This window comes from Vicia villosa, linkage group LG1 (genome assembly GCF_029867415.1).
Source record: "Vicia villosa cultivar HV-30 ecotype Madison, WI linkage group LG1, Vvil1.0, whole genome shotgun sequence".
Taxonomy (NCBI): Eukaryota; Viridiplantae; Streptophyta; class Magnoliopsida; order Fabales; family Fabaceae; genus Vicia; species Vicia villosa.
The window spans coordinates 58,861,228-58,933,316 of NC_081180.1; the positions used below are offsets into that span (position 1 = coordinate 58,861,228).

The 72,089-nt window shown below is 34.0% G+C and overlaps 3 protein-coding genes and 1 pseudogene across 4 annotated transcripts in view; 1 reads left to right on the forward strand and 3 right to left on the reverse strand.

Annotated features, from left to right (window-relative positions):
• Window positions 1–6,396, reverse strand: part of LOC131638857 (casein kinase II subunit alpha-2-like) — a 7,566-nt gene extending 1,170 nt beyond the window's left edge. Inside the window, exons 1-9 of the mRNA XM_058909405.1 lie at window positions 6,029–6,396; window positions 5,726–5,855; window positions 3,660–3,854; window positions 2,584–2,741; window positions 1,241–1,331; window positions 964–1,029; window positions 268–350; window positions 91–154; window positions 1–14 (exon numbers count right to left, since the gene is read on the reverse strand). The exon at window positions 1–14 is cut by the window's left edge and continues 55 nt beyond it. Of these exons, the coding sequence (XP_058765388.1) occupies window positions 1–14; window positions 91–154; window positions 268–350; window positions 964–1,029; window positions 1,241–1,331; window positions 2,584–2,741; window positions 3,660–3,854; window positions 5,726–5,855; window positions 6,029–6,381 (1,154 nt within the window). The 5' untranslated portion in view covers window positions 6,382–6,396. The remainder of the gene's footprint in view (window positions 15–90; window positions 155–267; window positions 351–963; window positions 1,030–1,240; window positions 1,332–2,583; window positions 2,742–3,659; window positions 3,855–5,725; window positions 5,856–6,028) is intronic.
• Window positions 6,397–14,378: 7,982 nt separating this feature from the next.
• Window positions 14,379–17,668, reverse strand: LOC131638865 (uncharacterized). 2 transcript variants are annotated; one of them, XM_058909413.1, is made up of 7 exons: window positions 17,343–17,668; window positions 16,323–16,560; window positions 15,953–16,143; window positions 15,620–15,855; window positions 15,268–15,511; window positions 14,808–14,915; window positions 14,379–14,680 (listed from the first exon to the last, which is right to left on the reverse strand). In XM_058909413.1, the coding sequence occupies exons 1-7, from the start codon at window positions 17,559–17,561 to the stop codon at window positions 14,558–14,560; spliced, it is 1,359 nt and encodes a 452-aa protein (XP_058765396.1). In that variant the 5' UTR covers window positions 17,562–17,668; the 3' UTR covers window positions 14,379–14,557. The 2 variants fall into 2 exon arrangements, with proteins under 2 accessions (XP_058765396.1, XP_058765400.1); XM_058909417.1 differs by lacking the exon at window positions 17,343–17,668 and adding an exon at window positions 16,694–16,997.
• A 3,627-nt stretch (window positions 17,669–21,295) lies between these two features.
• On the forward strand, window positions 21,296–21,949 carry LOC131643665 (extensin-like). The gene has a single exon (XM_058913953.1). The coding sequence runs from the start codon at window positions 21,296–21,298 to the stop codon at window positions 21,947–21,949; it is 654 nt and encodes a 217-aa protein (XP_058769936.1).
• Window positions 21,950–35,215: 13,266 nt separating this feature from the next.
• LOC131643680 (subtilisin-like serine-protease S) lies at window positions 35,216–41,671 on the reverse strand (annotated as a pseudogene).
• Window positions 41,672–72,089: the final 30,418 nt, after the last annotated feature.

Sequence of the window (72,089 nt, forward strand, 5' to 3'; positions counted from 1 at the left end):
ACAAAGTCAACAGCCTACATAAAAGTAGTGATAGTTTAGACAATGTGGGTAAATTAAAACACATAATTAGCTAATTATAATGTATACTACCTCAGGAACAGTCAAGTGCTGATTTTCAACATTAATGAACCTTTGCCATGGCTTTCGGCTGTGCCTGTTAAAACAATATTGGAAGTTTCCTGTTAGTTGAAATAATAGTAGTTTTACGAGTATTTAACAAATAAACATATATATTATATACCAAATTATGAAAGCACAGAAACAAACCTCCCAATAAGTGCTGCAAGATGTGGGTCCAACTCAATGCGATACTTATTCAAATATGCATTTAATTCATCTGTCCCAAGTACCTATTGCATTATGGGAAGAAAAATATTGTCAATCTAAAATTTTCCATCTCTATTACTTTAATGTCTAAATATCTTTTGAGCCATACTATAGCTAATAACTAAAAAAACGTCTTGTGTAGTTTTGAATCAACTCATAATTGCTTTCAAAGGCAGATATAAATATCAATCAAACAAACAAATAAATAAAACAAGGAAATCATGTGTTCTGCCAGGATAGGTACCAAAAAAACAAAGCGACAAGTTGGAAGCAGAAAAAAGAAAGGCACCATCTCATTCCTAAAATCCAACATACACAGGCGAGTTTTTTTAAAAGCTAACAGAAATATTTCATTTCTTCACAAAAAGAGCATTGCTTCACAAGACCACCAAGTGGGCTAAATCAAGTACCCATAAATCATTGAAAAGGAAAAGCCAACAATATAGAAAAGGACATAAGATAAAAGAGCAATGTAGAGTTGAAACATAATAAAATTCCCAGTCAGAATATACGGTTACAGATATGAATAACCGAAGTATCAAACCATGATGAAGTACACGCAATCTTGAATTATCTTCAAACACACATAATCCAACAATCCGGCGCAGAAACCACCGCTTCACAGGTTACACTTACCCTAGCTATCTTGACAAGTTGATCATAGTTATCATGTCCATAAAAGAACGGCTCCTTCCGGAATATCTACAACAACACACACTACAGTTAAGTAAAGCAGGAGACTTTAAATTTGACATTCTCTTCAAAAGGAAATCGCTCTGCCCTATCATGCTACTGTTTAAGATTCTAAGATTTAGCATGTTTAAGATTCTAAGATTTAACTCTACATTGAAAGAACCAAACCTAAATACTAAACAATAGAATATTTGTATTATAAGGAAAGTGTGTTGCTTACAATCCCAGCAAACATACAACCAAGACTCCACAAATCTAGAGAGTAATCATAGTCTTGAAGATCAACAAGAAGCTCCGGACCTTTGAAATATCTACAAGCAAAAAACATATAAAGGAGATCAAAATGTGTGTGTGCTCAAAGTGTGTGTATGTGTGCACGCACGCGTGTGTGTGAGAGTAAGTGCAGCTACGTACGCACAAAGCCTTTGTTAGAAAAAAAAACCAGACTAATCAAAATCCCAGACAGCGGCGCGGTGCGGCCAATCCCAAAAATGGGATAGCGATTAATGGGGTACCCGCTATTTGATCTTTTTAAGACAAATTACATGAATAGTAATTATGAACATATGAAGTGCAAAGGGAAGAACGAAGTCTAGAGAGAGACGAGGGAGGAAAATCGTTTGGAACGGCTGAAGTGCAGACACATCGGTGAAAGAAGGTTAATGTTGAGTCTCAACTCAAATTTGATAAAAAAAATCCCAAAATTATCCTTAAAACGTTTTAAATTTAAGGGTTAATTTTGGTTTTTAAGAGGGGAAAAGGATATAAGCCGATAACCGCTCTGCCCTGCTACCCGTTATTTACCCTATAGCAGCCGCTATAGTGTTCTGCACTGCTAAGGCTATTCCAATAGCAGGATAGCACCGCTATTGGCCACTATTGACTACTCTGCAAAAAAACAAGTAGGTAATCCGATGGCCTAAATCGTATTTTCTCTTTGTAATCCAATGGCCTAATGATGTGTATGAAAAAACTATTAGGTATTTACAAACTTATGTATTGATTTTTGGATGCCAAAGCTCAAAGACCCAAACCCCCTCCCTACAACAAACTTCCCAGCTTAGCAAACTAGCATTATCTGTCTGTGTACCAAAAAGAAATCTCTCAATATTCAAACTCTTTGAACAGAAAATGTTATTAGTTCGTGGGGAGTTGAATCAATGACATCCTTATCACTCAAGTCAAACCCTTATGCCATTCCCTCCAAAATCTTAATCTTCAAACTTCAATTTCAAATCGATGAGTTTAATTCAAGACTTCAAGTATATGTATAACCAAGCCTAATGGAGGATGGAAGGAGTAGTTGCAATGATTAAAGGGAATCAAAAGCAAATGATATGAGAAGTATGAAAATGCTCAGAGTGATTATTTAATGACAATTAACAAATCATCTGAAAAGGAAACGAGAGCACTTATTAAGGGCTATGAAACATGATTACATAGGTTCAAGCTCTGCAAAGCACTTATCAACTCCCCTTGGGGTCCCTGGTGGGCCTCGCCCAATGTCTACCTGCTTTGTGAGCTCCCATAAAAAAGAAAAACGACACATAAGAGGAAATGTACCTTGAAGCCACGCGAACATTATATTCTTTCCCAGGATGATAGAATTCTGCAAGCCCCCAATCAATAAGGCGGAGCTTACGCTGAGCATGGTCAATCATTACATTGTGGGGCTTTACATCCCGATGCATGATTCCTTGTGAATGGCAGTAATCCAAGGCCTGGAAGAAGTTTAAAATAACTTAGCACTTCCGAGTTGATAGCCACAAAAAACTGGAAATAGCTAGATTGGTAAAATAATATAATGAAATTATGGGATACAAATTGAACAAAGCAGTACAAAAGTGACACTATAGTACATACACTAACCAAGGGATATATGAACATGTATAACAAAGCTAATAAGGAAACCTGCAGACCGCATGAAAAGACATGAAGGAGATGCGTTGTCTTATGCAATGCAAACCTTAGAGGCAAAACGTTTTAGTTTGATATGGTAAACAGTTGCGTCAGCAAGACATTCAATTGAAGATTATATTTATTGAATGACACAATATCCATACAAAAAGTCAATGAAAGCAAGCAAAAAAGCTTTTGAATTGAAGAAGAGCTGCATAATCATAAACAGACAGACACATACATAAAAGTTGAAATACATTCTCTCAGAGAACATAAAAGGCTAAACTAAAGAAGCATGCAAGCCATTCTGATTAGAAGGCTTTATTAAACTACAAGCAATTTCAAAAGAAAAAGGAACTGGTTCTCGAAATGCCATTGCATAATCAAGATAAAATGATATGTCTTCCAATCATAAAAGCACCCACCTACAAAGCAGAATTAAGTTCTATAACAACCCAATCCTGAGACACCAGGTCCAAAATACAAACCAAAATACACACTTCATTTAGACTACGCCTAAGACAGAAGTATTCATGAAGTATGTGCAGCAAATGGTACAAATTTTCATCAGTCTAAAATTTAATTAAACAAAAGAGACACAAAAATCAAATGCAGTCAACCTTAAAATAAAAATCTAATACATCTCGTGTCCAAAAGATAAAAGTAAAAATAAATAAATAAATTAATAATTGTAGCATGTTCATGTGGCCCATTAATAATCAGAAGGATGTCAAACTTGCCTTTAGAAGTTCATAGATATAGTAACGTATGTCATAGTCTGACAATAAAGGATAAAGTACTTTAAAATCAGTGTTATTGACATATTCAAATATGAGACTTGGGGTCTTCGATTGCTGGTCTCTAACAATGTCAAGCAACTTAACAATATTGGGCCCTCCGCAAAGATTCTGTAATATTTTGATTTCTCTCTTGATCTGCATTAATAATCAGAAGAATAAGAAGAGTTAAATACATAACCAGCGAATGGCAGTGGAAAGCCATTATATAGCTGATCTCTATTTACAATAACCAAACGGAGCTAACTGCTATTCTGTAGCACTGTGGCCACTTGCATGCCAGTAGCACTGTGGCCACTTGCATGCCATGGACATTCAAAAATACAAAGAAACTAACTCTTGTTTTAAAAAGGTTTTTAAATTAATAAATAACATAGAAAACAGAGAATTAAATTCCCAGCACGGTGTTTGCTATATTCATATAAAAAATCGCCACAGATTGGAGTGGCATAGAATGATGATGCATAAGCACAGCAGTTTAAGTGTTGAAGCACATCATTAACATAGCCTTATCCCATACGTGGGGTCAATTACAGATTAAATAACACAATTTATCACCAAGCCATCATGGCATGGTGAAATTAGAGCCCACTTCCATTAGGCATGTCTGGCTTTGCCTGCTGTACATTGTGAAGAGCGGCTGTAGCCACTACTGTCATTCCATCACAGACAGCAGTCCATGGCAGAAATAGTACAAGATCAGCCGTTTGTTATATTTTTGAAAGGGATGTGTAAAATTCCAAGAGTTTGAGACCAATTTCACTCTCAAACGACAGTTCTACATCTGTCATATTTGGGAAATTATTCATCTATGGAATAGAATGGATATGGATCCCATTCTATATCCATGTTTCCTCTATCATCTCTTTCCCTGGTTATTATGATCTTTGATTCTCCTAGAAAACCTCTTGCAGCTATTTGTACCTTTTCTTCTATGTACTCCAGTGCTGTTGATGGCGGATGGCGGATGGCGGAGAGCCAAAATCCCGCCATACCGGCCATTTTGCGGCGCCATTATTGCGGATTATGGCGGAAAAACCCGCAATAGCGGACAATATTTACCATTGTGGTGAACTCAAAAACCGCAATGTATACCCGCCATAGTGGCCATGGCGCAGCAATTTGATAACACTGATGTACTCTATGATTATATTTTTCTGTTACTTCCTACATTATTTCCTCTTAGTCCTAGTCTTTTAAGTTCTCTAAACTTTTTTTTTGTTGTGGTTCAATTGTGGTACTGGTGGATGTATGGAATATTCAAGTCTAAATTTGTAAGAACTAATAACATGCAATCATCGGGGTGTGATTGTAAAAATCAATGTGTGTCTGAGTAAGCACTTTTCATTTTAACTCATATTGGTAGTTTAACCAAATACTTTGTAATAGTAAATTCTTTCTATGAAAAGAAAAAGGCTTAAGCATAAAAGATAGCACAATTGGCCTATGTATTATAAGCAAACACTCAAACAAAGATGATGTGTGTAATGTGGGTGCCTAATTGAAAAGATAGAAAATGGTGATGATAATGATGTTAGGAATGAGTTGGGTCCAAAGAATTCCACGCTACTCTAAGTTGGACTGGTACTCATAAGGCTTCAGAAGTTGAAGAAAGCACCATCTATAGAAGGACAGAACAACTGCAAATGCTAAAAATTTCAGAAAAAACAGATGTAACTTCTAATTATCATAACAACTCTCCCTAGTGATATAATATAACTGATGTCTAAGCATGTACTCGCACATTCGTTGGTGAGTGATTACGCATTACGTACACAACAACCGATCATTTCTAACCCTAGAAAATAACCATCCTCCAGCACACGCACATACAAAATAACAAATCTAAGTATATCGAATTATTAGGGTTTGAATTAGGCAACACTTCCAGTTCATTTTAATGTTACCTAAATCAAAACCTAATCGTGACAAGTATAACATATCTATTCATCAAATTAAAACCCCAATCCATAAGTCAAAAAAGGAAAAAAAATCCACATATAACTCACCTTCTTCTTCTTCACAGGTTTGAGGATCTTGATAACACATTTTTCATTATCAGTACAGTGAACCCCTTCAAACACCTCACTGTATTTCCCCCTACCAACCTTCCTCACCACCTCATAATCATCCTGCTCCCTGAAGAAAAATAACACACCAAATCAAGAAAATGAAAAGGGAATCAACCAACACCAACAACAAAACCCTAGAACTTCATTCGCCAAACATATACAAAATCAACAAGAAATTAAAAGAAATCGAAAATCAAAGGAGGTAAATAAAAATAAAACAGATTATTAATTTATCGTTACCCCCACTGAACGGTGAGGGTTTCGTAGTCCCAATATTCCTTAGGGCGAACGACGTTGATATCGGCATAAACCCTGGCCTTGGAGGAAGCGCCGGGGCGGCGAGTGGATTTTCCGAACTTCTGCGCCATGTCGTCGGGAGGAGGAGGGCGCGGACGGCGGAGATGGATTGAAGGCGGCGACGGAGTTGCTGCGGACGCAGCTAGGCGGCGGAGGAAGGAAGAGGGGGGGAAAGAGATGAGAGATTGGGGGGATTTATTATTACGAAAGAAGGAATGAGAATGAGATTGAGATGTTCGAAAGAGAAAGACCAATCTATCGCGCGAGAAGTTGAATTGGAATTGTCTTACGGCCATTAAATTGAAAAGGAAGAAGGAAAATATAAATACTATATATATTGTAAATAATAATTAAAGATTGGAAAGAAAAATAATTCAGCCCCATTAATTTCTTTTTTTATCTCACCCTCCATTAAATTAAATATTACAAAATTAAATATCACAAAATTAAATAATATTTTAAACACTAATAAAGGGTTAAATGCACCTCTAAATTGCATTTGCTAAAATACATATTCATAAAAACAAGTGGATCAATGTTAACAAATTCTGTAAGAGTTAGTTGAGTTTAAAAGTTGTAACAGTCATAGTTATATTTTGTAAGGTATCTAACATTTGTTGTTCTGAAGCATCATCGATGTTTCATTCAACAATGGACTCTACTGAATAACTATTTTCAACAAAATTACTTATGTTCGCTATTAATCATCTATCCATCTGGTATCAGAGCCGAGTGATGGTAAGGAACTAGCATTATCTAATCAGTTTAAAAAAAGAGTTATTTTAATGTTTTACTTATTTTACTGTTTATTTTCAACCATAGCCCTGAACTTTGATTTTCTTTAAGGGTACGTGTTGAAGCTGTATAGGGCAAACAATAAAAGATTTTGAAATATTTATCCGGGAAATTATCGTGTCCACAGAGATGGTCGTTAGAATGTCAATTAACGGTTTCTATGTTTTCAAGCTCGGGTTAAAATGAACGGAAAGTAAAAAGATATAAACAAGAAACATAAATACATTCTTAGGGACGAAATAATTTATTAGGCATGTAAATATACTCACTCGTCACAGACTTAAACCTATCGTTCAGTTGCACTTAACCTATAGTACTCGTCAAATGCACCTAAACCTATTGGATTGTCAGCTCCGATTGATGAGCAATCCGCCTCCGACCATCCAAATGCACGACCCAATGTTGTTTTCTAAGATAATCCTAACCTAAGAATGAAGTTGATGGAGTTGGGACACAAAAATCCCCAAAACCATAACCTGGAAATGTTACAGATGAAAGAATATAAAGAAAAATTTGTGCTGGCTCGCTAAGCGAGCTAATCTGGCTAAGTGAGCTACACTTGTTCCCTAAAATATCTAGTACAATAAAGGAAATCTCGCTTAGCGAGCTAACCGTGCTAAGCGAGCTCTAGAAAACTCGGCTTCTCTGTTTGTGAATCTCCTAGCGCGCTTCAGCTTGGCTAAGCGAGTTTCTGCAGAATTTCCATTTTATTGCTCCAAAACTGCGTATTCGAAGTCGTGTCTTCGACACTTTATTACTCGAGGCTCTGATATGCATCAATACCTATAAAACGAAGGAAAATTTATCAAACGGAACATAAAACGAATCAAAACGCAAGTATACTAATATTTACACAAAAGTTGGGATTTATTACAAAAACCAAAAGAATAGAATCGATAAGAGCCACAAATATACACTCAAAATAACGACATTTTGGCAGTTATCAGTACCTGTTGGTAGTATGTGGTCTAGGTCGTAAGTCTGAGAAGTGAGGCAGTAAAATCATTGGTTTAGCACATCGTAGTTGTCATTAAGAAAACAAACAATAAGAGGGAGGAGGGAGATAGAGAGTGTGTAAGAAAACTGAGAAATAACCAGTTGTGTATATACTATTTAGTAACCATGTCTTGAATCGTCAGGGCTTTGAGCGAGTTAGGATGTAGTTCACGTAGTAATATTAATAATCAAACTTTAATTCCTGCTACCTTAAATATTGATAAATTTGAATTAAATCAAGATATTTTCCAAATCAGGAATTAGAAATTCAAGAAATAAAAAATAGATTAGTTAACTGGTCTATGTCATAAATTAAATTAAAAGAGATTTATAAAATTAGCACGTTTAATTTTAAAAGTCAAAAAATTATTCTAACTACCGAATCGACTACATCTATATGTAATAAACATTAAATCATTAATTTGTTAAACAGAAAGCTGTTAGAAAATCATGTTAGAAAAGGATATTGTTATATCCATTTAGAATTAATCCAAATAGTTATAAAGTTTTTACATAAACTAGGGCTAAACACTCATATTATATTAGTCCTTCATGATACTCGTATTAAAGATTTTCATAAATCAACTATTAATATAGTTGAATCTAACCTTAATGATGATCTAATTTACTTTAGCTCCCATCCTAATTACTCTATGAGTTTAACTAATGAATTCACTAAAAACTCATTATTTATATATGTTCAAGGCCTTAGTGACACCTTTAATCCTGGAGTTGCTAACATAGATGTTATTAGTAGAATTACCTATAGAGTTTCTAATGTTAATTACAATTTTAAATCCCTTAAAACTACTCCTAGAAATGAAACATGTATTATTGAAGTCAATCTTAGCCGATATAATGTTATGACCCCGAAGATTCTTACTACTTCTAATATTATTGACATATTCCCTCAGGAATGGATTTTGTAATATGTGGTTAAATATGAAAAGATTTAAGTTATATCTTTTAGAGATGTTATTCAAGATATTGATGGATCAGTCATAATTAGAACGAACATAAGTTAATCCTTTCGTTACAATCAGTGTAGTAGCATTGGATCGGCATCTCGCATTAGACGTTCTGTTGATCCAACCATTAGGGTTAACCTTGCAGGAGTAAACTTTGATTCTACAATTCCCAAGCCAATTTACTCGGAGAGGACTTCTAGATCACCTTCTCCAACTGAGTCTCAAGTTTTAAGAGTTATAAACAAAGAAGAACCCTTTGTCATTCACAGAGCCTAGATTATAGTCGATTTTGAGGTTGGGTATAATTTAGAGAATAGAAAGTGGTATTTCTCATCTTTCTCTAAAAATCGTACTCAAATGTATTTACATAAGTTTTACATATTTTTTGAAAATCATGAGATTAATGTTTATTTTTTTACTTGGTTTAAATTACTCAATTTAGAAGAAGTGATATAAAATCCTTTTGCTGTTAGGATGTGCTTAGATGCTAATGTTAGAATTAGTAATAAATGGAAGACAACTAGAAAAGATACAATAGAATTCATTCATCCACCTTTGGAAGCCATAAAAACTACCCCTTCTAAAGAAAACATTGAAATAGAGGCTTCTCCCTTTAAATAAATTACTAATTCTACAAAACAGCGAAAAGACATTAATAATTTGCGTAGTCATATTAATTATTCAAACAAAATACTTCACATTATTTCCCTACAATTAGAAAGAATAGAAAACTATGTTCCTCGACCTAAGGATGTTAAAGACTTTAAAATAGACCCTACCCAACCTATTTATCATTACCATACTACATCTACCCAAGAGTTAAAGGGTACGAGTTTAGGTTGTGTTGCTAACCACAAGATAGAATAATTAGTTGAAAAATTAAGGACCTTAAACATGGGAAACTCTTCTGCAAAGATAAATACTTTATCTCGGGAAAAAGAGTTTGATAATATGGTGAGTAAATTAGGTGGAAGAGCCCTAAGACCTAAAACCCGAAACTATTTTCTTAGACCGTCATTTGCTGATGTGCAATTTGAAGAAAGAAGTAGTTTTTTTAAATAGTTATTCATGAGAGTCCATTGTTGAATGGAACATCGATGGTGCTTCTGAACAAAAAGTGTTAGATACCATATAAAACATGACTATTGCCGCTACAACTTTTAAACATAAAGGAAATTCAGACAAGAATATCAAAGATATATTATTTATGAGGTTTACAGGGCAGTTAAAAGGATGGTGGGTTAATCTCCTTAGTCATGAAGACAAGACCCAAATTAACTTATTTGTTAAAACAAAATCCAATTTAGGCTATTTGTGTTACAACTCTCTTGTATGCTATTACCAAGTTCTTTGTAGGAGAGCCTATAAAGCTCCAACAAAGAGCAGCAGACCAATTACTAAATCTTCATTGTTCAACCGTGTCTAATTATAGGTGGTATAGAGACATGTTTCTTTCTAAACTCTGCCTTAGGTCAGATGGTGTTGCGGATTATTGGAAAGAAAGATTCATTAGTTGTTTACCCAGATTATTTAGGTTAAGACAAATATTAAACAAAATTTTAACGGGAATATTCCTTATCAGACCTTAATTGTTGGAGAATTATCCAATTATGTTATTGAAATTGGTATACAAATTTGTACTGCTTACAAACTTCAAAATAAGATTAAAAATTAAAAAATGAACAATAGGCGTGAAATTTGTACTGATATTTTCAGCAATTAATCACCCAACATCTATTGGTTCATGGTTTAAGATGGACTTAAGGGGCATACACCGCTTCAAAATAAATTCAAATTGGTTAGAAGCGGATTCTAGAGTTTGCACAATAATTGGCCACATCTGCCTAGTTAGAAGTCTTATTGGAACACCTATCACGATAACCTACTCAGCTTCGGATCGACAAAATTCATTTTTCATTAACTTACAAATTTTCCTAGTAATCCTAATACTCCTTCTATTTTGGATGCCGCACCTACTTAATGGTTGTAAATTAAGTAAAGCATTGATAATAGAAGGGTTATAGTCAATATGTTTACCTCGCACGTAAGACGTGAACTAATTGTGAGGATAAAAATGACATTAGCAACAAAAAAAAACTCCAACCCAATATACTCGTTGGTCTCTTGAATCAAGCTATTAAATCACATCAATCCCCTTTCTTCCAATATAGCAACCAATTCTTTATAGCCTTCCAAGTTTTGACAACCAAATTCCCTCTCATGTACCACTTTGTAATCCTTGACCTTGAGATATTTGTCTGTATTGCCTTGTGAAAGAAAGACGTAGTATGAGAAAACTAGAGCGTCTGGAGTGGTTGGTGCCAATGATATTGTTGCACGTGAAATACGACTTCTTTTAGGTGTCATTTTTCTACAGTAAAAAGATACAATAGTAATGGTATAGTGAAACAAAATAGAGATGATACAGTTTGGTTCTCTCCTAGTAGATCACATCATTTTCATAAGCTCTAAGTCTTATCTCTTATAGCTCATCAAGCTTCAATAACCTTTTTCGTCTTGCTTCTTTTTCATTGAAGGTTAAGAGCTTAATTGCCCAATTCGCTTTATGTTACAGCTCGACCAGTAAGTGACAAGCCTTCCCATAGACCAACTGATATGATGACAATCCTAAATAACTTTTGAATATTGTCATATACGCCTAGAGAGTGTCATCTAGCTTCTTGGACCAATCTTTTATAGATGTAGCAATCGTCTTTTCTAAAGCCTATTTCAGGTGCCTGCTTGACACTTCTACTTGTCCACAAGTTTGAGAATGAGAAGGTGTGGATAATTTATGTTTCACATTATATTTTTCCGACACACCTTCCGAATATTTATTGTAGAAGTGCGTCCCCTCATCACTAATCCAGACTATAGGGACTCCAAACCTAGCAAAAACATTCGTTTTCAAAAAATTAGAGGCAATTTGGGCATCATTAACATCACCTGTAATTACTTCAATCCATTTGGTTACATAATCTACACAAACCATAATTTAAACATGATAGTCAGATAGAGCAAAAGGACACATAAAGTCGATTCCCCGATAATCAAAGGGTTCTACCTCTATCATACCATTAAGAGGCATCTCATCACGTTTTGAAATGTTACATGTTTTTTGGAATTAAAGACATTCTTGAACATATAACTTACCATCTTTGAATAGAGTTGGCCACTAAAAGCCACTTTGGAGCACCTTCGCAACTGTTCTTTCCCCACTATGGCACCCTTCATAAGGTAAGCTATGACAGTGTGACATAATGTTTTTAGCTTCTTAACCTGCAACACACTTGCGTATTAAACCTCCAACACTAATTTTAATAAGATAAGGTTCATTCCAAAAGTAGTGATCAGCCTCTTTGTAGAATTATTTCTTCGGCTGCTAGGTGTAGTCTTCCGAAACATTTTTTGTATCAGCAAATTAAGGTCGTTTGATAATTGCCATTAAGTGTTCATCTAAAAACTCTTCATTTATAGTCTTTTATTTTTGAGTGACTTCACTGTTCTCCAATTTAGATAAATGATCAGTTATAACACATATTCAACATCTTTCTTATCCTTTATTTTTAAGTCGAACTCTTGTAACAACGATATTCATCGTAGTAACCTTAGTTCAGAGTCTCCTTTGTTGAAAAGGCATTTCAACGCTGCATGATATTTAAAAATAACAACTTTCGAACAAATTAGATATGCCCGAAATTTTTCCAATGCATAAAATAGATAATAATTCCTTTTCAGTGGTGGTATAATTCACTTGATTTTCGTTTAAAATCTTACTAGCGTAATAACTTGCATGGAAAAATTTCCCATGGCTTTGACCAAAAATTGCGCCTATCGCGTAATCACCTGCTTCACACATAAATTCAAAGAGAAGTTCCCCATTTGGAGCGACGATTACAGGTGTTGTCACAAGCTTTTCTTTAATGACGGAAAAAGATTTAAAACACTCATTATCAAAAGCAAAATCATTTTCCTTTACAAGGAGATTGTAAAGAAGTTTCGTAATTTTAGAGAAGTCCTTTATAAATTTTTAGTAAAAACCGACATGGTATAGGAGACTCCTGACTCCTTTAACATTTATTGGAGGTGGTAATTTTCAAAAACCTCAATTTGAGCTAGATCAACCTCAATGCCTTTCGATGACATTTTATGTCCCAAAATGTTACCTTCAGTTACCATGAAATTACATTTTCCCCAATTTAAAACAAGGTTCATTTCGGTACATCTCTCCAAAATAACATTAAGGTGAGAAAGATATTTATCAAAATCAATACCAAAAACAGAAAAGTCATCCATAAATACATTGATGGAAGATTCAATCATATCTCAAAATATAGAAAGCATGCACCTTTGAAAAGTGGTGGGTGTGTTACATAATCCAAACGACATCCAGGAATAGGCAAACACTCTGAAAGGGCATGTGAAAGCGGCGTTTTTCTAATCTGTGGGGTCTACAGCAATCTGAATATATCCCGAATAGTCATCCAAGAAACAATACTACCCTTGACCTACTAATCTTTCTAAAATTTGATCCAAAAAGGCAGTGGAAATGATCTTTTATAGTTCCTTGGTTTAACCTCTTATAATTAATACACATCTGACATTCAATAACAATTCGAGTCGGAATCAACTCGTTCTTTTCATTTTTAACGACGATCATACCTCCCTTTTAGGGACTACATTCACTGGACTTACCAAAAAACTGTTAGAAATAGGATGAATCATATCTGCTTCAATAAACATTTTTATAACTTTCAAAGAAAATTTATTTAATATTTATTTCATGATTAATAATTTAATCAAAATCTATTTGTTGAAAATAAAATTGTTTAGTAAAATTTGAATGTTTGGATTAACGGTATGTGATAGAATGAAATGAAGTGGTAAATAATGTGATTCTATTGTTTGAATTTGCAAATAATGGGTGGAGTGAAGTGAAATATGATTGAAATCTATTCCATTTCATTCCATCAAATCCTCCATTTATTTCATTCCATTTTTTATTTCATTTCATTAAATCTAATAGAGTAAGACCTAAACAATATTAATATAATATCTAAACAATAAACAATAGAGTAAGACTTATATTCTATTCCGTCATACTTCATTCCGTTACGCTATATTCCATTTCTCTTGTCTTGTGTTGCATCAATCTAATGATCAACCAAATCCCCAACAAACTCACGTGTACTTTATTTGAGTGACGGTTTATATCCAACCAACCCAATATAGATGTTCAAATTATACCAAACACATTGCATTCACATTATATGTCTTTAAAGCTTAAACTTTAGAAGTTTCTACTTCATTACACCCCCACACAATTGTGCCCCGTTCTTGACAATTTCATGTCTCGCCAAATAAACTTCATCATTTAATTTAACCACACTTCAAGAGGAGAATGCCACGAAACAAATCTGGAACTTCTACTATTCTACTATTGTCCAATGTCCATTGCACCTAAAATTTGAGAAATTGAGATGATTCTAACTGGCCAGAGAATTTCTAAAACCATCATTTATTAGGATCAGAAATAAATTAACTCAACCATGCCATAAATTATTGAAATTATTCCAGCAGTTCAATGGGAAACAGTTGCATACAATTCAAATGTCCAACTATTTCCAACAAACTTTATTTTTATGGCACAAAAACCACACCAGTTCTGGAATATGTTACAAAAGCATGTGACTTAAATTCAAAGTAAGAGAAATCATGATGAGGCACTGGCGTTCTTTGTGATGGGTAAGTTTCCATCATAAGTGCATTTGAAGACATCTGGTTTCCTTACAACGCGAGGTCCAACTGGTACCTTGTTATTCTTAGGACGAATATCCTGCAAAAACATGAATAATATGAATCAAGTACCCTGATATGATCGATAATTTAGTTATAAATATCCAATAATTAGGCTCATAATTGTTTTTCAATAGGGAAAGTTGACAATGGACATAGATATTTACCTGATCAAATATAGCTGTTGGGATGGCCAATGTTGCACAAGCATTTGGAGCATCAACAATTCCAGATATTCTTCCTTCACAAGGACAACAAGATAGCAGAAGGTACACCTGAATAATGTTCAAGAACATCAATTAGCCATAGGTTGTGTTTTTGTTGTCTTTGTCATATAGTAGTAACATATACTAAGGCCGTTTTTAAGAGCCTGCGAGGTGAGCTACCATACAGGATTTCAAATTTGTCACGATTAAACTGTGGTTAAATAAGGTTTCTTAACATATTTATCACAGTTAATTCGTGATTAAATAGGACCTCTATTAGTTTTATCAAGATTGAACTGTGACTCGCCTATGCAGAGCCTCTAAAAACTTAAGACGGCCATGCATACACTTGATTCCTTTTTATGTGGAGAAAAATAACATGTATAGGAGTTTTATAGTGTGTTGAGTTGTGAAGTTAAACCTGTTCTTTGGAATAACCAAACTTGGATATATAGTCTATAGCATTGAGTACTGCTCTTTTGTAAGCAACAGTTGCATCTAGGTAGTGTTGCTTCCCATGTTCATCCACACTAATGCCCTCAAACACTAACCACTCTGAGAAACTTGGTTCAACAGGGCCTATTTCAAATATTGGGTTCACATGAAGGGGAGTAGGACCCATTGGTGTAAGGTACTCTTTCATTCCACCCCTTATGATATCACACCTAATCATGACATCAAAATAAAAAGGGTATTATAAGCTTAGTTGTATAAATGGAAGGTCCAAGTTTGCTAAGATTTGAATTAAATTAATGTAAGTTTTATGTACTTACTTGAGCTCCAAGAAACCACTCATTTCAATTGCACCACATAGTGAGACCTCACCATCACCCTGTGAAAAGTGCATGTCACCAGTGCTGAGATTTGCTCCTTCTACAAAAACAGGAAGGTACACCTTGGAACCTCTGCTTAGATTTTTTATGTCGCAATTTCCACCATTTTCTCTTCCCGGTACAGTTCTCGCTGCTTCCCTCGCAATCCTCTCCCATTCATCGGAACCTTTTTCAATCTACAAGCATGTCAAGAAAAGGGCCTCAAAATGAGCTAAAATTTATTGAGCTTGTATTCTGAGAATTTGCTAAATTTATCTAGAGATGCATCGTTACCTTTCCGAGGTGACAGTTTCTTGGTGTTGGTAAGTTTGCCAAGGGTCTGGAATGCAAAACCTCGCATAGTTTCAGAGACTTAAGACCATTTTCTTCAACATCTCTTTCCCTTTCATTCCATATGTTTAGGAGCTCCACTGATGGTGCAGTTCCAATTATACCAGGATGTGTTATCCCCGGAAACCTCACTCCTGTACAACACAAATGATTCTCATCAGTGACAATTAAATGCGGTAGAATTGGTTACATTTTGTTTATATTCTATACTACGAAATATAAAATTTTGTTGCTTATATTCGAAACTAGAAAAAGTATATATATCATAACATTATACAAACAAAAAAGCGATGTACTAGTTCTATCATATCACCTGGTATCTGAGGCGAATAAGCATATATCCCTTCAAAGTACCAGATAGCTTTTGTGGCATGAGGAAAATGATCCGTCAAGAAACCGCCTCCGTTTTCTCTGTCAAATGTTGCTGTAAAGCCCCATTCATCACCAGGGAGAGGACCTAAGTTGCATATTTCAACAGCAAGCAAATCTCCAGGCAAAGCTGGGAGGCCTTCATTGTCCACAACTCTTATTGGCCCACTAAGGTAATGCACCTGAACCATTTACCCCATCATCCAAAATTAATCACCAAAAAACTTATGCTAGGCCTTATAATCACATAATCACACAATCACACTAGTCACAATTTTGATCTAACGATTCAAACCGTCGGCTAACATTACTTACATTCGAGAGGTCTACAAGTTTTATGTCTAGTGCTGAATTGTCATCTTTAATAGCACCTCCTGTCCAATCTACCATCTCTACCCTAAACATTTCACCGGTATAAACATCCACCACAGCGGGTATATCAGGGTGCCATCGATTATGAAGAGGTAATTTCTGTTCCGATGGCTTCATTTTCAAGTCTATCGGCACAACCAGTCTTGGAGTTGATGGTGCCATGAACAAACTAGTACAATGATTTCCAAAACAGGTTGAACATGATCTAGACTTTAGATATTTGTTATCACAAAGTTTGGCCTTACTATAAGAAAAGGACCAGTTTTCCACTAGTGGAAGGACCACATAGTGGACTTGACTTGTGCATGATTGGAAATGTGGTTTATATTCATTTTCAACTTTAGGATATGCTATAGACTATAGTTATATACTATATGTTATTATATATTTATGTTAATATTTTATAAAATATTAAATCTTAAATAACATATGGTGATTTCATTATCCAAATTCAGATCTATGCAGATAGATGAATGTAAAGTTGATAGCACAAGCATTTTAGTGGCATGGTATCAAGTATGAACTAGTTTGAGGTAAACACTATAAAAAGTGTGTTTGAAAACACAGATAGAGGATGAAATAAGGAACTTACTTGAGAAAGATCAACATGTTTGGCATCATCAGCCGTTGGATTATTAGTGATAGCACCACCACTGAAATCTATCATCTCAACTCTGAAAAGTTCACCGGTTGTTGCCTCCGCGACCGGTGGTATCTCTGGATGCCACCGGTTGTGAAGAGGCAGCTCTTGCTCCCATGGTTTCTTCTTTAAGTCTACTGAGACTAACAGCTTTGAACCTACACGAGCCATTTCTGTGTGATGATGTTTTCACTAGGAGGAAACTGGTGTGTATATATAGGAATAGTAGTAGTTTAGTGAGTGAGAGGGGTATCTCTATGCAAATGTGGTCTTTTTAATCATTGAGGTAGAAAAATCATTTTTAATGTGGAATTAATCATGCACTTCTTTTTGATAACTTTGATTTCATGATTTCTTATCCTCTATTTTTTCTCTCTGTCGGTATGTGGTGGACCACTTTGCTACTATACTATAATTAGTATTATTGGATTAAAGTGACTTTGATAAAATCACATGAATTCAATAAAATAACCTATCTTCTATTTTTAATAATTTTTTTTTTTACATAATCAAACAAATGCGGACAAAACATGTCTAATGAACCAGATCCATTTTCTATCCTTAACTTTAAAGTCGTGAATATTTTTTTATTACTTCCATAGAAAAAAGAAGAAATAAACAAAACATATAGTATATTAAAGAAAATAAAAAGGGAACAAATCTCACAATTGCACCACATCAAATTCCTTTTTTCGACCATCTCACGTTGAAACGCGAATCGCACAACCACCAACGTTAAAATGTGTTACTTTTGCAGAACTCAAGCAGTGAAAAGTGATCACCATCCCCACTCGATTACACCGCCGCTGCAACCACACGACATCACACATCACGCCGAACAACGCCGCTGACACGTATTTATCGGTATATCGCTTTTGCTTTTAGATCTTAATTTGATTTGTTATGATTGTTGTGTTTTCAGTTGAAGTAAATGGAGAGGGAGTTAATCAAGAGCAGAGATAGGTTATTTTGAACTTCGAAGAACTACCCGACTCTCAATAATTATTTTGAAAATTTGTGAAGGCCTCTGTTGTGTATGTATGATTAACATGCAAGTTATTCTATCTCTTTGTTCAGCTACTAAGCAACAAATCTTTGAGAATGCCTTTTATTTTTATTCCAGTGATTTTCTTTGTTTTTGCATTCTGGGAATAACAAATATAAATTTAAGGTGATCTCTTCATGTTGGTGTTTTTTCGTTGTTGATAAAGCTTCTTTAGAAACTCAGTTTGGTGATCATTAGGAAGCAATCAAGTTTATTTGCAAGGATTTTTGATCTGAGGTATTTAAGAAGCATATTGACAACTTGAAAACTAACCATATGGTGAGTTGAAAGATGAATACTTAGCGGTTTGAATTTATATATGTCGATATTTGGTTTTTTAATTTTATTTTGATGGTTGTGTTATTTGGCTATGTTGCAAGGTACATTTGTGTTGTAAGGTGATAAACATCCTTAGCTTGCAATGGGTAAAGAGGAATTTTAGCATTGTCATTCCGGAATGCGAAAAAGCTCTTCATTCAGAGGCGATGGAAATGCTTCAACTCTTTCACGGTGATACTATCTTGATCTGGGTATTGTTTATTTTTCAATATCTTGATCAGAGTATTGTTTATTCTTCAATTAATGTCTCACTTTCTATGATTACAACACTCTTCTTTGCACTGTATCAATGCACAACCATTTCAATTTGAATATGATATGCAGAGGTATAACAATGCAGTTCCAAATGTAATTCGTCATCGTGACAATCGCATAGGTTTTCCGCTATGCTTTTTGTTTGATTTAAACATTTCCTTTGTTTTAAATGCTCTTGAATTTGTGTTGAATATCTTATGGGTTGATTGTTGTTCAAGGGCGTATAATGTTTCATAGCCGCCACGTTTCATGGTTGTTCAAAGGAAAATAAGTACAACATCGATCTTTACTTATTACGATCTTTCAATTTATATTTTGAATTATCCAATGATAAGTCCAGCAGCTACACCCGCACATCAAACTTTAGTTGGTGACTACGGAGTTGGGTTAGAAGAACTTGATTCGATGTCTAAAGATCATAATATTTTTGCTTTACAACAATTAGGAGGGGTAAGCCTACAACATACTCTTTGTTTCTCACACAGATGTTGCAATAAGTTATTTTGCTAATATAATTTAATGATACCGTGTTCTGGTTAAAGGCCTATCAAATTTACTAAAGTCAAATCCAGATAAAGGAATTAGTGGAGTTGATGAGGAAAAATGCATTTGAAACTAATACATATCATCGAAAAAAAGGGAGAAGTTTTTGGGCATGTTCTTGATCTTTATATCATTATATTTTTGTTCCCAATGAATTCATTAGGAATGTTGGTTTGAATTCTCTGTGATTATTTGCAGAGGTTTTTATTGGAGGCTTGGAAAGATTTGGCTCTCATAATTATAGAATATAATAAAATTGGTTTTTGAGCTGTTCAATTTAGATTTACTTGCTGATCAAATTGATGGAAAAGTGGGTTTTAAGTAGGAGTTGTAAAACGGGCTTGTCCTGCAGGGAAAGCCCGTTTTGCCTGCACTTTTTTGTAGGGCGGGACAAGTTTTTAGGTCCCCTCTCTTTAATGTGTCCGTCCCGCCCCGCCCCATTTTTTGCGGGCTTTTACGGGCATGAGCTTTTTCATACAATTTTACTATTTTTAGGCCTAAAAAGTTCAGTGCCCACAGGCCTTCCCCACCCTCACTTTTTTGCAGGCGCGGGGCAAGGTTTTAGACCCGCACTCTCAAATATGCCTGCATCGCTCTGCCCCATTTTTGCGGGCTTTTGCGGGACGGGCCTAAACGAGGCGGATATGCCCGTTTGCCACCCGTAGTTTTAAGCCTTTTTATTTTGATCTATGTGCTGGGAATTGATTATGAGGTTATGTTACGAATAATTGCAGCTGCTTGGTTCGATTGATCATATTCTTGGAAGTAGCTTTGTTGAAGCTCAAAAGAAGTACCAAAATGTAGATGAGTTTGTCATGAAATTGGTTAAATGGGAACTCATTTTTGTGGAATAGAAAGCTCTAGGAGTATGCCTTCCCCCTATAATTAGCTTGAACTGAATTGTTTATCACTATATGATGGATCGTTAAGTAATTAGTTGTATAATGTAGCCTTTAGGTTTATAGCATTTGGTAGTTTATAGTAGCTAAGGTAATAAATCTCACACCTTTTTTCTCTCCGAGGTGATCATTGTCATGGTGATTTACTATGGTAAAAGAATGTGTAATCTTCACCACCAGTTTCCTGTTTATTCTAATGGGATGAATAATTTAAAATTTTGAACTTACTTTGTGGTTTTTTATTGGAGTTGTCCATCAGTTTGAAGAAAGTTCATCGAAGAATATACACACTCCACACTTGAACCTGACCCCATTAGATAATCAACAAGTTGATCATAATATCCTTAGTGAGGAGAAGAGGAAAAAATGGAAAAATTATACATTATACACCAATACTTTTGATGGAGAGCATCCCAACTCATAAGTTAGAGGATTCCTTCTTGTTTCATTGGAGTTTACCTCACTGATTTGCATGTAATGTTTTCAATGTACTACAAAAGTACAAACCATTGTTGAGCGTATGTGTTATGAAGACAACAAAGCCCAAAAGAATTAAGAGACAACCCATGTGGCTGAAAGACTTTATTTTAAAATAAAGAGGTGCAAGTAGTAGTAATTTTTATTATGTTTGTTGTTGTTAGAATGTGGCTGGGCCGTGGCCCATTTAGAAGCATAAAACCCTACTATAAATATTGTATGCTGCAGCCATTAATGAACAAGAAGAAAAGTTGTTTTGTTTAATTGTCTTTTTATGCAATTCTAGATCTAGGGTTCCTAACATTAATCTATCATTGGTGCTTTCATCAATATTACTCAATCCCTCCATGGCTCCACCAAAACCTCCAAACCCTTCTTCCAAAGAAATTTTGGAAGAGGCTATCCAAATGTCTACCCAACACTTTAACAATGCTATGGCTGAAACTCAAGAACAAATAGATGTAAGGTTTGCACAAATTTCTGCATCTATAGCTCAACAAATGGGTGAGATTCATACAAGGCTGAATTCCGAAAAGGAAGATGAAGATGCTAAGTATGAAGCTCTCATTGCTGCCATTCAAAAAGCTGGGTTAAACCGTGAGAAACAGCCCATGACAGCAGCGGCTACCCCTTCAGCGTCACACTCAGGTACTGCACAACATTCTGCTACTGTTTCTTTTGGTTCTACTCCGTTCACACAAACCCTTACATCTGCACATACCCCTCTTCGAAACTCACCAAACCATATACACAGCAACCCACAGCCTTCTGTTTTTACTACCCCTACACTAACAGCAGCACCTCCACCGCCACCTTTTCACACATATTCCCCTTATAGTCATCCACAAACTACTTTCATCCCTCCCCACACCATTCCCCACCCTTTCCCACAACCAGACTTTTACCAACAACAACCCCATATTCCTACCTTACCCCCCCCCCCCCCCCCCCACGTTCCCCTAAACTCGAATTGCCATTATTTGATGGATCTAATCCCTTAGAGTGGCTTTTTCAAGCAGACCAGTATTTTAGTTTCTATAACCTGCCACCTGAAAATCGCATGTCACTTATTTCTTTCTATATGAAAGGAGACGCATTAAGTTGGTACAAATGGATGCACCAAAATCGTTTGTTGACAAATTGGTTTAATTTCACACGTGAATTAGAACTCAGATTTGGTCCTTCTACCTTTGAGAATCACCAAGCGGAATTATTCAAATTAAAGCAAATCGGTTCGGTTATGGAGTATCAAACTAAATTTGAGCAACTTGGTAACAAGGTTATTGGTTTACCAGCTGATGCAATACTTAATTGTTTCATTTCCGGATTACAAATAGATATTCAAAATGAGTTAGCCATTCACAAGCCCACCTCCATTTCTCAAGCAATTGGCTTAGCTAAGTTGATTGAATCCAAAATTAAGGATGCTAAACCCAAATTCTCCCCACACAGCAGCCTAAAACCCACCATGTACACGAAACCACCACTAACTACTACTCTCCCATCCCATTTAACAACCCAGCATCCTGCCCCACAAAACAACAGCCCCACGCATAAACCTTTCAACTCACCACAGTCAAAAACCCCCATTCGGAAACTCACTCAAGCACAATTACAAGAAAGACGTGCACAAGGTCTTTGTTTTAATTGCGACGAAAAATTCTTTACGGGTCACAAATGTTCTACGGGCAGATTTCTCATTTTAGTCGCAGATGATGAAGTGGGTATTGAACATGTGGAGGTGGAAGAGAACATAGATTGTGATCATGAACAAGACTTGAATGATACTTATTTTCAGCTTTCCCCTCAAGCTGTTACCGGGCAGTTCTCACCACAAACCCTCAAATTCAAAGGATCAATTGCCGGCTTACAAGTGATGGTTCTAGTTGACACAGGCAGTACACACAATATTATGCAGCCAAGGATTGCCCAACATTTAAACCTCAGACCTACACCTATTAACCACTTTTCGGTTATGGTTGGTAACGGCTCTCATTTACAATGCGAAGGAATTTGCCACCAAGTTGAACTCTCACTTCAAAATAAATCATTCACTCTTCCTTTCTATTTGTTACCAATTGAAGGGGCTGATATTGTTTTGGGTATGGCATGGCTAAGGACATTAGGACCCATTCAAGCAGATTTCTCTATCCCTTCCCTCACCTTTCATCATCAAGATAAACCCATGACATTGACCGGTGATCCTAGTTCTAAACCTATGCATACTACGTTCCATCAATTACGACAACTCATACACACAGACTCTGTCGCATCTTTTCATTTATTATTTTTAGAACCAACCCATCCCACCTGCCCAGCCAATGAAAAACCATCGCCTATTTTACCAAGCCAAATCACCAAGCTTTTAACCAAATTCCAATCTATTTTCCAACAGCCCAAAGGCCTCCCACCACCCAGACCCCAAGACCACCATATTAACCTTATCCCAAACACTCCTCCCATCAATGTTAAGCCATATCGATACCCTCACTCAAAAAAAGACGCCATGACTACCCTAATCCAACAGATGTTTCAGGATGGTACAATTATTCCTAGCACAAGCCCTTTCTCCTCCCCGGTCCTACTTGTGAAAAAGAAAGATGGAACATGGCGTTTTTGTGTAGACTATCGCGCACTAAACGCGGTTACTATCAAAGACAGATTCCCCATCCCAACTATTGATGAATTATTAGATGAGCTAGGCTCAGCTACCATTTTTTCCAAGATAGATTTATGTTCTGGTTACCACCAGATCAGGGTTGCATCGAAAGACACATATAAAACAGCTTTTCGCACTTTTGACGGACATTATGAATTCTTGGTTATGCCTTTCGGTTTAACTAACGGACCTTCTACGTTCCAGGCGGCAATGAATGACTTACTTAGACCTTTTCTTAGACGCTTTGTTTTAGTTTTTTTCGATGACATTCTGATTTACAGTTCGAACTTTAGTGACCATGTTGTTCATTTACAGGAGGTTTTTAACTTACTACAGCAACAGTCTTTTTTTGTTAAGTTATCTAAGTGTGTGTTTGCAGCTGAACAGATTGATTACTTAGGACACATAATATCAGCAGGTGGTGTTGCACCCGATTCAGAAAAAGTAAAAGCAATCATGGAATGGCCACAGCCACGTTCACTCTCGACTCTCCGTGGATTTTTAGGACTCACCGGATTTTATCGCCGCTTTGTTCAAAACTACGCCTCACTCGCCGCTCCTCTCACCGATTTACTTCGTTCCACTAAGTTTTCATGGAGTACAGAGGCTGACAGCGCTTTTACAATGCTAAAAAAGAAAATGACCAACATGCCGGTCTTAGCGCTGCCAGATTTTACAAAGGTATTTAATATTGATACAGACGCGTCGGGAATAGCCATTGGTGCTGTGTTATCTCAAGATGGTCATCCGATAGCATTCTTTAGTAAGAACTTGTGTCCTCGTATGCAAGCAGCATCGGTGTACGTTCGGGAGATGTTCGCCATTACTGAAGCTGTAAAAAAATGGCGTCAGTATTTGATTGGTCATAAATTTCACATCTATACAGATCAGAAGAGCCTACGCGATTTACTACTGCAACGCATTCAGACACCAGAGCAACAACGATGGACAGCTAAACTTCAAGGTTTTGATTTCGAAATTTCGTACAAACCTGGTAAGTCGAACATGGTCGCCGATGCTTTGAGTAGAAAGTTTGACAAAGCAGAATCTTTGCTCTTAGCCATATCCTCCCCCATTCCAGATTTGTTTCGCACCTTGCAGCAGTTTTACAGAACAGATAACAGGGGTCAGCAATTATTGGAATTGGCAGACCAGAAGAGTAAGGAGTATTCAGTGTCACAGGGGATACTACACTACCAGCAAAAAGTGTACATACCAGATCTTGGAAACCTGCGGCATCAGATCTTGGTAGAATATCATCATACTCCAGAAGGGGGACACTCGGGAGTCAAGGCGACACTGGCTTGTTTGCGCGCTTCTTTTTGCTGGCCAGGTGTTTACCTTGCAGTAAAACATATGGTTAAACACTGCACGGTATGTCAACAGAACAAATATGAAACACAACAAAAAAAGGGCTTGTTACAACCGTTACCCATTCCAGAAAAAGTTTGGGAAGACATCACAATGGACTTCATTACAAACTTACCAAACTCTAGTGGACACACGGTCGTATGGGTTCTGTGCGATCGTCTCAGTAAGTTTGTCCATTTTCTACCATTACCAACTCACTTCACAGCTCGAGACCTGGCGACTCGTTTCACAGTGGAGATTTTTCGTCTTCACGGTATTCCCAAATCCATAATTTCTGACCGAGATCCCTTATTTTTGAGCAAGTTCTGGAAACATTTCTTCAAGTTACAAGGAACACACCTGAAATATAGCACCTCGTATCACCCAGAGACAGACGGACAAACGGAAGTTGTTAATCGTTCATTAGAAACATACCTGCGTTGTTTTGCTGGCGACCATCCTCGCAAGTGGCATCAGTTCCTGCATCTAGCGGAGTACTGGTACAATACTTCATTTCATACAGCTATACAAATGTCACCGTTCCGGGCCTTGTATGGTCGCGACCCCCCAAAACTTCTGGACTATGTCACAGATTCAGCAACTGACGAAGGTTTGAACAACACCTTGCAACAACAACACCAGGTATTAACAGAGTTGAAAAAGCATCTGAAACATAGCAGAATCAAGATGGAAAAACAAGCGAACCTTAAGAGACGAAATTTTACCTTTCAGGAAGGAGACCTTGTTCTGTTAAAACTTAAATCGTATCGTCAAACCACGGTGGCCCTCCGCCAGTCACAGAAGTTAGCTAAACGGTACTTTGGCCCATATCGGATCATTAAACGCATCGGATCTGTGGATTATCTGCTTGATCTCCCGTCTTCGTCGCGGATCCACCCGGTTGTCCACGTCTCCTTGCTGAAACCGTATCATGGTGAGGATCCAACATCAGATTTCCGCCCTCTCCTACGACCAGATCTGTTGGATTTCTCCAAAATACACGAGCTGCGACACTCACCAGAGGACCTACAAAACACAGATCGAAACTCAGTTCCAGTTCCAGAACATCAGAAAAGAGTACATGCAGAAGTGAGTAAACTTGTTGATGTTTCTTTGCAGGATAAACCAAGCCTACCTGTGTCTAAAACAGGATCACCATCTACGCTTAGGGAGAAGAAACAAGGAACAAGTTTGAGTGGTGAAGCTATGAAGATTTTGAGCGATGAAAATAGGAAGAGTTTGTGTGATGGAAGTCAAACGTGTTTTCAAAACTCTGTGGAAAAATACAAAGTTCAGAAGCGAATGGAGTTAAGTGGAAAGAAAGTGGTACTTAACCCTTCGGATGCTTTGGCAAGTACAACTGCGGGTTTTGACGAATCTACCCCTGCTTTTTCAAACGGCTCTTATTTTTTCCCCAACAAAGACAGTTTTCGTGTGCCTGTCACCAGCTGTAACGCACATGCGTGCGCTTCCCGAGGATCTCACACTGCCCAAGTTTTTTTCCCATCTCCCAACAAGCAATCCCAACCGTTGAGGCAGATTTCCCCTTATCCTTCTGAGATTTCCCACGCCCCATCGTTATCTCCCCACGTGACCAAGGTTTCTCATTTCAGTAGCAACCCTAATTTGAAGTATGGGCCCATGCTAGTTCCTTCAAGCCCACTCACAAGTGCTGCGTACCCGACCCAAACATCTTTGAACCTTGAGGACAAGGTTCCTTATGGGGCCCAGAGTAATGTTATGAAGACAACAAAGCCCAAAAGAATTAAGAGACAACCCATGTGGCTGAAAGACTTTATTTTAAAATAAAGAGGTGCAAGTAGTAGTAATTTTTATTATGTTTGTTGTTGTTAGAATGTGGCTGGGCCGTGGCCCATTTAGAAGCATAAAACCCTACTATAAATATTGTATGCTGCAGCCATTAATGAACAAGAAGAAAAGTTGTTTTGTTTAATTGTCTTTTTATGCAATTCTAGATCTAGGGTTCCTAACATTAATCTATCAGTATGTGTGATGACTGAATCACTGTTTTCCACGGCACTTTTGAGGATTATATCAAGAACCTGTAAAAAAATCAAAAAATTGTTTTAAAACCAATATAGGAACTATAAGTTATTTCTGGTGTGGATTCAATGGTATTTGTATTTACACTTGTAAATTAAACATGGCATTGAGAGGTCTGCAGTTAGAACGAACACTAGACACAAAGCTGTTAACGGCAGTTAATTACCATTCTCAAGAATAGTTTTTTCATTTGAACATTTCATTATCAATTACCCGTTATATTTCCTTTATTTACATGTAGATTTATGTCATTATCAATTATAATTTTACATCTCAAGAGTGGTTAGCTGAAAATGCAAACGATTCATTTCAGGCTACCTATTTTGTAGGTTGACTTATGTTCAACAATCAACAGAAGGCTCCAATTATGAGCAAGCAGCACTCAATGAAAGAATGCAAGATTACAAATGACAAATTGATTGAGAAACTAGGTTGGCTTCTAATGGTGTATTATTGTGTCTTATCATACAATATTAATATTTGTGTATCTTATTTACTAGAAGCAATGCATGTACTTAGCGGAAGGCAGTCATATTCTTATAAATTCAAGAGTATTCACGTCAAAGAAAATTACAGTGGATTTACCTGTAGATATCGAATCCTACGGAGCGGATATAGAGTCCTGCGGATTTACTTGCGGATTCTTATTCCTACAGTTTATCTGCAGATTTGCAAGTTTTTAGTTGGGATCATAAACGGCAGAAAAAACCGCAGAAAAATGTTAATTGGTTAATAAAAAAGGTTAATGAATATTTTAAATGCACTTTTTGAAAGATATAATGATATATTTTTTTTTAATAAATAAACATTTTTTTATTTGAAATCTTCAGTAAAACATTCAATATTTTTTTGAAATAATACACTAAAAGTAATAGTAAATCTCATTTAGTATCTCCTTTCTAAAATATTCGACTTATTTATAAAATAACTTATTAAGAAAAATGATCGATACATTTAATTTTTTATAGAAGTTTACTTTTCTTCTTTAATTATATCAATTGAAAAAATCGCAGATTCTAAATTTGTTAGAAATAAAATTTTAAAAAATTTATATAGAATAATACCTTCATCTTATGAATCGATTTTAAATCAATTTTATAAAAATGAATTAATTAATATTTTATTGTATTCAAATTAACTGATCTTTTGATTAGAATATTTTAATAAAAATACACCAATTTTTGTTGCATATACGATTATTTTACTCTAAATAAACTAATCGGTTCAGCAGATTATTTAAAATTAAGGGAGTATCACTTTAACATTGAGATTCACGAATTAATTAAAATATTGCCTTGAGCTAGGGAATATTGCCATGTCATACGTAGGGGTGCTCGCGGTGCGGTTTGGACGGTTTTGACGAAAAAAATTATCCGAACCGCAAGAGAAAAAATAGTGCGGTTTGGTTTGGTTCGGTTGGCTTTTAAAAAAAATCCGAACCAAACCAAACCAAACTAATGCGGTTTGGTTCGGTTCGGTTGGTTCGGTTTTTTACAAATATTTTATTGAGCCATACATATACATATAGATGATAACATAATTTTGTATTTATACATTCATACACTATCAAATAACAACAAAACTCATTATATTTTGACAACAATTTTCCATTTAATATGTAAAAATTAAATTAGACAAAAGTGGAATATTAAACATAAAATAATAGCATAAAACAATATAAAAATTATTATAACGAAACAAAAAAATAGAAGACACGAAAGATTAGTGAAAGTGAAAAAGAAAAAAAGTGTTGAGAGATTAGAGAAGAAGATATGCGATAAAAACGAAACTGAAATACGGAAGGTGAAAAAGAAATAATATAAGAGAGTAGAGATTATAGAAGAAGAGGGAAGATGTATGTGACAAAGAAGGTGCAATAATGTTATTAGAGATTTTAGAAGATCGGGACTGAAATTATATGTGTAAGGATGAGAAAATTGTTCGTAATCATAATGCTAATGTATAATAAGTTTAAGTTTGGGTTGAATGTGAGTTAGTAAAATTTAGGTTGTAACATAGTGCGGTTTGATTCGGTTTGGTTCGGTTTACAAAATACAAACCGCAAACCGAACCGAACCGTGCGGTTTTGTAAAAACTGACCCAAACTAATCCGAACCAAATGCGGTTTTTTGCGGTTTCGGTTTGGTTTGGTTTGGTTTGCGATTTTCTATTGGGTTGGTTTGGTTTTGATCACCCCTAGTCATACGCAAGCCTGCATTTTGATTCAGAAAAGAAAGAAAAAAAAAACTATTTGCATTTGTTTTTACTAGTTGTTGATAGATAATTTATGTTTTTTAAATAGTTTAATGGTTGAAATTTTTATTATCTTTTAAGGTCTGTTTAGTCCGCAGGATAAGAGATAGGATATGATATCTCTATTATATTCTATTTTTATTTAGTGTTTACTAACACAACATGATAGAATAAGTTAATCCTGCAATTTATCCTATTTTGCCTCACTAGTTTAAATTGTTATCCTGAATATGAGCTGGATTAGAATCTAGCAGGATAGGATAAGAAAATGATTTACTAATTTACCCCCATAAAATATAATTTAAAATAAAAAAAATTAAATATGACAAAATAAAAATAAAAATTAATTTGATATTAAATTAAATATATGTTCTTGCAAGGGTAATTTTGTCATATATATATATATATATATATATATATATATATATATATATATATATATTTTGCTTATCTAATATATATACTAGAATTCATCATGATTATTTTTAAGAAAAATTGAAATTACTTACTCAACAGTTTCAATGAATTTTTTTTTAATTATAGAATAATATTATTTTCTTACCAATTTATAAATTTTAAAATATTTTACAAAATAGATTTTAAAAAAATATAATTATTTTCCAAAGATATATATATATATATATATATATTTATTTTGCTTATCTAATATATATACTAGAATTCATCATGATTATTTTTAAGAAAAATTGAAATTACTTACTCAACAGTTTCAATGAATTTTTTTTTAATTATAGAATAATATTATTTTCTTACCAATTTATAAATTTTAAAATATTTTACAAAATAGATTTTAAAAAAATATAATTATTTTCCAAAGATATATATATATATATATATATATATATATATATATATATATATATATATATATATATATATATATATATATATATATATATATATATATATATATATATATATATATATATAATTTGGTATCCTGTGTGAACCAAACACATGATACGATAAGTTTTATCATGTCTATATCATATCTTATCCTTATCATGCTTGATATCCTATCTTATCACATCTCTATCATATCTTGCGCATCAAACGGGCTCTAAAAGTCAATAAGTATGTTACATTTCGAACCGTTTTTACAATCCAATGTCTTTGTACAATTATATTAAATAAGTTAGCTTAATGAAAAAAGGAATTTGTGTTTTTATTTCTATTAATTTTAAAATTTAATTTCATATTAATATATATTTTCTTATAATATAATTGATTATTTATTGCATAGAGAAATATAGAAGATTAGAGTTTGGAAATCAGTGAGAGTTTAGTTGGATTTAGTTATGCTCGACTCAACTTTTTTTTCCCGATAAGCACTTGTATTAAACGCACAAGGGGTGCAACCCAATACAAAAGAAACGAAACGAGACAAGGCAACCTAAAAGGAAAGCCAAGAAAGAGCTAACCTGCACACCAACATACACACAAGGATTGACAAGCCAAACCTCTTTCGTGCTATTTCCCCTACCTCTAACAAGAATAGAGAACCAATCCCAACCAAAATTCTTAATGACAGTCAAAATTTCGGTAGGATTCCAAACACAATTTTTGAAAACCACCTTATTTCTAATAAGAATTGGTTATTTGAGCTTGAAGTTTATGAACAATTTGTTTCTATTTGATAACTCGAACTCGGTCCAATTTAATAGTTCAAATATGAAACTAAAATAAATTAACTATTTTCTTACCAATAGCCATATAATTTACTCTAGGCCCAAAGAACTTTAAAAAAAACCTTATAAATCTTGAATGTCTTTTATATTTTTAGGGAACTCTGTATATAGGAGATGAATATGGTGGAAGAAATTATATTTTATAATTGTTGTATTGGAACTATAATTGATCGAAAAGTATGGATTCAGAGTCTATTGCAATGGTTCGGAACTCTCAATGCGGTGGAGAGAGAACTGACCTGTGACCAGGCATGAGATGCATTCAACCGTCATATTGATCTGAGTGGTTGGAAAAACATTCTCGGGAGAGATTTCCTGTTCAGTGGGAAAAAATAGTTAACCTGTTTTGCGTGAAATGCTTCATTGCATTGTTATTTGGTCTTCGCCTCTTTAGGCCTTTGTGGGTGGCCCAAAAAAGTTGCCCTCAAGCCCTTGTTTCTGCTTGCCACGAAATCCATAGACGTGGAAGTTCTAGATGGGACACTGTCGTTCTTGGCAATAAACCCATTAAATGCCTCCCTTGTAAGACGTAATATGATTTTGGGAATGACTGACATGTCTCCCAATGCTTGTAAGTAATGATGTTTCTCCTTCTTTAGAGTACTCAAGTGCTTTTTGAACCATTTTTCAAGGGGATCTCAACTATAGGTAGTGCGGGGTGATCGTACGATCCTCAATGCTCGAGTAGGATATAAAGGGCTTTTGAAGCGTCGTTTTACCTTTTCGACTGTTAGAAAAATGCAAAAGATAGTATTTCCGCTTTCTTTATCGTTCTTTACTGAGATCGTTTTTATTCAAGCATTTGATTAAATTTGGACGACTTTGTTCATCAACATTGGCCTTGCATGAATGATTGTTCCTTCCTATGAGTTCCACAGTTCAACGTTATTCTTTGCTCTTAGTCCTTTTTTTAGGGTTTCTAAGATAATGAGTGTTTGGGCTTCTTTGCTTGCTACTTTGTACCTGTATTCATTTTCTTTCACAACATATTTTAATCATGGCAATCATGTCCAACTCAACCAAGAAGGCTGATAACACTACTACAAAACACGCAAACAACAACTCCCAAGTCACCACGGTCCTTCCAAACACCGTGATGACATCTCAACTCTCAGGCGCTAACATTTTTATTTTTAAATTAAAAATTCTTAGGATATAATAACGGTTGTTAGGCTCACCGTGGTGATAAAATCAAGTTGTCTTGGATTCGAACCTCGGCGTCCTATAATATTTTATTCCATTAACATTAAGGCACGTCTTTTCTTTTTTCTTTAGTTTTAAAAAAATAAAAGGGGTATCACTACGTTTTTTTGTACAACCATTGTGACATATATATATATATATATATGTGTGTGTGTGTGTGTGTGTGTGTGTGTGTGTGTGTGTGTGTGTGTGTGTTTTTCCACTAATGGTATGTTTTTCGAAGGGATCACATACATCTGAGTGTACCACTTCGAGTATGCAAAATGATCTCATTGCCATAGTCAAAGCGAAAGAATTTCTGGATTGCTTTCCGACTAAACAACCTTCATAGAATTTGTCAGAATCCTCAAGACTTGGAATACCAGTAACCATATCTTGAGTAATCAGTTGATTGAGTGATCGAAAATTCAAATGTCCAAACCCCAAATGTCAACCCCAACTATCCTTGTGGTCGGCAATAGTTTTTAGACATTGTACTTCAGTCGAACTGATCATGGTCTTAAATATCATGTTCTTCGACATAGGAGATCTCAAGACCAAATTGTTTTGGGTGTCGAACAATTTAAAAACTCCATCTTTCATGACAATTGAGAAACCTTTCTCAACTAGTTGTCCAACACTTAGCAGGTTGCACTTTATTCCAGGTACATATAATGCATCTATGATCATAGCTTTCCCCCCATTACTCATTTGAAAAACTATGTTTCAGTATTTTCTGTTTGCAACGAATTATTATCACCAAGTTTTACCTTGCTCTTCTTTGACTCGTCGATATCTGCCAACCACACCTTTTGACCAGTCATGTGATTCGAGCAGCCTGAGTCGAGGAACCAGATATTGGATTCGACATGGTTATCTACAATTGCATCCCTAACCACCGTACCACTTTTAGAATCTTCGTGTGCAGGGTTTGCTCCTTCGTCCTTGCCTTTTTTCGGTCCATTTTCTTTCCTGTACCAATAATGTTTAGCCAAATGACCCCACTTTTCGCAGTTATAACACTGCATACCTTTCTTATCTTCTTTGTCCTTTCGATAGTTTCCTCCTCCTCTTTTTGAGGATTCAGAAGCTCTATTTTTAACCCGATGCTTGTGGGGATTCGACCAAGACTTCTTGCCCCGAGTCTTGTCAAACTTGCCTTTGAATTTGTTGGAACCACCATTATTTTTTCATGACTGAGCCTGCAGAGCTTGTATTGAGTCTTGAACTCCTTTCCGTTCGGCAATCCTGATCTCATGTGCTTCCAATGAATAAACCAAATCTTCCAATTTTAGGGTTTCAAGATGATTGGATTCTTGAATAGTTATGATAATGTGATCAAAGTGAGAGGTCAACATTCGCATTACCTTCTCAACTATCATCTTATCAGTTATGGTTTCACCACAACCCTTCATGAGATAGACGAGTTTTGAACCTTCGACATATATTCTGTGACTTTTTTGTCTTTTCCCATCGACACTAATTCATATTATCGAGACAAGGTCTGCAGCTTGACAACCTTAACTTTCTCACCTTCTTCATAATACTTGACTAGATAATCCTATGCCTCCTTCACCGTTTCAACATGAGAGATTCTATCGAAGTTAGCAGCATCAACCGCCGTCTGAATACAATAAGCAACCTTCAATATTTCTTCTTGAATTCGTTTCGGGTAGTTTTATGTGCGTCGGTTGCATTTACAGCTAGCGCAGAAACACTGTCGGTAACCACTTCTAGGGTATCATGGAAGTCAAACAAGAATTGCATCTGTTTTTTCCATCGGATCCAATTTTTGCCATCAGGTATTGGAAGAGAATTCGAAATACTCTCATATATGATATTATTAGATTAAATTATATATGATATTATTAGATTAAATTATATTTAATATCTCAATAATATATCAATCTCAATAATATCTCAACATCAATGACTTAATCTTGGCTTGTAAAACAACATAGATTTAAAACATTGAAACTTAAAACAATATAAATGACTAATTCAATTTCTTTTAAAGGATTAATAAAAAATATAAAACCTAAAAGACTTTAGACATAAATTTGTTAATTATTTAAATTTAAAAGTTAATATTTTTCATCATTTATCTTGTATTCGAGGTTTAGTTTGGACTTTTAACTTTTAAAAAGATCATTTTGATTCAATAATTTTTCAAAACTATCGCGTTAGTCTTTTACGTTCAAATTTCACTACTGACGTCAATTATTTTCTAATGTATAACCTTCAATTTTAATATTGATTTAACGACTGAAAATTCAGTCACTAGAACAATTTTCTGGGTTTTTTATTTTTGTTATTCATATTAATCACCAAACTCAAAAAAATCCAAAATTTCTCAAATTCTAAAACCAAAAAATGTACTTAGTTACAATGCTATGTGAAAATATTTCTTCATATGTTATCTTATCATGTGTAACTAATTTCTTTAGGAAAAAAACTATCTGCATACCAGCGAACGACCAAAAGGTGTAATCTTTTGTTGCTCTAAAATTTGGTCAAAAATGATTTTCTTTATTAAAGAACTACTTCTTAATTATTCTAAATGAACTTGTGACAGTAAACTGAACAATAAGCAAGTTCATTTTGGGGTTTACTTCAGTGGCCATTTCAGAGAAATAACATAAAATTGTAATGTTGATTAAAGATTAAGGGTATGTATAAATTTTTATAACTCTTTAATTTGTTATACACAATTTTTTTAACCTAAGATATAGTGCATACGTTAGGAAGCTACTTTAGAATCCTAACCACTCAAGAAAAGCTAAGAGAAATAAAAGAGATAAGTAAAATATACTAAGAAAATTAAAGACTTTTTATTTCATTTCATAATCCTTTCAATGACTCAAGGACTACATATATAGTACTCCTAATGAATAATTAAATAAAGCTCAAACTTATAAAAGCCCAATTCAACAACCTTAAAAGATCCTAAGAACATTCTAGAATTATTACAAAACAACAACTAATATAAAATACTGAATAAACTATATTGACTCTCTATCATTGCCGCGAGGTTCACGTGAACCTTGTTCTCAAGGTTCAAAAATAAATATGAGAGTGGAGATATTGTTCCCGGAGATGTTATAGTTGACATGTTGTTGTTCAACTAGAGACCATGCTTCCAGAATATTCAGTCCAGGTCTTGTGATGTCAGGCTTGTCAATATCTGAAGTTACTATATTGTGCCCCATGGAAGAGAAAGCTGCTACTTCTGGAGCAGGTTTGGTACCAACAACTATTGTTGGGTTGATTTTAGTAATGGGATTCTTATCTGTGTTTATGTATGCTTGAAGCTCTTCTACAACATCCTGACCAATAATAGTGCTTCGAATGACAAACTGAAAACCAACTTCTTTGGCATTATGGTCAATAAGTATCATTCCAACACCACCACCTTGGGTTACCATTATGGATTTTTCTTCTCTATTGACAACAAATGTTTCAATTGTGCAGATAACAATTTTTCCATTGATTAAGGTAGGATCTAGAGTATTGTTCTTGCAGAAGCTAGCATTTGTTGCTGGAACTCCAGAAACTGCAGCTGCACTTCCATACATCAAACCATGAAAACTCTCCATTTTTATTGGATTTAGAGAAAAACCCTTCAAAACTTTTGAGTTGCCGAGGTAGATATTTGAACTAAATTCTCTGTCTAACATGCTCGCGGCAACAGTAAGGATCCAAGGAGCAACATTGCAAGCCGTTCGAGGAAAAACGGAATTTCCAGAAGAAGCAGAAACAAGAATTCCCTTTTGAAATGCATGGAATGCTCCAATACTGACTGCGTCCTCAAAGTAATTCGACTGCGGAGGATTAGGACCAAAGGAGAGGGAAAGTATGTCAACACGTCATGAATTGCATCATCTATAGCAGAAAGAATATCAAGATCATTACAAAATCCAAACCAAAAGTCCTTGTAGATAGCAAGCCTTGCACTTGGAGCACCACCTCTAGCTGTTCCTTTGGCAATGCCAAATAAGATAGCATTAGCAACAAAGAATCCTACAATGGTGGAAGTTGCGTGTGTTCCATGTCCATCACTGTCTCTAGCTGATCTGAAGAAAACCTTGTTGACAGCGCCTTCTAGAGGAACATTTTCTGCGTCAAAACCTTTTGAATAGAACCACGCACTAATGATTTTATTGTTACAATTGGCTAGCTTAAAATTATCGCCAGTAACACACTCTCCCTTGAACTTCTCAGGCATGAAACCTATTCCGTAATCATTAAAGCTTCCCGATTCTGGCCATACTCCGAGTAACCCAAAGCTCTGACCAACATCAAGAGTCCAATGCAAAAAACCATCAAAGATAACACAACTTGGTGGAGTTTCTGAGGTGGACAGTTTCTGGAGAAGCTCAGAAAATGATTTTGATCCAACTCTCCAAAAGGTTTCTTTGTAAATCTCTAAGCTTTCTGCTGCTGATAATCCTCCTTCATCATATTCATCTGAGATGCTTTCAACTTCGATTGAAGTAATGTTTTGTAGCTAATAGTTTTCCAAAGAGAAGTAATTGTTATGAATGTTAACTTAACAATAACAATTCCTCTTTTATCAGCCTCTCTCAAGAACATGTGTCAGTTGTTTTTACTTCCAACATGGCACACAAACAAATTAACAGAAGTTACAAGCCTAGAATCATGTTGAATGCCACTAATTTCAACTTCTAAATTCTAGTAAACCAAAACAGGAGCCACTTTACTCTCATCTAAAAGCTCAGCCAAAGTCATATGAAATATAGGTTCAACTATTCTAGCTTTCTTACTCTCCACTAAACTATCAAAATCTAAATCAAACAAAGAATCAGAATTAGAACCTAAATCACCATCTTCGGTTAAATCTCCCGGAGTTTCAGAATTCACTGCAAGTCCCTTGAGTCGCTTGTTTTCTTCGGCATCGTCGACTTCATATGGTTGAAGCTCTTCGTGAATGACTTTGGCAATATCATCTTTGGCAGGACTAGACCTTGTTTAACGAACTCTTTGTGTTTGAGAGCGATTGCTTTGTCGATTTCACCGAACAAATCGTCTTGAGAGGATTCAATAGAGGAAGCTTCGTCAGAAACATTATCGGCGTCGTCGATTACAATGAGGTAAGTGGTTTGGTTGTTTTTAAAATCCTCTTCATCATCAGGTACAAGGAGAGAATTCTCAGTATTTGTAGTCTCGAAATCGAAACTGTTGTCGAAGAGAGGGGCGATGTTGACGTCTTCGGGATCGTCACGGTCGGATGCTGCTTCCTCGCCGAAGATTGAAAGTGAAATAGCTCCTCCACAAACTTTGTTTATGGTTATCCAGAGGGGATCCGGGGAAATTATAAATGGATCAGAGGGTTTTGAAACGGTGGTGCCATTGATGCGATTGGGATGGTTGACGAAGTTGCGCTCAGAGGGTTGTTGTGGAGGATGATGAGGGAATCTCCCATCATCGTTTGGAAGAGCAAAGGTAGTCAAGGTTTGGGAGAAGTAGTTGTCATGGATGTGATTTGTTCGTAGCTTAAATGAAAAGGGGGATTTAAGGATTTGGTTTGGGATTTAAGGGTTTTGGTTTGTAGAGGAAAGGAAAATCGATAAGGAGGTACTGTGAATTGGAAAGGGTTTTGAGACTTTTTTTGAGATCTTTTCTTAAAAGAGAGATGAGGCACTTGTAAATGTTTTTCAAAATCTCTTTTAATTGTGGAGGAGGTTTTTGTTGGTGTTAGTGGTTGATGATAATTATTGTAGTAGTATGAATAATGATATGTTGAATAGGATGAATATGGGTTAGGATTAGGTGTATGTAGTGAATATCCATGATTTAGATACAAATTTGGTGATGATGATCCAACATGAGTGTAACAAGGTGTAAAAAGTTCCCATGGAAAAGATGGAAATGAAGATGTGGTAGGAGATGTAAAATAAGGGTTTGTGGGATAGGTTGGAAGAATACTCTATGGATGATATGAAGGTGTATGTATGATAAGGATAATCCATAGGAGGATTTGAGTACATGAATGAAAGCACCAATGTTAGGAAGCTATTTTAGAACCCTGACAACTCAAGAAAAGCTAAGAGAAATAAAAGAGATAAGTAAAATAAACTAAGAAAATTAAAGACTTTTCATTTCATAATCCTTTCAATGTCTGAAGGACTACATATATAATAAAGCCCAAACTTATAAAAGCCCAATTCAACAACCTTAAAAGATCCTAAGAACATTTTAGAATTATTACAAAACAACAACTAATATAAAATACTAAATAAACTACATTAACTCTCAATCAGCATCCTAAAACTTTCAATTGAAACTAATTACTATCAGAATGTTTGGTAGCCACTGACAAAGCATTTCAATGTTTGGTGACGAACAACTTTCACTTTACTGTTTTGCCTTTGGTTATTCTTTAATATGGACATCATATGGATGTAGTGAAAAACTAATCGTATATTTAATGAGTGACAATGTTCATCCCAACAACAAAAATAGGTTTACCAATGTTCGAGAAAATTCCACTGAAATTGGTATTGGGAAAGAAGATGAAGAACTCCAATCAAAATATAGAAAAAAATTAGTGACAAATATTTATGTCGTCAAATTGGTCATAAAATTGATCTAAGCCACATGATATTCCTCTTCAGTGCCACATAATTTCGTGAATTGACTTTGACTAAGAGAATCGACGGAAATAACTAATGTGATATATTTTTAAAATTTGAGGGATCAAAATAGTGTTTTTAAAAGTTAAAGCGTCAAATTGAATATCGAGTAGATAAGAGACGAAAAAAGGTATTTAACCAAAATTAAATGTGAGTAAAAAAAAATTTTGTAACCAAATTCTTTTGGAGTTCCATCTTTATAAACAAATTTTCTTGAGTGAGATTTTCATTTTTCAGCGCAAAGGAAACTAGATTAATCCTTACTCATAATGATGTAGGGTCCGATCAAATGTGAATAAATAATTCAAAGAGCTTCTTATATATAAAATTTGTGTTAAATTTATTTTTATAATAATTTATAAAGGGGGTTTTATTTCATTAGTAAGTGATGTAATCTTTGCTTCATTGATTATGGTATATTAGTGTTGTATTTTCATCTCATCATTTTCTTCTTCTTACGATCCTTTTCTAAGTGAGGAGCCATACCTTTAAAGATGCTCTGGTATCAAAGTAAAGAGAAATGTATGTAAATATCATATAAATTTTGACCTAAATAGTGGCAGTCTCATCATTTTCTTCTTCTTACAATCCTTTTCTAAGTGAGGAGCTATACCTTTAAAGATGCTCTGGTATCAAAGTAAAGAGAAATGTATGTAAATATCATATAAATTTTGACCTAAATAGTGGCAACTATAAGATGCTCTGGTATCAAAAAATGTATGTAAATATCATATAAATTTTGACCTAAATAGTGACAACTATATGGTTTGTATACACTCCATATTGTTGGTTTGGGACGTTGCTGACGTGGCAACCTATTTTTTTTATTTTTCATTTTTTTTAAAATCAAGAATTTTCAAGCTTAAAAATTTTGGTTCCACCAAGTGTTAAACCCATGCCCTTTACATTAACGAAACACTCCTCATCCACTAAGCCACTTCTATGTATACTAATTGCAATGCATTTCTATATATTACATAGTGCAGAAATTTACTTATTAAATAGATTATATTTTGTTTTAAGTTTTGGTATTAATTTTTATTTTTATTAAAAAGTAATAATAAACAATAATATATGCAGTAATAATGATTGGTTTGGGGAGACGGTTCATGAGTAGAATTTTGAAAATCCATTGTCCAAACCAATTAACAACGAGTTTAATTAATTTGTAAATTTTTGTCCGAACTAAAAAAATGTTCGACTCAAATACCATAATTTGGTTTGGATTCCAATTTGTTTCCGATTTTTCCAAACTAATGGACACCCCTATAGATTACCGCATTGTGTTATCATATTATGGAAACATGAGCACTTAGATCCTATTATTTTGGTCCGCACTAATAGGTGTGTTATGTGTTTTGATAGTTAAACTTTTTTAAAGGATGATTTATAATATGTCTGGGTTGAACTTGAACCTCTTAGGCTCATACATTACAAAATTATATTTCATAAGTTGTATTAATATCCTTTAAAACACTTTGAACTTTATAAATAATTTTGATTTCATCAAAATTTAAAACTTTTTAATTTAAATTTCCCATACTCTACACACAAGAAAAATCAAGTAAGTTTTACCATTTTTTTTCAATTATGGATATTTTTAGTTGATTTCTTGAATTTAAAACTTCTAAAATGAATAGTCATTAACAAGTAGAGATTCACAAACCAATTTAGTGTTCCAAACTTTTTTCGAGTTTCTTAAAGATGAAAAATCCTGAAATTTGGAGAGAAATTTGTAAGTATCAGATATGCCTAAGAGGGGGGGGGTGAATTAGGTACTTTATAACTTTTTCGGTTTTATGGTGTAAAGTGATTATTTTTCTGGTTTATGGTGATATTACTAAAAGATGTAAAGTGCAGAAAAATAAATGACACAAGGATATATCCTGGTTCCCCTCACAAACCGAGAGTACTCCAGTCCCCTTACGCAGTAAGAGATTTCAATATAATTGGTATCTTGTACAAGCCTAACCAAACACCAAGAACAATCCTCTTGGACCAAGAACAATCCTCTTGGATTTTTCACTAAGACCACTTATGAGAACAATCCTCTCAAAGTGTCTAACTTGTTTCCAACAATCCTGGATAACAAGAATACAACAAGTATTTGATTTTGTATAAGAGTTTGAATAGTAGAACAATGTATCAATCACTTGATTGATCTTCCCTTCCAATGATAATAATTCACAATTCTTTAAAGTAATAGATTGCTCAAAATATTTTCTAGTTTGGACGATATGAAAGTGTGTAGAAAATTTCTTGAAAAAGATTGAAGAAAAACAATGTGAATTTCTGAAAATTTCTAAGAGTTTTTGATTGGAAGAGGTGAAGAATGAATTTGAAATTTTGAGTATATATAGATGTTCATAACACCCCTTGAAATATCATAAGTTTCTGTAAATTAATCATGAACAATTGCCAAGATTAAAGGAAATGTTTCCATGAAAAGGTGTGTGGAAAGGTGCTATGAAATGCTGCTGTTTTTCAAAAAACGTACAGGGGAAATCGATTTCCCTTAGCATGAAATCGATTTCATGCATGTAACGTTAACAAAATTTCAAAAACAAACAGTGGGAAATCGATTTCCTCTTTAGGTAAATCGATTTCCATAGTGCAAAAAGTGAATTTTTGCTTCTGGAAATGTTTTAAGACAGTGGCAAATCGATTTCATGTTATGGTAAATCGATTTACCCAGTGTAAAACTTGAATAAAAGATTTTGCAAATGTTTGCTATTATCATGGATGGTCTATGCAATGGTTGGTTGATTTCTTGAGCATCTAAGACTTTAGAGAATGTAATTATAGTCATTATACCTTCTTGAAGTGCAAGCTTGATTCCAAAGCCTTGATCATTGATATTTTAACTTTAACAACTCATCTTTGCCTTCTTGTTATTTAGAGTTTTGTCTTCATCAAAAACAAAGTTCTTTATTTAATCTTGACTTCACATTCTCCCCCTTTTTGATGATGACAAATAATCCTCTTGATGTTTTGACATTTCTTGAAATAATTTCTCCCCCTAAGATATATAGCTCCCCCTTAGTGTGTACTTGTGCTACTTGGAGAAATTTGGAGAAATTTGTATCATTTGTACCTTAGGAAATTTATAAACATACAAACAAGTATAACACCTTTCTCCCCCTTTGTCATTATCAAAAAGAAGGGAAAGATGGGTGAAAGATAGTAATAGTGGCAAATAGAACATCATTCATCATAACAAACACATGTATTCAAACAAGTAGAACAATCAAGATAATAAAGTTATGGTAACAAGTACCTTACAAACCACATAAAGTTTTAAGAAGTTTAACATGAAACATAAATAAACAATATAAGAAACATAGAGTGACATAATACTAAAAGAACAAACAAGAACAACATATCAAGATTGGTCCATCTCATTGTTGGTTTTGTTGTTGTTGAAGAAGTTTGGTCCTTGATAGGGAAATTGAGTTTGAATAGGTGGATTTATTGGAGTAGGGACAGCTGGGTTATTTGGATCATATGGTGGAATGTGGAGATGAGAGTAAAGGTAAGAGAATTGTTGATTCACATCATAGCGAAAATCATTGATCCGGGTTGTGGTGGATTCATTGATAGAGTTCCATTGGTTGTAGATTGAGGTGTTGAGTGTTGCAAATTGTTGAGTCATAAAATTTATCACCTCTTGATTACTTGGACCATCTTGAGCATGAGGAGGAACTTCTTCATCACCAATATTGTCTTGGGCTTCTTCATGACCAAAATCTTCTTGAACATTAGCTTGATTTCCTTCATTATTAAGATATGAAATCGTTTGTGTTTCCGGATCATAAAGAACACCCATCCGCTTATCCACACTTTTAATAGAGAACTTATGACTTCTAGTATCCATAAGATGATAACCAACATCATCAAAAGAAACCCCAAAATGTTCCAAAATACGAGTTATGAACCAAGCATATGGAAGAGACTTAATCTTTTGAGTGTGACACAACATATGGTGTAAAATGAGGCTAGACCAATTGAGAGAGATACCATTCTTGATTGCATATAATACTTGCATTTCCATATCGGTAATGTTGCAATGATTGCCATTTCGAGGTAGCAAGATATAGACCAAAGCATAATGAAGCAATCTATCATTAATAGCAAAATTTCCAGCACTCCAAAAATCTTTTGAAGTTTCAACCCTTTTAGCATTATATTCTTCTTCCGTTATCCTACTTAAGCTGAAATAAAATTCTCTCTTATGATATCCTTGCCACTCTTCAATATCTGGATCATATAGAGAGCTACCAACATAAGGGATATCCAAAATTCTACCAAGTTTCTTAGGATGCAAAACTATGTTTTTCCCTCTTACATTTGTAACAAACTTATTATTATCCGAACGCATATTACAATAGAACATTCTAACTAAATCCGGATAATATGGTCCAGAGGATGCAATAAGAGGACCCAAACCTAATGAAGTTAATGTTTCTTGAAAACTAAAACATTGAGTAGGAAAAGTAGAGAGTGCACCATATTTTGGAGTTTGGACAAATTTTGATTGATAAAACTTTTGGTACCTTTCTAATTCCTTTGAGGGATGGTCATGGAAGATGTTTGGAGTATCTATGGAAGAAGATGAAGCTTTGTTCTTCCCTTTCTCAGTGGCTGAAGCTTTCCTCTTTACTCTTGAAGACATGGATGAAAGTTTGTTGAAGATGAGAATAAGGTTTAATGGAGTTTGAGAGTGTTTTGGAGAAGAGGAAATTTTGGGTTTTTGGAGAGCACCCACTCACCAATTTTCGGCTGCTAGGGTTATGGGAGATGAGAGACAAATTTTTTTTTGCTTTTATGAGGGAGAGAGAGGAGGTGTGACAATGTTATTGGACCAACATTTAAGAAGCAAACATAAAAAAATCTGAATATATACAGTAAGAAATCGATTTACCATGGGGTGAAATCGATTTACCCAAGTCAAAAAGCGCAAACAGAAGCAAACTTACAGCATCAAATCGATTTCCTTAGGGGTTAAATCGATTTCCCCAAGCCAAAAAATGAAAACAGAGGCATACTTACAGCATCAAATCGATTTCCTCAGGGGTCAAATCGATTTCCCCAAGCCAAAAAATGAAAAACACAAAACACTAAGCTACTGTTACAGTAGTAAATCGATTTACCATTAGATGAAATCGATTTACTCATAGAAAAAAATATAATTTTCACATATTTTTATGTATTTTAAACATCTAAAACACTTAAAAGAATGGTGTAGAAGTAGAGACATTGTGAAATCATTTGTAAGAAGATTAGATGAGATAAGACACCATGTGCACCTTAGAAATTTTTGACGGAGAAACATAAAGTGAGATATCTATGTGTCTTTTTCATCCAAAATTCCAAGTTCTCTTCGAATTTTGTAAAAAGGTTCTTTTGGAAGAGGCTTGGTGAAGATATCTGCAAATTGATTATGAGTATCTACAAAAGTGACTTCAACATCTCCTTTAAGCACATGATCGCGAAGAAAATGATGTCGAATGTCTATGTGTTTGGTTCTTGAATGCATGACCGGATTCTTTGTAATATTTATAGCACTTGTATTGTCGCATCGAAGAGGAATGCATCCGAGATCAAGTCCGTAGTCACGAAGTTGTTGCTTAAGCCAAAGAATTTGTGCACAACAACTACCTGCTGCTATGTATTCTGCTTCGACCGTGCTAAGAGCAACACATGCTTGTTTTTTACAAGCCCATGATACTAATGCATTTCCAAGAATGTGACAAGTACCACTTGTGCTTTTACGATCAGTTTTACATCCTGCATAATCCGCGTCAGAATAACCAATTAAATTGCAAACACTACCTTTTGGATACCATAAGCCAACGTTGGTCGTTCCTTTGAGATACTTCATGATCCTTTTAACCGCCATAAGATGTGATTCCTTTGGATTTGCTTGAAAGCGAGCACAAAGACAAACACTAAACATTATATCAGGACGGCTTGCCGTCAAATACAATAAAGAACCAATCATACCTCGATACTTAGTAATATCAATTGGAGTACCGGATTCATCTTGATCAACATATGTACCGGAGCCCATTGGAGTATTCATTGCTTTACAATTATCCATATCAAACTTCTTCAATAATTCTTTACAATATTTGGATTGATTGATAAAGATTCCATCTTTGAGTTGCTTAATTTGTAGTCCAAGAAAGTAGTTCATCTTTCCCATCATAGACATCTCGAATTCTCCTTGCATCATCAATGAGAATTCCTCACACATTTCTTTGTTAGTCGATCCAAAAATGATATCATCAACATAGACTTGAACCAATAAAGTGTTACTCTTGATTTTCTTAATGAACAAAGTTTTATCAACCTTACCCTTTTCGAAACCCTTTTCACACAAAAAATTGCTAAGTCTATCATACCATGCTCTTGGTGCTTGCTTTAAGCCATAAAGAGCCTTTCTCAACTTAAAGACATGTGTAGGATTCTTGAAGTCTTCAAATCCCGGGGGTTGTTTGACATAGACTTCTTCATTGATGTAACCATTCAAGAATGCGCTCTTGACGTCCATTTGATAAAGCTGAAAATTTAATGAACATGCATAAGCAAGTAAAAGACGAATAGCTTCTAACCTTGCAACCGGAGCAAATGTTTCTTCAAAGTCGATTCCTTCTTCTTGATTGTAACCTTGGGCCACCAATCTTGCTTTGTTTCGAACAATTATACCATTCTCATCAAGTTTGTTCTTAAACACCCATCGAGTACCTATGATGTGTTTATTACTTGGTCTAGGCACAAGTTCCCAAACTTGATTTCTCTCGAATTGATTTAATTCTTCTTGCATTGCATTTATCCATTGATCGTCTCCTAAGGCTTCATCAACTTTGGAAGGTTCAATTTGAGAAACAAAAGCCATGTGTAAGCAAGCATCTTTGAGATTTAATCTTGTTGCAACTCCTTGACTAATATCACCAATAACTTTATCAATAGGATGATCTCTATGAGTTCTCCATTCTTTTGGTAGATCATTGGTGTTTGATTCTTGTTGTACACTTTCTTGTTGAACTTCCGGTGCCTTCACAATTGTATCATTTGAAAGTTCTTTCGGTGCCTTCATAATTGTATCATTTGAAAGTTCTTCCGGGGGTAAATCTAAAGGATCATCATCATCACAAACAACTATTTCTTCTTTGGAAGTGTTAGTCTCATCAAAAGATACATGCATGGATTCTTCAATAGTTAAAGTTCTTTTATTATAAATTCTATATGCTTTACTAGAAAGAGAATAACCAAGAAATATACCTTCGTCGGATTTCTCATCAAACTTACCAAGGTTGTCTTTGTCATTGTTGAGAACAAAGCACTTGCATCCAAAAATGTGAAAGTGAGCAATGTTTGGCTTTCTTCCTTTGAAGAGTTCATATGGAGTCTTCTTTAAGATAGGTCTAATGATTACTCGATTTCCAACATAACATGCCGTACTAACCGCATCCGCCCAAAAGTATTTAGGAAGATTTGCATCACTAAGCATTGTTCTTGCAAGTTCTACTAGAAACCTATTTTTCCTTTCAACTACTCCATTTTGTTGTGGAGTTCTTGGTGCTGAAAAATTATGAGAGATACCATGTTCTTCACAAAATTCTTCAAATGATGCATTTTGAAACTCTCCACCATGATCACTTCTTATGGATACAATCTTTAATGATTTCTCATTTTGGATTTGTTTTGCATACTTCTTAAAGGCTTTAAAAGCATCACTTTTCTGCACAAGAAACAAAGTCCAAGAATATCTAGAATAATCATCAACAATAACTAAAGCGTATACATTACCTCCGAAGCTTCTTGTCCTTGATGGACCAAATAGATCCATATGCAACAATTGAAGTGGTCTTGTTGTAGTCACCACATTCTTTGGTTCGAAAGATGATTTGGTTTGCTTTCCCTTTTGACATGCATCACATAATTTATCTTTGACAAACTTTATCTTAGGTAGGCCAATAACAAGATCATGTTTGGTTAATTTATTTAAATGATCCATATGAATATGGGCTGCTCTTTTATGCCATAACCATGATTCATTATTGTTTACCAAAAGACATTTTACTTTCAAAGATAAATCATTTAAAGAAATCATAAAAATGTTATTAATTCTTGTACCTTTGAGTTTTACCTCATTGGTGACTTCATCGATGATCAAGCATTCCTCTTTGGTGAATTTGATCTTGAAGCCTTTGTCACAAAGTTGGCTAATGCTTAGAAGATTATGCTTTAGTCCTTCAACATAAAGAACATCTTCAATGGATGTGAAAGGTGGTGCACCAACTTTGCCTTTGCCAAGGATTCTTCCCTTATTGTTGTCTCCATAAGTGACAAAGCCCTTGGCCTTTAACCTTAGATCTGAAAATTGGTTTAAGTCACCCGTCATATGCTTTGAACAACCACTATCTAGATACCATAGGTTTGAAGTGGTCTTCAAGCATACCTACAAAACAAATTAAGTTTTGTTAGGTACCCAAATGGCTTTGGGTCCATCATAGTTAGTTCCTTTCTTCACCCATACATAATGTCCACTAGGAACACTAAAGTTCCTTACATAACAAGCATTGGGTGTGTGACCAATAATACCACAATAAAAACAAGTAGGTTCAAAGTTACTTCTATATCTAGGAGGATAAGATTTCTTCTTAACAAAGTTCTTCCTTTTAGGATAATGTTGCATTACTTTAGGCTTGATCACTTTCTCTTGAATTGGTTGGTTACTAGCCTTGACAAAGATAGTCTTGTTGGATGTTGGTTTATCAAATTTAGAGAAACCAAGTCCGCTCTTATCATTGGAGTATCTTTGTGTGCTAAGAACATTTTCCAATCCAATTTGCCCTTTTTCATATCTTTCTAAAACACGTTTTAATTGGACAATTTGGAAGGAAAGTGATTCACAATTCTTGCATGCAACATTATCTTCTTGAACACTAATTATTTTTTCTTTGTCATCTTTATGTTCTACTTCACTTATCTTAACCTTCTCTTCTAAAGATAGTATGATTTTCTTTTGAGATGAGATAGTTTTATAGAGAATTTTACATTCTTTTAATAATTCTTCTATTGCACCTTGTGCACCATTATCAAAAAGAGAATCATCATAACTAACCTCGCCTTCTTCATCGTCGGAGTGGTGTGATGCCATTAGTGCTAGGTTTGCACTTTCGTCACTATCGGAGTCCGATGAGGAACTTACTTCATTATCTTCCCATGCTATGTAGGCCTTTTTATTTTTGAACTCCTTTTTGCCTTTGAATCCATTCTTCTTCGAAAGCTTTGGACATTCCGGCTTTATGTGTCCTTGTTTCCCACATTCATAGCATGTAACTTCTTGTGATGAAGTGGATGCTTCTTTATCTTTATGCTTTGAGAATTTCTTTCTTTTGACATAGTTAGTTTTATCAATATTATTTTTATTACCAAAAAATTTGCCTAACCTTTTTACAAGAAGCAAGAAGTTTTCATCTTCATCCGATGCATCTTTCATTTTGCTTTCTTTTGAATCTACCTTTAATGCAATGCTTTTTGATTTCTTCTCTAAGTTCTCATGTTTTTCCAATCTTCCAAGTTCCGTCTCATATTCTTGAAGTTTTCCAAATAGTGTTGCGGAAGTAAATTTTGATAAATTCTTCTTTTCGGATATCGCCGTCACTTTTGGTTGCCACTCCCTTGTCAAAGATCTGAGCACTTTAAGATTAAGTTCTTCGGTAGTAAGAGTCTTACCAAGTGCCTTCAAGTGATTTGTCAAATGTACGAATCGTTTTTGCAAATCGAGAATAGTTTCACCGGGCTTCATTCTAAACAGTTCGTACTCTTGGCTTAAGGTATTCAATCTTGATCTTTTAACTTCAGTGGTACCTTCATGAGTTTCTACAAGAGTATCCCAAATTTCCTTTGATGTTGTACATGCCGATACTCGGAAAAATTCATCCATACTAAGAGCACCTTGAAGAAGATTGACCGCCTTTTTGTCAGCAAGAACCCTTTTTCTATCATTATCATCCCATGAAGCTTTAGGTTTCTCCGATCCAACACCATTAACGACCGTTGTAGGGACATGAGGACCTTGTAGGACAACCTCCCAAACTTCTTCTCCTTGTGCTTCTAGATGAGCCTTCATTCGGATTTTCCAAAAGTCAAAATATTCACCACAAAACAATGGAGGCTTGTTGTTCGAACCACCATCTCTGAAAACCGGATTTTGATTTGCGGAAGCCATTCTGGATCTTTAGGAACAAGTTACCTATAACTTGCTCTGATGCCAAATGTAAGTATCAGATATGCCTAAGAGGGGGGGTGAATTAGGTACTTTATAACTTTTTCGGTTTTATGGTGTAAAGTGATTATTTTTCTGGTTTATGGTAATATTACTAAAAGATGTAAAGTGCAGAAAAATAAATGACACAAGGATATATCCTGGTTCCCCTCACAAACCGAGAGTACTCCAGTCCCCTTACGCAGTAAGAGATTTCAATATAATTGGTATCTTGTACAAGCCTAACCAAACACCAAGAACAATCCTCTTGGACCAAGAACAATCCTCTTGGATTTTTCACTAAGACCACTTATGAGAACAATCCTCTCAAAGTGTCTAACTTGTTTCCAACAATCCTGGATAACAAGAATACAACAAGTATTTGATTTTGTATAAGAGTTTGAATAGTAGAACAATGTATCAATCACTTGATTGATCTTCCCTTCCAATGATAATAATTCACAATTCTTTAAAGTAATAGATTGCTCAAAATATTTTCTAGTTTGGACGATATGAAAGTGTGTAGAAAATATCTTGAAAAAGATTGAAGAAAAACAATGTGAATTTCTGAAAATTTCTAAGAGTTTTTGATTGGAAGAGGTGAAGAATGAATTTGAAATTTTGAGTATATATAGATGTTCATAACACCCCTTGAAATATCATAAGTTTCTGTAAATTAATCATGAACAATTGCCAAGATTAAAGGAAATGTTTCCATGAAAAGGTGTGTGGAAAGGTGCTATGAAATGCTGCTGTTTTTCATAAAACGTACAGGGGAAATCGATTTCCCTTAGCATGAAATCGATTTCATGCATGTAACGTTAACAAAATTTCAAAAACAAACAGTGGGAAATCGATTTCCTCTTTAGGTAAATCGATTTCCATAGTGCAAAAAGTGAATTTTTGCTTCTGGAAATGTTTTAAGACAGTGGCAAATCGATTTCATGTTATGGTAAATCGATTTACCCAGTGTAAAACTTGAATAAAAGATTTTGCAAATGTTTGCTATTATCATGGATGGTCTATGCAATGGTTGGTTGATTTCTTGAGCATCTAAGACTTTAGAGAATGTAATTATAGTCATTATACCTTCTTGAAGTGCAAGCTTGATTCCAAAGCCTTGATCATTGATATTTTAACTTTAACAACTCATCTTTGCCTTCTTGTTATTTAGAGTTTTGTCTTCATCAAAAACAAAGTTCTTTATTTAATCTTGACTTCACAAAATTTATGCAAGGCTTTAGCTCTATTTTTTGTGTGTTTGTTAATGTGATTTATGAATGAAATGATGTTGATTTACGGGCTCTAGAATTAAGTTAAAGGATGGTTTAAGAATTATAAAAAAAATGCAAAAAGTATGAGTAAATTTGGATGAATTTGAATTTAGCATGAAAATATCTCACTTCTAATTTCAAATTCTGATATATTGTATAATTAAATGAATCAAATGAAGTTTGAATGAGAAGTATGATGAGGCAAAATAAATGTGATCAATTTTTGTTTTTTATGCCAAAAATCTTGACTTTTTGATATGAATGGTATATGCTTAAATAAAAAATGAAGTGAATTAAAATAATGATGAAATGAGAATTTTGCTTTGATTTTATTTCCATTGATTTTTTTTTTTGGGTTTTTTATGCGTATGATGCAAAAATGAAAAACAATACAAAATGACTTGAATATTTTAGTCAACTTTAACATTATTTTTAAGTTGAATTTTGATTTTGAATGATGCAAAATGCATATAATGAATTATAGGAATTGATTTGGAATGATACACCATGGAATTATTCAAATATCAAATATTGACTTTTGGTATCTTGATTGACTATTGATGGAATCATCTTGAAATGAATGAATTTTGAATGATACATGGCTTATGATGCATGTAGTGTACTTATAATATTTTTGCAATTTCAAATAAGGTAACACTTGACCTAATGCAAATGATATGCAAAAATGATTTAAAAAATCTTGGGACAAAATTAGGGCACGACAGTTGTCCATATTTAATCACCTTTGACCAAAGAGTATGAATAACAACAATCTTTATATAATAGTGGTAAAAGATAATTAAATACAAAGGATCCATATTTTTCCTTTGAATGTCAATGCAGTGGGATGAAATGAAGTGCAATGGGTCTGGGTGAAATGCCTTATATGGGGATAGAATATGCAATAGATTCACTGGGGAATAACTGGGATGATTTGTGAAGAATATCCACCAGGGAAGATATCCAACCGCATAACTGGGAATAAAGCTCCTTGGGAATGCCTCAAAAGAAATGCGAGTTATGTATTCTCTCATAAGTAACCAAGTGGCATTCAATAATCTTTGTAACAAAATAGTGGGTTCTATAAATCCTCAGAACAAACCAACTAATATGCGAAAATCTTCGGATTCAAAGGGGGTTACATAAATCCATCATAACAAGATGGTGGATTTTGGAAATCCTTAGAACAAACCAATTGGTATCTAGAATTCCTAGAACTCAAAGGAGAGTAACAGAAATCAATTGTAACAAAATGGTGAGTCCGGGAAATTCTAAAAATAACATATAGGTATCGGAAAATCCTCAGACTCAATGATGAGATCAGGAAATCCTCATTTCAAAAATGAAAGTTACGGAAATCCTCATAACAAAATGATGAGTTCTAGAAATCCTTAGAACAAGGTGATGACATATGGTGATCTTCAGATGAAAAATGGGTTATGGTAATCCTCATAACAATAAGACCCATTCTTGCAATCCTCATAACAAAGTGAGAACATATGAAGTCCTCTTATGAAAAAAAGGTTACGGTAATCCTCGCAAACATAAGACGCATTTTGGAAATCCTCAGAACAAGATGACAACATCTGGTAATCCTCAGATGAAAAAGTACGATAAGTTACAGTAATCCTTGTAAACATAAGATGCATTCTTATAATCCTTAGAACAAAATGATAACAACATCTAGTAATCCTCAGATGAAAAAATATGATAAGTTACGGTAATCCTCTTAACCATGAGATGTGTTATGGAAATCCTCATAACAAAATGAGTGGTATCCGGTAATCCACAGATTCAAAAGGGAGTTACAAAAACCCTCATAACAAAATGATGAGTTTTGGAAATCCTCATAACGAACCAACTAGTATCCGAAAATCCTCGGACTTGAATGTGTGATAGCAAGCTTCTCCAAATGTTATGTGTTTTGATGAAGACAACATGTGTGCACTCATAAATATCAAGAAAGGATGTATCAAATTTGTATTACTCAAGCATTAAAGTCTCAAAGAAAATTGCCAAGATACAAGACCACTTGAAGACTTTATGGAGCTCAATTTTTTAATAGGTACAAACATGTTCTTTATAAGAATAAATTTAGTGCTCAAAATCATCCTCATATCGTATGCATTCGCTTAGGTTCTTGGCTTTATGAAAAATCTAAAATTCTGCATTTTTAGTCTGGAATCGCTTTCCTATAAGTCTGTTTCTGGAAAATGTTTTTTTGTCTGTGGAAATCGATTTCCTATGATGGTAAATTGATTTCTAGTGTCAGTTTTTGAAAAAATAGACGCAACGCTTCAAGGAAACTGATTTCCTATACAGGTAAATCGATTTCCTGAGTAACAGAACCAAAAAATATTGCTGTTATAAATCTGAACGAAATTATGACAAATACATACATATAGCATTCTCATTTTATTTTGAGAGCATTATATTCCATGCGTCATAACATTGCATCAGATTAACTTGGTTTTTCAGGTTAACTCCCGAGCAAATGAATGTTATTAACAACTCATTCGACACAATTAAGACGAAGGTTCATTCTGATAAGCATTGTCCTTCCAATTTCCATCTAGATAAACATTTCTCTCAGATATAATCAAAATGAAGGTTTATTCTGACGAACTTTCTCCTTCAAATTTCCCTTCCTGCAAAATATTATCTTGCTAGTCTTCATTCGGAAAATCCTTATCTCCAGATACAGTCTAGTGTATGACTTATTCTGTGGGCACATTTTTAGATATAGTCTAGTGTACGAGTCATTCTGACCCCTCTCTTAGTTACTCATCCAAATATCACTCCTTCAAAGGCAGTCTAATGTACGACTCACTCCTTCAGACTTAGTCTAATGTACGACTCATTCTCATATTCATATAGTCTAAATGTACGACCCCTCCTTCAGATACAGTCTAGTGTACAACTCATTCCAGTATTTTCATCATCCCTTCTGATATAGCTTAATGTATGGCTCGCCTAATGTATGGCCTTTTCTGATATAGCCTAATGTGTGGCTCGCCTAATGAATGGCCCCTTATGAGATAGCCTAATGAATGGCTCGCCTAATGTATGGCCCCTTATGAGATAGCCTAATGAATGGCTCGCCTAATGTATGGCCTCTTCTGATATAGCCTAATGTATGGCTCGCCTAATGAATGACCCCTTATGAGATAGCCTAATGAATGGCTTGCCTAATGTATGGCCTCTTCTGGTATAGCCTAAATGTATGGCTCGCCTAATGTATGGCCCCTTATGAGATAGCCTGATGAATGAGTCGCCTAATATAGCCTAATGTATGACTCTTTCTAATACAGCCTAATGGACGGCTGGCTCTCTCTATAGCCTAATGGACAGCGCGCTCTGGTACAACCTAGTGGATGACTCATACTAACACAACCTAATGGATGGCACTCTCTAAATATAGCCTAATGGACGGCTCGTTCTAATATTCCTAACATGTACATGGCCTAGTATATGGCTCATCCTGACACCCTTCAATATACCTATCAGATACAATCTAGACAGAGATTCATTCTGACAACATTCTGTAAACACCTGGATGGCATCTTTAAGCCCATCCCCGACAAAATTCCAATTATTCAACAGATGGCATCCTTAAGCCCATCCAGATAATTAAACAGCATTGTTTCCCGCACCAGGCGAGTGCAAATTTCAGGGCATTCTAGTGTTCAATCCACTTCTACCTTTAGATTCTGACCGACACACAAGCCAGTCGGCAAGAATGAATTTGAGATGGTTTATCCTGCCCCATGGTCTGTTTAGTCTTTGAAAAAATTTGCCACAATACGAGTTTTGAAACAGCTCATTGTAATATGAATTTGAGATGGTTTGCCTTTGCGCATTTTCCACTGTTCAGACTGATTCTTGAAGTGATTTGCCCCTGATGGGACCACATACAAATGATTAAGTACCCTAAATGATTATATATTGCTCGAACTTCCTTGGTGCTAAGTGTTGATTTGTAGAGAAAATTGCTCCTTTAAAATGGTAATTTTATTGCAATGCTCATGCAAATTTTGAAATCAAAGTTGTTATTGAGATTATATTGTTAAGTACAATGAATGTGTTAATGATCAGAATGCAATTTTGATCTAGACACTCAAAGTATGAAAATGGTAATTCAAAAGCATAGTAATAATAGAGATTAGTAACAAATATCTTTGGAGTCAGGTTAACGTAATTTTGATATAGTATGCTTTCAAAATAAACCTTGCTTCAATTAGGTCTTTTGATGGTTGTAACATGGCGTAGTTCACGGATTTTGAAAAAAAGGATATAAGGCTTACATTTTTAATTTTAACCCACCCCCTTCTCCTTCTGATGATCTCTATTTCTACGTTCAGTCAATTCGACACCCATATTCAATTTCCAAGAGAATTTTGAAGGTGTAAGGGTAAAGATTAAGGTTCAAGAACTAATTGGATTTTCTTGAAGTGGTAGTCACCTATTTTTTGTTTTGACATGGTGGTTGTTATACCCCAAAATTTGCCCTCCATATTCCAATATTCAAGCTTAGATAATAGTTGATAGCTCAAGACATCTCAAGGACTGATTATACACACTTCCCTCATAATCAAGGACTTTCAAGCTAGGGTTTTGGATTTCTTAAAGAAGATGAATGAATCGAGGTCTCAAATGAGCTTCATATGACCTCGTATGATCCAAATCATCTCCATGACAAGTTTCAAGTCTCAGTTCACAAAATTGCTCAGTCAAATGCTTAGAAAGTCAACAGTCGACTAGTTTGACCTAAAAATCAACTATGGTCATCGTATAGTCAAAACTCCTGATTTTTGGTCAACATTAATATTTTTAAGTTATATTCATCATTTGATCAAGGGTTGATCATGAATTATCAAGAAAATTTCAGAAATCAACAAAACTCAAAGTTTCTAAATTAGGGTTTTTGACCTAAAAGTCAATTGAACTTTAACCAGCCATAACTTTCACATGGTTCATCAGAAATTTCCCAACCAAAGCTCATTTTGGAGGAAATTGAACTCTCTACAACTTTTTATCTCTAAAGATGAGGCCAAAAGTGCTTCATATGAGAGATATGAGCCAAAACATTACAGGTCCTTTTGAAAGTCAACCAAAAGCTGTTTTTTGTCAAAGCAAGTATCATCAAGATAAAATCTCCAAATGCAGAAGAGGTTCTAAAGTGGCTTGTAGAAGACATCTTGGGCTTTCCAAAAAATTCATAGAACACTTCCATACCTGTCATACCCCAAAATTTGCCTATCTCATTTCACTTTCAAACTCATACAATGATTCAAGGCTCATGGGTTAACCTAAGGCACACTATCCTAATCAAAGACCTCCTGAACTAGGGTTTTGCATTCCTTTAAGAAAATTGATGAATCAAAGTCTCCAAAGGTTTTCATATGACTTATGATGTTTCAAACTATCTCTACGACAAAGTTCAAGCTTCAATTCCAAAGATTGCTCAGTCAATTGCTCAGATAATCAATAGTCGACTAGTTGGACCTAAAAGTCAACTGTGGTCAAAGTACAGTCAAAATTCCTGATTTTTGGGAAACATCCTCATTTTGAAGTATCATTCATCATTTGATCAAGGATTGATCATGATTCATCAAGGAAAGTTCAGAAATCAATAAAAACTTAAAGTTTCGAAATTAGGGTCTTTGACCTAAAAGTCAATTGAAATTTGACCAGCCATAACTTTCACATGGAACTTCAGAAATTTTCCATCCAAAGCTCATTTTAAAGGAAATTGAATTCTTTACAACTTTGTATCTCACATGCCAAGTCTAAAAATACTTCATTTGAGAGATATGGATCTAAAGATTATAGGTCTTTTTGAAAGTCAACCAAAAGCAGTTTTTTTGTCAAAGCCCATATCATCAAGATAAAATCTCCAAATGAAAAAAAGGTTCCAAAGTGGCTTGTAGAGAACATATTGAGGTTTCCAAAAATTCCTAGAACTCCTCCATATCTTAAAAATTGAGGGAGATATGCATTGTCAAAGTTGGACCATTTTAAGGGAAAAAATGTGAAATAAAAGGCTCCAAAATTAATCTTTTTGCAAAGAAACCCAATCTTTCTTGGCCTAATCTTCATCCACAAGTTATCCAAGACTCCCATTTTGATTTTTATTTGATTTTTATTGGCCTAATCTTTCTTGGCCTAATCTTCATCCAAAATGAAACATTGTACCCATTTTGATTTTTATTTGATTTTTTATGAATTATTAGTCAATTAAAAATCATGATTAATTCATATAACTTATGGAAAATCAAATATTTGATTTGAAAGCATATGGGAATCAAATTGAATCATTATTTAACTCATATTGCCAATCAAATTTCGTGCACATTTGATTTGGATTGATTGAATCAAATTTTGGACAAAATTAGAAAGATCATGAACCAAATTCCAATCAAATTTTCATAACTTCCAATCAAAGATTCAAATGGTTTTTCTTCAATTTTGTTAACCTAATTCATTCTATGATAAATAGTGAGCAATTGTAGACCCCTTGCGCACGAGTTGCTGCCTCCAAGAAACCCTAACCGAGTTCACTAAAATCCAAGAAAAAATCAAATTGTTCCTGGAGTTCAAGGTTAATTCAAAGAGTTTTGAAGATACAAACGTGTTCCTGGAGCATCCCTGAACATTTCTCAATACTTATCAAGCCTTGAAGCGCCAAGAATAGTCCTCGGTAGGTCACGGTTTGTGCTCTTCTTCTTTTAGTCGATCTCAATTATTTAAGCATCTTTAACATGATTAAGTTACATATTTGTGTTCATATTGATGCATACAATGTTTCTGGATTGTTTGATTAAGATTTATGTGCAAGACTCGAGTTCCACCATTGTTAGGTTTTTTAGTTCCAAATTAGGGCTTTGTATTACAGGTAAAATTAGAACTAATTAAGACCATCATCGTGTTCAGAAGGATGAATGCAATCGATCCATGGTCTCGCGAAAAATTTATTTTGTGTATTGGTGCTATTCGTAAGTTGCAGGGCTATGGCTACACACTGCGTCCGTAGGTAAAACTGTTGCAGACCTAAGCCAACAGATGAAGGTAGGAGACGACGACGTGTCTCCGCCTCACTTGCCCATTCAAATGAAGAAAGCGCGCGCGTGTGTGGGGGGAGCTTTTGAATTTGGTGCGTTAAGACCTACGCAAATACCATGTTTCTGTACCTTCTCAGCCGTCCGATTGCCTTCTGGATTGATCCAACGTCTTTGGATGCGCAGCCCCATCATAAACCTCCCTCACCTCACCACACTGGATTCCTCGCCAGGTTTTTAATAATTTTTTTAATTTATTTTTCTTATTTGATTTTATTTGTTTTCTTATTTTCTTTTAATTAAATTTTTTTAATTAATTACTTTTTCAACTTAACCTTTATTTTTCTATAAAACTAATAATATTTTTTTATTATTAATTTAATTTAGATAATTAATTTAGTTTGAATAATTAGATAATTAACCTTGATTTAATTAATTAATTTAAGTAATTAGTTTAGTTAGATAATTAATTTAGGGTTAATTGATTTAATTAATTAATATAGGTTAAATAATTATAATTAATTTAGGATAATTAAATTAGGGTTAATAAAATAATTTAATCAGGATTAGTCGATTTCAAAATTAATTATGTTAAAAACCAATAGTTAATTTTTAGGGTTTGTCTAGCCTTGATTCAGTTAAAACCCTAGGTAACCATAGGGGTCTTAGGTAGGTGTCGTCCATTAACCTAGTGTCAATTTTTCTCATAAAATCTCATTCCCTAAAAATCAGGGCTTGCCCTGAACATTTCAAAAAAAAAACCTTTTTTCCTTTTAATTTTAATTTTAATTTTAATTTTGCCTTATTTTATCTGCCTTGTGTTTGCCCTTGTGGCTGGTATTAATTTGTAAGGTTTTATTTTCGCGCCTAATTCTTCCTCTGTTTTGTATCTGCCCCAAAGCCTTGTAATAGCTTAGGGTTTATATTATTTTGCCTATATTTCTCTGCAGGTGTTTATTGTAATAGGGTTAGATTTTCTTTTCCGCTTTTATTTTTTCTGCCCACAGGTGTTTATTGTAATAGCGTAGGACTTTTAAATTCTGCCTTTATTTTTTAACTGCGTGGTTAGTAATCCTAGGGAGTGCAAGCCTGTCAATTAACATAGCTCAATAATTACAAGATAATATAACTGAATTGAATCACCTGATTATGACACACATACACCGTTAGGGTAACCTATTTTTGTTACCTTGTTGCCAGTTGCCTTTTTATTATTACGATCAAATAGTCAAGTCTCTCGATTTCGAAGATACCTAAGCAAAACAAATATTGCCCTCAGTTCATTATCATCATCAATTTTGTCCCTCGAAGTTGCCTCGGTAAATGATGATTGTCCCATTGCTAAGGTATCCTCGCCTGTTGCCTAAATGACTATTCTATCCTTCCCTAGATTACTTGCCCTTTTTATGGCCGGGACAGTCTGCGGCGAACGATAATCTCGATGACCCTTTTCAAATCCAATGAAAGGACTACCTTCCCTCTTTATGGTATGGGTAGCCCTTTCCCATTAAAGTCTAAAAGAACAATTTTAAAACTTAGGGTAGTTGCTACTAATTGCTTGCTCTAAATTCAAAATCTTTTTCACATTCTCTTTTCAAATACTTTCAAACAAGGCTACACTTATTTACAAGCTAAAGTCCTTAAACAAAGTCTTTTACTATTCTCTTTCTACACTTCAAACATTTTTGAAAAAAAAAGTGAGCTAAGCAATTAAGAGCCCATGGATAGCCATGGATACAAAGGGTGCTTACACCTTCCCTTTGTATAACCTACCCCCCGAACTCAAAATCTTTTTAAAAGGTATATTTTTGTTCTTTTAGCCTTTCTATAAATTGGATAAAATAAAAGTCGGTGGCGACTCTTGCTATCCGCAACATTTCTTTAAAGTCAGTTCTCCCACCGTATTACAATACCTTAAAAATTGAGGGAGATATGCTTTGTCAAAGTTGGTCAATTTTTGGTAAAATACATGAAGCAATTAAGGGTCAAAATGGATTTTTTTGCAAAGAGGCCCAATCTTTTGTGATCCAATCTTGTTCCCCAAGTCATTAAAGAGATCCAATCCAAAGGCCACGAATTTGTGATGAATATTTGATTTTATTTGAATTTTTATTCATTAAAATATGTTTAAAAATCAAATAATCAAGGAATTATGAAAGAGATTTGATTTGGTTTTGATTTCCAATCACATCCAATCAAATAAATATCATATTTTCCACTCAATTTTGTGCAAATTAGATTGGTGAGATTGGAGTGAAAATTGAGCAAAACTGGAAAGTGTAGAAACCAAATTTCAATCAAGTTTCCAATGATTGATTCAAAGAGATTTTGTCCAAGTTTGTTAACCTAAATTGTTCTATTATAAGTACATAAGTTGTGCAGATCATAAGGATAAAAAATTATAGCCTCCAAGAACCCTAACCATCCCTTAAAAAAACTCAAGAAAAGTCAAGACCGTTTTCTAACTTGCAGTCGAATTCAGGGCATTTGGAGGATTGAATCACTTTCCTTAGTGTTCACTGAAGCTACCTGGATCATCATCAAGGTCTCATACTCTCAGAATCATCACCAATACCTCACGCTTTGCCCAAAAAATTTTAATCTCAATTACATCCTTCCATGCATCATAAATAAATTTTGATTATATATTTGTGTTTTACGTGATGTTATGAGTGATTCTGGAGATTTAATTGCTTTTATTCGCTTGAATGAAGAAATTGCCATGATTAGGGTTAGAAAGCTTGAATGAGGGATTTCTAGTTTAGAACGAATTTTAAGAAATTGCAGGTACTATTGGATCCGTGTAGATGAGACGAGTACAACCATGGCTTCGTAATGAATTTTTGATGTTCGTATAAGATTTTAACGTGTGCAGATCTTGCAGTGACGCACTGTGTCCGTAGTTAAAACCCAGAACCTAAAATGACGGTTCTGGGGAAGAAGATGAAAACGTGGCGTAACATGGATGGCCAGTTTGAATCATCGCGCGCGTTTTTTCATTAATCACCATTATTTTATATATGTTTTTATCAGGTGCGTTTGTTTTACAGTTAACGCTTTGGCTGAGTTGGCAAGAATGCAGAGTTGAGACCAAGGGCGTGGGTTCGATCCTTCATTCCTACAATGTTTTTTTTTGAAATATTCAGCTTCAAGATTCCATGCGCACTGCTTGAAGAAGGTCACGGTGCACCCTCCCATTAAGGCCTTAGGATCGTTCTCAAGCTGGATCTAATGAACACCAGGCTGCAGGCACGCCGTAGACTTCCAAGATGTGCCACACCGGATCGGACACGCTAAGTTTTTATTAGTTTTAATTCTTCTTTTTCTTTTTTTTACTTCTTCTTTTCCAAACCTTTTTTTCCTTTTAGAAATTAACTTTTTTATATTAGATAATTAATTAATTTAGGATTAATTAGTCAATTAAATTAATTTTAGGTTAATTAATTATGATTAATTTTAATTAGGTCAGATAACTAGAATTGAGATTTAATTTAATTAGGGTTAGTTTAATTTTAGGTTTATAATTTAGTTTAATTTTAGGTTTGATAATTTAAATTAATTTTAGGTTTAATAATTTAAATTATTTTTAGGTTTTTTATTAGATTTAGCCTTAAACTTCAAAAACCATAGATGACCCTAAAAACGTATGTCAGGTAGGTGTTTCCCATTAACCTTGTGTCTAGGTTTTTTTACCCATTAGGTTTCCTTTCTTAAAGGTTGTTTGCCTTATAACCCTATTTCATCAAATCCTAATTTTATTTTATTTTTATCGATTCTTCGATTTTTCCCCGCGCGTTTGATTATTTTTAATTATGTATCTACTTCGAGGTTGTAATAAATTTAATTAGGTTTATTTTTCCGTGCCTTTTGAATATTATTGTAACTGCCCCCAAAGCTTTGTAATAGTAATTAGGGTTTTTATATTCGCGCTCAATTCTTCCTTTATTATGTAACTGTCCCAAAGCCATGTAATAGTTGTAGGTTTTCTTTTCTGCATTTATTTTCTGCCTTTTTCCCCCGGTTTTTTTGGTTTTGTAACCCCCCTCCCCGAAGCCTTGTAATAGTGTAGGTTTATTTTCTGCTTTTTATTTCCTGCAATATTAACCGTTAGAAATTGAATAGGATTGTATGGCAAGACTAAAAGCAACCTAGCATAACCCTAATTTCCAGAATTAAATAAATCAATCACTATTGTTTCACACACCCACCTTTAAGGTAACTCCTCTTATGCTGCCTTCGATCAAATAGTCAAGTCCCTTTGAGCGTAGGGATACCTTAGCACATGATGACTCCAATTCAAATCATCATAGTCCCTTAGATAAAAGATCATAGACCCTTCGAGTTGCCTACTAATAAAATGATCTCGTCCCTCGATGTTACCTCGATTAAATGATGATAGTCCCTCTGAATGCTAAGGTATCCTTATTGGTTGCCTAAATGACTATTCTCATCATTTCATAAGACTTCCTATCCTTCTTATGATATGGATAGCCTTACGGCAAACAATGACCCTTAACATCCAATGAAAGGACTACCTGCCTAACAATTGGTATGGATAGCCCCTTCGAACGAAAGACTTAAAGAACAAGAAAGACCAACTTAGGGTAGGTAGCTTTTAACTGCTTGCTCACAATAAAATTCAAAATGCTTTTCACACCTCCTATTCAAAACAATTTCCAAAAGGCTACACTTATTTACAAGTTAAAGTCCTTATTCAAAAATATTTTCTAAACACACACGACACTTTTCAAACATTTCAAGTGAGCTAAGCAATTAAGAGCCCATAATAACCATGGATACAAAGGGTGCTTACATCTTCCCTTTGTATAACCTACCCCACAAACTCAAAATCTTTCAAAGGTCTTTCCTGTTCTTTTTGCCTTTTCAAATTGGATAAAATAAAAGTCTATGGCGACTCTTGCTATCCGCAATATTTTTAAAAGTCAGTTCTCCCACCGTGTTACAGTTGTCACTTGATATTATTCTTTTGTTTTTGTTAAGAATTTTGGTGACCTTTTTTTGATTTGTTTTTAATAATTTTTATCCCTAATTTTTGTCTGGACCACTCTTTAGAGATTTTAGTTCACTGGGATGCGCTAACTTTTGCCTAAGTCATTTTGCTTGCGTATTTGATGTTACCTGTGGAGTTATCTGCGGATTTACATGCGAATTTACCTGCTGACCAAACATTAAATACTTCTGCATGTAACATCAAATCCACAGTAAACCCGCAGCTAAGTTGAAAAAATTTAAAAAAAATTAGGAGGTGCCATGTGGGATGACGCCTACGTGTAAAATACTCTCAAACATGATCATTGGTATAACTTTTCTGAAATATGAGTTTTCTTTTATATTTTTAAAAAAAACTTGGTTATTAAAAAAAATCTTCACAAACTAAGGTATACTAAAATACTTTATTAATTTTAATTCTAATCTTAAGTATATAAGTACTACCTAAATTATTCTAAAAAAAAAACTAAAAATAAGACTAAATGAAATAACACCTAAGTCTAATTTGATTTTAAAAAACTAATCCTAAAACTGCACTTAATTCTAAGATTAAACCTAAAGAAAATACTATCTAAATTTAACTGAAGTCTAATTATAAAATTTAACTAAAAATTCTACTTTAACAAAATCTAAGATTAAACCAATTCTAGTTCTAATTAAAGAACTAGCGGGATACCCGTGCGTTCGCACGGGTATCGGTGTTGTACGCTCATTTGTTTTAGATGATTTATTTTGTATACAAAATTAAATATGTTAGTTAAATAAATATTATATGCAAAATAAATATGAAGATACGAAAGAAGATTGATACGTGCATTTGTTCCTAAAATATAATAGAAATAAAATGAATTTTTTTTAAAAGAGATAATAAATCGGTGCCTATAATTCTTTCAATATATAAAAATATTTGAATTAATTATATATATATATATATATATATATATATATATATATATATATATATATATATATATATATATATATATATATATATATATAAATAATTTGTATTTTGGAATTATTGTCATAAATATATAAATCAATAGGAAAGTTGTTCTATTATTATTCAATATTTTTATCAGTAACTTTATATTCCCGTTATTATTCAATATTTTAATCAGTAATTTTATGTTTGCGTTATTATTAAATATTTTTATTAGTAATTTCATGTTCCCGTTAATATTCAATATTTTGATAAGTAACTTCATATTCCCGTTAATATTCAATATTTTGACAAGTAATTTAATATTTCCGTTAATATTGAATATTCTAATCAATAACTTCATGTACCCGTTAATATTCAATATTTTAAATAGTAACTTCATCTTACCGTTAATATTCAATAGTTTAAGCAATAACTTCATGTTCCCGTTAATATTCAATATTTTTATCACTAACTTTATATGAAACAATTGCACGGGTACCGCTGTGTTACACACAATTTTTAAAAATATTGTATCTTAAATTTAAAAAAATGTCAAAACAAAGCTATCAGTAACATAAATAATTAAAAAAATAACATATTTTTCTCCTATTTGGATTCATACATTATTTTAAATATATTTACTTTGATTTTTTTAATTGTAAAAAAATAAAATAACCCGTGAGTTCGCACAAATTCTGGTATGGTTACCCGTGCGTTCAAACGGTACTGATGCGTTACCCATGCGTTCGCATAATATTAGTAACATAAATAGTTAAAAAACAATAAATTTTTCTCGTGTTTGGATTCATATATTTCTTAAAATATTTTATTTTTATTTTTCAGAATTGTACAAAATTTTTTAATAACTCGCAGATTCGTTGAAATTCTGAGCTGGATAGTCGCGTGTTCGTATGGGTACTGACCCATTACACTCATATATTTCTAAATTGTACAAAAAACGTAATAACCCGTTTGTTCGCACAAATTTTGATATGAATATCATGTGTTTGTACGATTACTGGTGTGTTCATTATTCTATTATTTGTGTTTAAGTTCATGTAATTGATTTAATTTATAAAGTATTTATTATTGTAAAATTAATAGAATAATACTTATAAAAACTAATATTATATAACAAAAAGGTCAGGCTTAGGCTTTTCTAAAATAATAGGTGTATATAATTATTGTCAAGTGATCTAAGAAAATAAATCTAATGAACTAAATTATATAATTTAAAAATTAAATAGGTGTATTTTTTTTGTCAAGTAGTCTATTGGTTGAAATTAATCCTTTAAAAATAAATAAGTGGAATTTCGCGGGTTCAAACTCATGTTTCTTCATCTGATATCCTACACATCTACCAACTTTGATTAAGTAAATTATTTTTGTTTTTATATATTATCAAAATTGTAGTGCATTAGTTACATTATGTTTTTAATAAATAAATTTCATTTTTTATTTTTTTGTTTTTATATATTATCAAAATTGTAGTGCATCAGTTACACTTTTAGTGACAATTAAATTAAAACTTTTTATTAATTTTTCAATAGGAATACTTTTTTTTAATTTTAAAATAAATAGAAGATAAAAATGTTATATATTAGTTTAAGAAATCGAGCCTTTTCATAAATTTTTAAAATAATGAAATTGTTTTTTTTTTAAATGAATTCTTAATTTGTATCTATTTTTTTCATATTTCTCATTGCATAAATATTGTATGATATTTTTTATTAATCATACAATTTGTTTCTTATTTATAAAATTTAAAATTTCAATCTGACAAGTTCATCAATGATCAATATATATATATATATATATATATATATATATATATATATATATATATATATATATATAAGATAATTGAAATATTAAAATTAAAACTTTAACAAGTCAATTTCATCCAAATACAAAATAATATAGTACGGATACACACGGGTACTTATATAGTACGTGTATATGGTACTGATATTAACACATTTAATTAAATATGAATAATAACAAGAATAAGTTTACTATTGATTTAAATATTTTTATAGATAATTCCAAAACAAAATTATTTATATATTGGAATAATTATACGATTGATTCAAATATTTATATATATATATATATATATATATATATATATATATGAAATTATATATTTGATTTGTAGATTGATTTTAATCAATTAATATTAACGGGAACATGAAGTTAGTGATCAAAAAATTGAATAATAACCGGAATATTAAATTACTAATCAAAATATTGACTATTAACGGAAACATGAAGTTACTAATCAAAATATTGAATAATGACGAAAACATGAATTTACTAATAACAGGAACATGAAGTTACCGATAAAAATATTGAATATTAACAGAAACATTAAGTTATTGATCAAAATATTAATATTAGGGGAAACATGAAGTTACTAATCAAAATATTGAATATTAACGGGAACATGAAGTTACTAATCATAATATTGAATATTAACAAGAACATAAAATTACTTATCAAAATATTAAATATTAATGAGAACATGAAGTTACTGATCAAAATTACTTAATATTAACGGGGACATCAAGTTACTGATCAAAATATTGAATATTAACGGAAACATTAAATTACTAATTACGGAAACATGAAGTTACTGATAAAAATATGGAATATTAACAGGAACATTAAGTTACTGATCAAAATATTAATATTAGCGGAAACATGAAGTTACTAATCAAAATATTGAATATTAACGGGAACTTGAAGTTACTGATAAAAATATTGAATATTAACAGGAACATGAAATTACTGATCATAATATTAATATTAACGGGAACATAAAATTACTGATTAAAATATTAAATATTAATGAGAACATGAAGTTACCGATCAAAATTACTTAATATTAACGGGGACATCAAGTTACTGATCAAAATATTGAATATTAACATAAACATGAATTTACTAATAACAGAAACATGAAGTTACTAATAAAAATATTGAATATTAACAGAAACATGAAGTTACTGATCAAAATATTAATATTAGCGGAAACATGAAGTTACTAATCAAATATTGAGTATTAACGGGAACATGAAGTTACTGATAAAAATATTGAATATTACATGAACATGAAATTACTGATCAAAATATTAATATTAACGAGAACATGAAATTACTGATCAAAATATTGAATATTAACGGGAACATGAAATTACTGATCAAAATTACTTAATATTAACGAAGACATGAAGTTACTGATCAAAATATTGAATATTAACGGAAATATTAAATTATGACAATAATTCCAAAACAAAAAAAGAATATTTATTTACAAATATATATTACTGTTCAAAATATTATTATTAGCGGAAACGTGAAGTTACTGGTCAAAATATTAATATTAACGGGAACATGAAATTACTGAACAAAATATTGAATAACAACGAGAGCATGAAGTTATAGATCAAAATATTTAATATTAACAAAAACATGAAGTTACTGATCAAAATATTGAATATTAACAAAAACATTAAGTTAATGATCAAAATATTGTATATTAACGGGAATATGAAGTTATTGATCAAACTATTGAATATTAACGGGAACATGGAGTTATTAATTAAAATATTCAATATTAACGGGAAGCGACGTTAGTATGTTGAAAGTAAACGTGACTAAGTTTATTGCATTGGATAATAGAGATTGTGGATAATAGACAATATTGTCCAATGTCTATTATCCAATACCCGTCGTTTTCTTAATTACTTTTTATTTTCAATATTCAATTTTGTTAATATTAGTACTTTTATAACTTTTCCCATTTTAACCCAAATTTAATCTTTTATTAATACATTTTATTTTCCTCAATCCAAATGCGCGAAAACGACGGGTACCCGTGCGAATGCGCGGGTATCACACTAGAGTGTTCCAATAAATCTTAGATTAACTAATGGCCTAGAAAGTTCTATGTCAATGTAATGTAGAAAAGATAAACAAAAGCCTAGATAGTTCTATTCTAGAAACATCTTCAAGCACCTATAAATAAACAAGCATATGTGTAATTGTATTTAAGCCTTTAAGACTATGTACAATGGGGGTGTTGAAAAACAAATTCAATAGTTGAATCCTTGCAATGAGGGTGTTGAATAGGGTGTTTAAAGTGAGGTGTATTAATTGGTGTTGAAAGTTTTCAACATGTTGAATGTGGAAAGAGTGGGGTCCACAAAATACTTTGTAAAATTTTATTGGTTGTTTTGAATGTTTAAATTTTGTAGTGTGTTGTGAATGGTGGTGGAATATGATGTTGAATTTTATTAAACAAAATCATTGTAGTGAGTATAAATTGAATGTGTGTTGAATTATTAGGTGGAAGAAAGAGAAGATGATGTGTAGTATAAAAAATGAAAAAGAAGAGTGTTGAATAATAAAACCATTGTACATAGCCTAAGGTCCAATTTCAATAACATTGGAGGTTTCTTTATAATATTACTCTCCTCCTACAACAAATTGATTACTTATGTGTTTCCTCTTGTTCTGTGTTACTAAATGCTCTGATACTAGCTCCTACGCTACTTGCTACTATCTTTCAACTATCAACCAGAAATCTTTACTCTATCCAACTACATTCTAAACTATCACTACTACCTAAAAACCAACAGTTCTGAACATTCTATTGTGAATCATGAAGAGTATACTCCATTCTGATTGTTATCCTTTGTTGGTCGAAGAAAACACTTCAAGAACATATTATCGGACAGTTGCTCCCATTCTTATGGTATTTGACAATGCTAAAACTGAAGAGTAGCATCAAACATTCCCATTACTATTGTGAAATCAATCGCGAGAAAAGGCTTTTTTTGGATTTAAGGATTTGCCATTGCTTACGTCCTTACAATTTGTTCTGAAGCTTAACACACGGTTCGCTGATACATATTATGAACAAATTACATAAGAATTTAGTAACCTTGTCAGGAAAATTCTTCTCATGATGAAATATTTATGAAGGTGAAAATTAGGGGAAAGAGAAGTGAGAAGCTTCAAGAACTTGTACATGAGCTTCTCACGAACACTTTGATTTTCATGAAAGTAGGCCACGTACTAGAGAGAACCAGTAGTAGTGGTGGTGGAAATAGTTTATAGGAACTGACATGGCTGCATACAAATAATATCGTCGAATCGTTTTAATCCGAGGTGTTTCTCAAACAAAGTAAATGCATACACTGTAAATACTTTTACTTCTCCACAAGTATTTTAAGAATTATTACATCTAAAAGCTCGACAATCAAAGAACTGCTGAATATGAAACATATATCCTAACCACAATTTATTATTGTGAGATATTGGATCGAAGTCTAGTATGGCCAAAGGGTAGCTTCTTGGTTCGACAGGATTAAGCATGAAGTCGAAGGTTGTTCACATGCTTGTGTCGAAGATGCTAGGGTTGTTAGCATGTTAAATTAGGTTTTAGTGTTTAAACCCTAATTTGTTAAGTTAACTTGTTTATTAAGTTGGCTTGTGTAATGGGCCTTGTGGAAAAAGCCCATTAGTTAGTATGTTAGGTTGTATTATAAATAGCATACTAGTCTCTCATCATTGTTAAGCTGCAAATCCTAATTTAGGGTGAGAGAGGTTATTTGTTATTCTTGTAAACTTGTAATCTTGTTTTAAGAGAAAGTAAAAGAATATCAGTTATAACCAATTCTTGTGTTCTTCTTATCTTCCCTAATTCTTATTATATTTTGTTCTTGACATTGTTTTTCACAACAAATTGGTGCGATGAGCGTGGAGAAGATGCCTTCAACAAAGTATGAGATTGAAAAGTTCACTAGAGTGAATGATTTCGGTCTGTGGCGCTTGAAGATGAAAGCCCTACTGGTTTAGCAGGGTTGCTTGGAAGCGTTGAAGGGAGAGACAGCCATGAATGCAGAATTGATGGCAGCGGTGAAGACAGATATGATCGAGAAAGCATACATCGTAATTTTGCTGAGCCTTGGTGATAAGGTTCTTCGGCAAGTATCAAAGGAGACGACGGAATCAAGGTTATGGGTGAAACTTGCAAGTTTGTATACGACCAAATCGCTGGTAAATCGACTCTACCTGAAGCAAGCTTTGTATTCATTCAAGATGATTGAAGACAAAGTGTTGGCTGAGCAGTTGGATATGTTCAACAAGCTGATTCTTGATCTTGAAAATATTTATGTGAAGATCGATGGTGAAGATCAAGCGTTATTACTATTGTGTTTTTGCCTCGATCACATGCTCACTTCAAAGAAACTCTCTTATATGGAAGGGAGTCCCTGAAGTTTGAAGAAGTTCAATCAACCTTGTACTATAAGGAGTTGAATGAACGAAAGGAGCATAAACCTTCGACTGTTGGTGAAGGGTTGGTCGTTAAAGGAAAATTCTTGCGAAAGGATGGTAAGTTTGACAAGAAGAAGGGCAAAGGCCAGCAGAAGTCTTATAGTGACGAAGCATCGGGCATTCGATGCTATCATTGTAAGAAGGAGGGTCACACGAGAAAGGTGTGCCCTGAACGCCCGAAAGATCATGGAGGTAACGATAATGGCAATGCATCCATTGTTCAAGATGATTTTGAATCATCTGATGTTCTTATGGTTTCAAGCAGTGACTCGAGAAGATAGTGAATTATGGATTCAGGTTGCACTTGGCACATGACTCCAAAGAAAGACTTGTTCGAGGAATTATGTGATCAAGATGGTGGATCAGTATTGCTGGGAAACAACAAGGCTTGCAAGATTGCAGGTATTGGATCTGTAAGATTCAAGCTCCATGATGAGTCAATAAGGTTGCTGACTGAAGTCAGGTATGTTCCTGATTTGAAGAGAAATCTGCTTTCTCTTGGTGAATTCGACAAGAAAGGGTATGTTTTCCAAGGAGAGAAAAGTATTCTGAGAGTCATGAAGGGGTCGAAGGAAGTCTTGAGAGGCGTGAAGAAACAAGGATTGTATACCCTTGAGGCTGAAGTTGTAAGTGGATCGACAAATGTTGCATCCACGAAACCATTGTCGAAGACAAAAATCTGGCACATGAGATTGGGCCATGTCAGTGAAAGGGGTCTGGTCGAATTAGGGAAACAAAATCTATGTTAGGAGTGAATTAGTAGTGCTTTCATGTGTTAAAATAACTACCTTTTGATTTTAAGTTGAACATATCTTGTGAGTATTAAGGATTTTATGGTTAGAATTGAACTTTAGAGGTTCGATGCTAATTGTGGAGCGACTTGCATCACTTTGGGTGTTATTTGTGCAGATTTTAAAGTTGAAAAGTAAAAGACGAAGAAACACGAAGGCGTAGAGGTTCTGGAGAAGAGAAATCACAAATAAGGAGGATGAAGCAGAGGCCGAGCCGCAGTGATTAGGGGCGAGACGCGCCATCACTTCTGACTTTGGCTCGCGCCTCGCCAATCCGTGCCGCGCCGCGGGAGCTGCGTGAAAAGAAATAAAGTTATAAATAGAAGCCCTAATCCTCATAAGAGATATATCTTTGGTGAGCGAAATTCATAGAGCAATCCTATTCTAGAGCAGAAAACAACATCTGACGGAGAATTCTGAAGGATAGAAAAACACTTAGAAAGGGGGGGTTTGAATAAGTGTAGTCTAAAAACTTGAACGATAAAAACAATTTGCACAGTTATTTTTATCCTGGTTCATTGTTAACTAAACTACTCCAGTCCACCCCCACGGAGTGATTTACCTCACCTGAGGATTTAATCCACTAATCGCAACAGATTACAATGGTTTTCCACTTAGCCCACGACTAAGTCTTCTAGAGTATCCTTATCACAACCTAATCACTCCAGGAACAAATGCTTAGACACAAGCTAAGACTTTCTTAGAGTATCCTGACCACCACGTGATCACTCTAATTACAATTGCTTAGACACAAGCTAAGACTTCCTAGAGTATCCTGATCAACACTTGATCACTCTAGTTACTTACAAATTAATGTAATCAAATAAGAGTTTTACAATGCTTCTGAAAAGCTATAATCACAACAGTGATATTTCTCTTAAAGTTTAAGCTTAATCTCACTAATATATTACAACAGCAATGTAGTGAGCTTTGATGAAGATGAAGTTTCTGAGCTTTGAGTTGAACAGCGTTTCAGCAAGTTTTTCAGAATAAGTTTTTTTAGAATTCGTAACCTTGCTTCTCATCAGAACTTCATATTTATAGGCACTTGAGAAGATGATCGTTGGGAGCATTTAATGCTCTGCGTATTCCGTACAACATTGCATTTAATGTTTCACGCTTTTGTCAACTACCTCGAGCCTTGTTCACGCTGTGTCTACTGACGTTGCCTTTAATAGCTTCTAACGTTCCTTTTGTCAGTCAGCGTAGCCTGCCACTTGTACTTGCTTCTGATCTGATGTTTGTGTATACAACGTTTGAATATCATCAGAGTCAAACAGCTTGGTGCATAGCATCTTCTTGTCTTCTGACCTTGAAGTGCTTCTGAGCGTGATACCATGAGAACTTCAGTGCTTCTGCTTCTGAACTCAAGTTCTTCTGATGCTTCCATAGACCCATGTTCTGATTCTGCTTTGACCATCTTCTGATGTCTTGCCAGACCATGTTCTGATGTTGCATGCTGAACCTTCTGAGTCAAAGCTTCTGAGCGCTGATTTGTGCATACTCTTTTATATATTTCCTGAAAGGGAAATTGCAATGTATTAGAGTACCACATTATCTCACACAAAATTCATATCCTTGTTATCATCAAA

Coding starts and splice junctions, on each gene's coding strand:
- LOC131638865 (XM_058909413.1), bottom strand. CDS start 17,561: ATGGCTCGTGTAGGTTCAAAGCTGTTAGTCTCAGTAGACTTAAAGAAG. Junction 16,144..16,322: donor TTATTCGCCTCAGATACCAG/GTGATATGATAG, acceptor TGTGTTGTACAG/GAGTGAGGTTTCCGGGGATA. Junction 15,856..15,952: donor GAAACTGTCACCTCGGAAAG/GTAACGATGCAT, acceptor ACATGCTTGTAG/ATTGAAAAAGGTTCCGATGA.
- LOC131643665 (XM_058913953.1), top strand. CDS start 21,296: ATGGCTCCACCAAAACCTCCAAACCCTTCTTCCAAAGAAATTTTGGAA.